The sequence below is a fragment of the Arvicanthis niloticus genome, chromosome 12 (genome assembly GCF_011762505.2).
Source record: "Arvicanthis niloticus isolate mArvNil1 chromosome 12, mArvNil1.pat.X, whole genome shotgun sequence".
NCBI lineage: Eukaryota > Metazoa > Chordata > Mammalia > Rodentia > Muridae > Arvicanthis > Arvicanthis niloticus.
The window spans coordinates 35348508-35420596 of record NC_047669.1 but is presented as its reverse complement, the minus strand read 5'-3'; the positions used below and the strand labels follow the sequence as shown (position 1 = coordinate 35420596).

Below are 72089 nucleotides of genomic sequence, written 5' to 3'. Positions count from 1 at the left end.
ATTCATTTGTGCATTGACTTGTTGAGTGTGTCTTACATTCCAAGCGTTGTACTAAGTTTAGGAATAGAGAGGCAAGCAAAAATAGAGTCACAATCTACTGATTTGGCTCGACTTGAGCCAAACATCGACTTGAAACAAAGGATCACCCAACAGGCTTCTTCTATGCAATGGGAGCGTGAAATAAGAAATGGGCTTAGTTCAGAATCTTCAGAGGTGAATTTTTTGAGTAACTGATAAGTCAGCTGTGGTATATATTGAGTTCCCACATGGGTCAATACTTAGTCAATGATTAGTAAAAATCAAGAAGGGAGGAGGAAAAGGTGGAATAACTAAATAGCCATATCGGTCAACTTTCCAATAAAGTTTTGAATATTTAATATGTGATTGGGTAGTTGTCTAGATGATGAGCATTGTAACAGTGGTTAAAAACAGAAATTCGCAACTTTATGAACGTATTTTGTGGTGGGATAAGGCATACAAAAACTTACATAGGATGAAAATAGCCAAAAAGTGTTAAATTGTTATTTGTATTATAGAGAAAAATAAGCCAAGGAAGAGAGAGAAGAAGTGGGTTTGAGTGGGGTAATGAGATACTACAGAGACTTGAATGTCCTCACAAATTATACAGCAGGTCCCAGGTGGTAAAGGAGCCAGGAGTGGGAGTGGGAGTGGGAGTGGGAGTGGGAGTGGCTGATTACAGAGCAAAGAGCTTCCTGGAAGGAGGCTTCTACTAGAACAACGACTCTGTGACTATCATGGCCCCAAATGGTGATGTACTTGGCAGCGTGTACAGCCTGTGTGCCTAGGGTAAGAGTATGCCAGACAGTAATAATCAGGTTGTAACATCAAGAATCTAATAGATCTGCAGCATCTTATAGATGATTCCAAAGTACTGGGTATTTTCTTCCATGGAAATGAGAGGTCATCAGAGGCCTTTGAGAGAAAGGCTAGCATCATCTCATGTATGTTTTAATAGTCTCTGGTAATGTGTGGGAGTATATACTCATTGTATTCCAGGCATGAACTTAAGCATCTTTACAATTCTAAAGTGTGCCCATTTTACAGATGGGAGAAGTGGGGCATAGAGAATTTAAACATCAAACGCAAAGATTCAGATTCACAATGGACAGAGTTTGAGTTAAAAGCCAATTCCACTCTATACCTAAGCTGCTGCCCCAGTGGTAGAGTGGCTCTCCGGAGAGGCTGGGTGGAAAGTGGGTTAGTGAGTGGTAATAAGAACCATTTGATTTATTTGGGGTTCACCAGTCCTTGCCCTGTATTTTTTCTTTTAGTCTATTTTATTCTCACACCAACTCTATCGGAGGAGTAACTTAACTGCTTTTCTGTTAGAAACGAAGAAACCAAGACACGGGAGAATATGCCAAGATACGAAGTTCTAACAAATAATGCTTAGAAATTAAAAATTCACATTCAAGGTACTTCTTCTCCAAAGCTAATGCCCTATTGCCTTCTAGATAACAATTTCAAAGCTCAAAATAGTTGCCTCATAAATAATCTAGAAATGATTAAAAATAAATTGGGTTAAATTTATTCTATTTTCATCCCACTTAATAATGTCTTGTGTAGCCCAGGCTGACCTCACTGTGTATCCTAGGATACCTCTGAACATGTGATCCTCTTGCCTCTACCTCCCAAGTGCTAAAGCAGAAAGACAGTGAATTGGCTAACAGCTTGGGTACATAGTGAAATCCTGTCTCAGAACAAAATGAAATCTGATCTTGTCTTTTCTCTGAGTTAAATGTGCCACATTTCACAAACCATTAAACTCATTTGATGGGTTCTTGTTAGAATTTGTGTTTTTAAGCAGATTCTGTTTATTACCCACTTGCATTCTTATTTGAAATTCTTAATCTTTTAACCTATATTTTACTTCTCCCTTTTTTCCCTTTAATATGATAATCTTAATTATTTTAAAGTTGGGTTTTTTTTTATTTGAGTTATAAGTAAGCCTACTACCATTGTTAGCACTTTCTCTTGCTCTCATGTGTACATGTATGTAGTTTATTCTGTGTGTGCAAATGCATATACTTATGCACACACACAAAGATGTCACAGTCAACATTTTGGCTAGCCTGGCTTGCCAGTGAGCTCCTGGAATCCACCTGTCTCTAGCCCAGAACACTGAGATGAAAGGAATGCAGCCATGCCCAACTGCTACATGTGTATTGGGATTTGAACTCATGTCTTCTCATTTTAAAAGCAAGCACATCTACCCACTGAGTTACTTCCTTACCCTCGATTGTTTGATTCTTGTTTTTTACTTTAAAAAACGTATTTAGTTAGTTTTAATATGTATGAGCGTTGTGCCTGCATGTATGTCTGTGCACCAAATGAATGCTTGATGCCTACCAGAAGATGACATCAGAGCCTCTGGAACTGGAGTCACGGATAGTTGTGAGCCTCCACATGGGTGCTGGAGATTGGGTCAGAATCTTCCTGGAAAACCAGCAAGTGCACTACTGTCTGCTTTTAAACCCTTGATTATGAATCCCATCTTTGCTTCTCAGCTCATGCCAGTAAATCCAAGCCCTGTTACAGGTATCTGGGATGAAAACAAACCAAATGGACCGCCCAACCAAACAACTGTAGAATGTCCAGATGATGTCTCATTAGCCAGGCCTTTCCCTTTTCTCTAGAGGCCAGACAGACAAAAGTTATGCTAGGTCTGAGGTTGGTTTGAAGTCTGGGGCGAGTCTGAATGTATCTCTGACCTCACTCTGGCTTTGCCGAGGTCACTTTGGGACTTTTAATGGAAAATCTAGCAGGACCTTCAGCCCTCAAAGTTCTGCTCTTTGGGCATTTCAAGCTTCTGTAGTCCACAACAGCTCACAGTGTGGTGCAGTGTTCAAAGAGAATTTGTTTTGCACTTATATTTCCAACCCATATTCCAAAATAAAGTGGGACTTTATTTTTTAAGCACTACAGATTATAGGAGACATTACTCTGTCTTTCTGGATCAGCCTAGTCAAGCCTTCCTCCACTCTGAGCATGGAGGTGGGGGTAGGCCAGTGGATTTGCACTTTTCCATTTGCTAGTTCATCCTGCCACCCCTGTGCCTTGAGCAAATCTTCTTCTGGTCTCTCATCCTTTCGGTAATGGATCCTTCTTGGCCTGAATGTAATCTTTGGTCTCTAAATAAGCGAGTACTCTCTAGAAAGCAGCTAGTTGATGCTTCTGACCTTCTGTTTTGAGTTCAGGTCTTTTGTGTCTCTCGTGATGTTTGCAATGTACCTCCTTTTCCTTCTCTTTTGCTGTAAGGTATATGTTAGCAGCCTACGTCCACCTACACTCTAAGCAGGACTGAAAGTCCCTTTCAGCTGTATTATAAGGATCAGACATTTTTACAGTTCAAGCAGATTTTGGCATTTCCATTGCATATGTACTTCCTTGGGCAAACAGACAAATATAGCTTTGAAATAGTGAAATATTCAAGGCTCAAAACTAAGAAGCCTAGCAACCGAGACCATCCACGAGGTAGGTCTGATACAAGTCCCACTTTTCAAGAGGAGAAAAAGAAGAGTGAGGGACAGAAAGAGAGAACGCAGTACGGAAAGGACTTGTCCTATGCAGGAGGCAGGGAGTAATTCTGGAGTTCTTACTGTAGCAGTCTAGGTGCGCTGCCTTCAGAGATTCCAGTAGAAAAGGAAGTCTGAGTTCCCAGTCAACCATTAAATCAAACACTTGCCTGCCTCCTTGTTTGAAAACAAGGTTTAAAATGCATCACCAATGATAAGACCTAATGTGGAGACAGTTATGGATATAGGATAGAAATGTGGAAAGTAGAAAGGCCATCAGACATAGAAGACTATGACCTTGGGCAGAGGAATATTTATAGCTGATGGAGTTCCAGGACTGGGAGAATTGTAGGCTTATGAATTACAGAGTAACTGAAGCAGGAGCTGGGCCCTGGTTCCTTGAAAACATAAAAGTGAATGTTTTACTCTTTTCTATATGGAGTTTATCAGTGTCAAGTCTTCCTGCCCATGATTATTAAACTAGTCCAGAGGGCAAAGGGAAGGGAGAAGAAAATACAAGACACTGATGAGCAAAGAGGAAAGCCTGACACCTTTCTGCAAAGTCTCTTCCATTCTCATCAGCATACTCTGTTACTGTGGACAGCCCTCACCTCTTGGGAGAGGTAGGAAAAAAAATTGAATTCGAATAAAAGGAAAATCATGAGAAGATACTTTACACAAAAAGTCTTTTTGTGTTTAATCTTCAATATGATTGATTTCTTTAAGTTTTTTTTTTTTGTGGTATTCTACACTTTTCTGTTCTTGATTGAAATTTTACATCTCTGCTCAAGCCTGGAGGAGAGGTTGCTAAGCAATTTAACAACATAAACAAGCAAGAGAGGTGTTCAGAACCAATGGGAAGCAGTTTGATCTTATGTTCTTTGGCGAACAAACTGTATTTAAGGATATTATTGCATTATTGTCTGCATGCAAATGTACTGCTATTTCTAAATGAACCACATCTCTTTTTTGAGAGAGGCCGTCTACTGGCCATCCTGCAGCAATTCCAATGATTAAAAACGTTCCCATTTCCTTAAAAATACCAACTATTGATGATAGCTCCCATAGTACTATGAGCCAGGCATCCTCGTAAGCGGGGGACACTTCACACAAGCCATTTCCTTTAATCTTTATGATAATATTAGGAGGTAACAGTCATCTTTTTAGCTGGTAAGGAAATTATGAAGTTTGAGTAATTTGTCAAGGATCATGCAACAGGTAGAGCCCAGTTTGATCTGATCCAAGTATTAATTAATTTAAGCATGCTAGAACTATCCTTCAGAGTCTTCAAAGAGTGTAAATATTTCTATTCCAGTGATGGTTAACCAAGACTTCCCTTTCTTCTTTCTCAGCTAGATGCCTTGGTGACCAGTCTTTTCTTTTAGTCAATGGGTGATTAGACTGCATTTCCTGAAGTTTGGAAAATGGTAGTTTGGGGAAGCAACGCTGATCTGGTGTCTATAGTGGCCCCTTTGTTGGTTTCCAGTACATCACCTTTCTAATTGCATATCCAGAGTCAATTAACTTTGGTAATTTTCATCTATAAAATTGGAATAATATTAGCAACCTTGCAATGTTGCTGGGGAAATGAGATTCTGTAAGGTAAATTGCCCTGTTTAATGCAGACAGCTGATAGCATTTGTCAGATATGCGTTCCCTTCTGCCTCCTTCCCTGTCATTCATGGATGGGGTGCTGTATCTGTCTTCAAAGTTGGCAATGTGTCTAAGAGAATTTTGAGTGCCTCGGTTTGACATGCAGACTTCGTCCTAACTTTGGAAGGATTGTGAGACTACGAACTAAGCAGTTTCCCTCTTTGATGTAACGATGTTCTGATCTCCATACCATCTCCCACCCTCTAACAAAGAGATTTTATGATAACACACCCAAGATATGGAAGACTCAAGAGCTCTCGTTCGGTTCCTTCATTTGGAGTCATCTGGCATCAGACAGCTCTTCTGGAGTGGCTCATCTTTTTCTGCTGGAGTGAATTTGATTTTTTTGACAAGCTCAAGCCACTGGCCTCCAGGTGGAGCTGCATGAGAGAGAGAAAGAGAGAGAGAGAGAGAGAGAGAGAGAGAGAGAGAGAGAGAGAGAGAGAGAGAGAGAGAATGGAGACAGAGGAAAGCAAAATAGGTTTGTTCCCCCAGAGAACCAGCCAGGGAAAGATACAATGAAACAAGAAATGGTGCATGATCCTAGGGGATTTGCTGGGAAGAGAAGTGACACGTGAATTCATTCAACCAGTTTAATTCCACAGGAATCTGAAGTGACTACCAATGCGCTTGACTAGCCCAGGGTAGGATGCAAAAGGAATGAGACAGAGTCCCCTCGGAGCTGACAGTCTGGGAGTGGCTGCTTACTGACACAGGGCTGAACTCCAGAAGCCTCTGTGTAACTCAGATGAAACTGAGATGCAGGTGAAGGGATGGTTTCTAAGGTCAGAGAGAGGCTATTAGCTTTGTGTGTGCAGCTATCTCCCAGGCACTGAATTAGATGACTCAAATAAATGATCTCATTTGATTTAATCCTAAAAACAAACCTTTGACATGAGAGCCTGTTCTGATGGGAAGAAAATTGAAGCAGGGAGATTAAATACTCGGCCGCTGAACCAACTGCAAGTGAGCTTCAGGATGCAAAGCTGAATGTGAAGGTATGAAACACTGAGCTCTCTGAAGCCATGCAGCCTCTTGCTGGCTATATGACTAAGCTCTTCTCGCGGTACCTCAGTCTCCCTATGTTGCAAATGGACAGCGTAACCCTAGAGTTGGACATACCATATTGTTTGGGGTTGACACTTGGCTTGTACTTTCTATCAATCAACTATCCCCTCACTTTAGTTCCCCAATAACCGAGCACGTCTGTTATCCAATCACATGACCCTCGTTCTAAATGGAGGATGCTCAGACTTAGGGTGGGCTTGGGACCCAAGGGAGTGAGGAGTAAAACCAGAGAGTGAGAGATACTATTGCTATATCAGTTTTGTCCCTCGTGGGCATGATCCCACTGAGCCCGTGTTATAACCTTACAGTAACCCCTTACCCCTGTTCTGCCCTGTTTGCTTGGACTCAATTGAGTTTCTGTTACCTGTGACCAACAAATCCCTAAATAGGACAAATGTGTTCCTCATTTTGAGGAATCCATGAGATAAGGTAAATTACAAAGGGCAAAGTTGATGAGACCACAGCTATTTTATCTTAGTGAGTAAAATAGCAATTTGGATTTTATAATTGGGTTCCAAGGTTTTCGGTTCATGGAATGTTTCATTATGTCCGAAAAAGGACACACATAAATTTCCCTTCTGTGTGTCCTGCTGAGAATAATGAATGAATATATCAACTGATAGTCACGTCAAAATCAAGTCTTAGAGTCATCAGGTTCTTTCCATTTGGGATAAGTCAAGGGGTGCAAGCCTGGTCATCTGGTAACTACTTTAAATTGGGTTTTCACTGGAGCCAGACAGCACCTTTCAAAATCTTCTCTAGGGACTGAGTCTGGCTGAGTGACAGAAACTCCCGCTGAGTGACTGGCTGGCCGGCCAAGCTGCTATCTCTACCTGTGTGATAATGTTTCTGAGTGAGGTTTGACCAAGGAGACTTCCTATTTGATTTGGTTCGCTTACATTTCTGTTCTGTGTCGCTCAAGATCACCAAAGCAACAGCACAAGCATACAAACATGGCGGGAGAGAAATTGCCACATCTCTAGAAGGGAAATGCCAGCAAGCTTCACACTGGGTTACATAGTACTGTCTTTGAAAAAGTATATATGTTTATGTGTTTGGGGGTGGGGGTGGTGGCTTTGTATATGTTTGGGGCCAGACAACAACAACTTGCTCAAGTTAATTTTTTTTTTCCACACAGTAGATCCTGGGGGTTGAATGCAGATCCTCAGGCTTGGCAGCAAGTGTTTTTACCCACTGAGCCTTCTCAGTGGCCCTTAGCATGGATACATTGCCTCTGGGTTGATGAGTCCATGCTGAGTTTATGGAGAAGGCTGGAAACAACACACTCTCTGCTGGTATTTTACCTACCACCCAACAGGTTGAGTATTGTTTTATTTATCATGGACTTCAGGGTGCCAACTCTCTCTTTGTCTCATAATCACCTCAGTATCTCCAGGGTGAAGATGAAACTATTTAACCCGGCTCTTTTCCTGGACCCCATCCATGTTTTCCTGAGGACTCCCTTGCTCCTTTCATTCTCTACAGCACAAAGGCAGCAAGTGCATTTCTGTTAGTGAGGATTTCTTTGCCTGTGGCTGCTTTATTACTTAATGCAGACCATGTAAAATACCTGTCAGAGGGTTGCCAATGGGCAAACTCATTCAGAATCCTAACTGACTATGCACATGGTCAATCTGTCTACCCACTCTTTCTTCCACTCTTTCTTCTGTGACTTCACCAATTTGCATCATTTATGATTATTTTTTAATGTGTCTTTTTTTTGGGGGGTGGGTATTCTTAGAGAATCTGTCCTCTAGACATTGCAGGCTCACTTCTGCAGGGGGACATTCAGAAGAAGGTCAAGGGGCACGGATGGGATGCCATATAGACACCACGGTAGCCTTTAAGCCAGGCAGTTTCTCAGATAAAGATGTTGAGTCCAGCTTTGTGATTGGTTCCCCACAATCATGAGTGGCATCAGAAGAGAATATAACATCATCTCGTACTGTGGATTCTACTGGAGACACAAGAGAAAAGTCTCTTCAGGAGAGCTCGCATGGTGTGTGGGGTGGGAACCCTCTTTTGCTTGGCTATCTTGTGTGATAGAATGTTGATGGCTAAGACCAGGTTGTGAAGCTCAGTGGTTAAGAGCACTGGCTGCTATTGCAGAGGACCTGGATTTCAATTCCCAATACTTACATGGCAGTTCACAACAATCTGTAACTTCAGTTCTAGGGGTCCTAACATACTTTTATGGCTTCCAAAGGCATCAGGCACACATATATTGCAGAGACATACATGAAGAAAAACATCGACACAATAAATGTAATTTAAAAAAAAAAAATCAGATTGGGTTTACCTGATCGGTGACAGATGTACAACATATGCATGGGTTAACCTAGGACTTGAAAAATAAATGTCTGCCTCGGCAGTGAATGAAAAATACTTCAAGTATGAAACAATGCCAGGCATTAATCCTACCTAATACCACCCTTGTGAGGTTACAATACAAAATCAGATTTATCAAGCTCTCATTATATACAGATACTATTTCCAGCTCCATCCAGTACTATTGCTATGATTTGGCTATGAAAGTGCTTTCCTGTGTTCATATGTGGGAGCTGGTAGCACTGTTAGAAGCTGTAGAGCCATTGGACAGAAAGACCTAGGATGTTGGAGACAAGGTTATGAAGATGACGTCTGCATCTGGTTCCATGTGGGTTCCTATTTTCTGATCCTCTAAGATGCTAACAAGTCACACTACAAGGTACAGCAGCAAGGAGCCACAGAAGGAGCAGTCCTGGCCACCCTTCTTGTCACAGTGAGTCTTATCCTCTGAACTATGAATCAAAATAAAATGTTTAAGTCAACTTCTGTTGGGTATTTTGCCACAGTGATAAGTACTAGGGTGGTTTGAATGAAATTGACTCCCATAGGCCCATAGGGAGTGGCACTATAGGGAAGTGTGGCCTTGTTGGAGTAGGTGTGGCCTTGTTGGAGGAAGTGTCTCACTGAGGGTGGGCTTTGGGGATTCAGACACCTAATCCAGGCCCAGTGTGGTTCTCTCTTTCTACTGCCTGCAAGGTTGTAGAACTCAGCTCCTTCTCCAGCATCATGTCTGCCTGCAAGCCACCATGCTTCCCACCATGACAATAATGGACTACACCTCTGAACTGCAAACCAGCCCCAACTAAATGCTTTCTGTATAAGACTTGTGGTGGTCATGGTGTCTCTTCACAGCAATAAAACCGTAACTAAGCCAAGTACTCATACAAGCATGAACATACCACCGGGCAGATGATGTGTCTGTAAGTTTTTGCATAGAAAAAAACTGACTTTACATAGAAAAAAACCTGAAGCCCGCAGAGAGATTAGGGAACTCTCCAAAGGTGGCCCTGCTGGAAACTGGAGAAGATGGGATTCCAACCCAGTGGTCTCATTTCAGATCCACACAATGAACCACAACCTCAGCGTGGATGTTGTAGACTGCAAGGAACACATGATGGATGTAGGGTTGTGAAACCCGAGTTCCTTCTGCGATTAAAGGAATAATTGCTGCTTCCGAGGGGTTGGGACTTCTCTGTGTCAGATCTGTTGCCCCTCACTGTGGATGTCACACTGTTTTTTGCCAGGGGCAGCCTATGCCAGAACGACGGATGCTGTGCACCCTGCTTGCAATATGGAGATTATTTTCTACCTCCGTTCATGAAATTTCTTGTGTTCTTCTTTAAATTCATCCCTTTTCCTGTCGATTTCTATGGCGACTGACTCCCCCAACACTTTCTGCAAAATACCTGCTTCTAATTGCCAAGCAATGCTTCTCTCTGGGTTTGTTTACATGACACTTCAGCTCTCTCTGCTTAGAACTCTGCCCTGTCTGGCCTGTTTGTGTTTCTCTCCTCTATTAGCATTCTCTGCTACATCATGGCTGTGAAAAGAGCCATCTCTCCCCGCCTTTGCTAGAAAGAAACATTTTAATAGTGGGATCTCAGCTGAAATGTGAATGTCCCATGGTTACCTCTATGATATAATTAAATCTCTCCTGCAATAATAGCTCTGGAATATTCTGATTTGTTATAAAATTCCTATACCCAACATGAAGTGCAGGTAACACGGGAAATAAGAGTCTGACTTCTGCTATAGACACAGAATGACAAAGAGGAATGAACATGGCTCAGATAGACCTCACTGCACATCCTAGTTCCAATGTATACTGTGTGGCATCATATCTCTATCTCTATTGTCTAAGTATCTATCTATCTATCTATCTATCATCTATCTATCTATCTATCTATCTATCTATCCATATATAGAAGTCTTATAAGCTTTCCTCTTTCATAAAACATAATAATTTAACATGTTGTATGTTTGCATGTTCATGTGAATATGTGGATGTGTACATGCATCTGTGTGCATGTTGAGACCAGGAGTCAAACAGTGTAAAAGTATTTTTTTATCCACCTGATGTAACTGTCCTCATCAAGGCTTACTGCATACATCTGCTAACCTAGGCCTAGTCCTGGAAGCTTCTAATCTCTGTACAGTCTAATCAAGGACTAGAATGTTTTCAGCTTCTGAGACTTGTGCTGAATATAAACTCATTTTGTTGTTGTTGTTCTTTCTGATCTCTGGCTGGCTGGTTCAACTTAGCTGTTCTGGCTCAAACTCCTCTCCAGGCTGACTGATTTAATCTGCCTTCTCTCTTTAGGCCTCTCCTGAATTGCTCTACTTGGCCTCATACCTGTGTCTGGCAATCTGTTCTAATCTTCTGGCTCCTTCTCATTCTCTGGCTCGTTCTGTCTTCACCTGTCTAGCTTGTTCTCTTCAGTCTCTCTCTGTAAAACTCTCCCAGTAACACTGCCTCCTTCTCCCTCTCTGTGATGCTCTACTCTCTCTCTCAACTCTACCATATTCCTGTAACGTAGTCCTTCCTCCTGTACTGTCTGGCTCACCCTGAAGTAGCTTTCCTTTCCTCCCCTTTTGAGAATTGGGCATATTCTGTCAATTTTTTCTCTGCATCGTCACTTTGTCTGCCACTCGTGTAGACATCACTTCCAAACTTGGTTGGTTCCTTCTACAAACTACCTTTGGATTTGGGATTAAAGGTGAGCACTAAGGGTGTATCTGTATTTCACCCAGAGGGATTAAAGGTGTGTGCTAAAGGCTGAGCTACACTCTAACTAGAAACAGGTTCAAATATCAAATAACAAAACAAAACAAACAACAACAACAAAAAAACCAGGTGTCTTCCTCAATTACTTTACAATTTCTTTTTAAAACAGCCTCTGAGTGAATCTGGAGCTTACTGTTGGTCAGACAGGCTGGCCAGTGAGCTCCTTGGATATGCTTGTTTCAATCACACTTGCAGGCTCTGGGTCATGGGTAACATGTCACTACACCTGACTTTTTATTTGGGTTCTGAGAGGTTAAATGCAGGTCTTTATGCTTTTGTAATGGGCACTTTGCCTACTGAGTCATCTTCCCAACACCCACAGAACTTAAAATAAACACAGTTATTCACTTACTTAGGAAAGGGAGCAAATGCTACAGTGTGTGTGTGTGTGTGTGTGTGTGTGTGTGTGTGTGTGTGTAGGTCAGAGAACAGCTTGTGGAGGTTGCTATCTCATCTACCATGTGGGTTTTAGGGTCACACTCGGGTGAAGAGGCTTGACTACGTATGCTCTCCTTGCTAAGCCATCGTGCTGGCCCTGAACTCATTGAGGATAAGGAACAGTGGCAGATGTGACAGGCTCCAGATGGACTAGGAACAGCATTACTTTTCTCTGCTTTCACTAAAGTTCCTATACTGCTGATACTTAGCGTTTATACTTCAGCTCTTGGGTACTTACTTTCCTAATTTAGAAAATGAGATGTGAGCCAGGAGGATCTCTGTAAATCCAAGGCCAGCCTTGGGCTGTACAGCAAGACCCTGTTTCAAAATAAATACAAGGAAGTGAAGAGGAGGAGGAGGAGGAGGAAAAAGAAGAGGAGGAGGAGGAGGAGGAGGAGAGGAGGAGGAAGAAGAGGAGAAAGATGGCATTGCCAACTCCCCGTAAGCCTGAGGCAGTGATTTTGACATTCACTAAGGGCTTCATCCATCCTTTACACATTCACTAAAGGCTCCCACAGCCAATCAAATGTTTGCACTAATTTGCATATGCAAGTATATGGGTGTTTAATGCGCTATTCTACATGATCTCAAATGCAAATTCAAGGAGAAGCTGTACTCAGATCGCCCAGATACATTACCTAAAACCAGGTATTTACCGGTTCCTGGTGATTTTATTGGCTCATCTCTCAGGAAAGCACAACCGTCCCTCAGAATTTTTTGTTGATTGTAATGTGATATCCATTTTTCTGGGATTATAGCCTTTCCCACCTTTCTTCAGGTATTTTGGATTATATTTTAACAATATTACAGACACACTTGAGTACTCTTCTGATGGTAATAGCTATTTTCTTTAACATAGGAAGTGAAAATTTACCCATCAACAGTGATTCAGATTGATTGAATTTTATCTCACATTTTAACCCCAACAAACACTAGAAAAGCTGAAAGATTCTGAGTGGTGGCCAACGTCTTTCATCAGAGAAACTCAAACTTCTTCCTAAATGTTAATTAAACCCCACTGCATTGTAGACCAGTTGTAAGCTGATGTTTTTCTTCAAAAGAAAAGCCCAAAAATGTAATCAAGCAAGTAGCAGATGTACAAGGCAGAGGAAAATGAAAACTTAAAGACACAGACTTGTGATCGTAAGTACCAAGAGCATCAACTCTTTTTCAGTGAAATAGTATTCTCAGCTTGCCATCCCATTCTGTTGTTCTTGTTCTTCCATATAGAACTGTTGATAACATCACCCTTTCCACAAGATCACACTCCTTGGCACTGACAGAGACTTTGCTTCTTCATGCTAAGGCTGTGGTCTATAGTAAAGCCTTCCAAGGTGACAGAGAAGTTGGGAGTATTTCCAGGGTGTTTCCTTGTACATCTGGTCCATGAGAATGAAACCGGGTTGAACCTCCTTGAAGTAATACAATCTGAAAAATGAGTGTGAATGAAAGTTCCCAAATCTAAGCTTATCCTTTGAGTTGAAACTTCTAGAAGGCTCAGTAACTGATGAGAACTTCAATGATTGTGGATAATTTGGAATGTTGCAAGTCTAGAGTCGAATTATCTTGGGTTGTCCTTAGGTCTCTTGATAGCCATGTATTACCCTGTCCTCTGTTCTGAGCTAACAGCTTAGTAACCCTCAGGTAAATCATTTGGAATGTTCAGAGTGCTAGTTTTCCAACCAACCAAAAAGGTAAGAATACTATCAGATGGCATCTGAGGCCTGTTGTAGAAGTTTTTCCAGTTTGTTTCAACCTGCCCACATAATGTTTCTGCCAGTGTATCCACAGAGCATCTTGATTTATGCTTACCTTGTTCTGTTACTCTAAGATTGTCCTTAAACTGCTTCTATATTGGAACATAAAATTTGGGGTGACCTAAATCTCCATTCACAGGCCATGGTCATTCATATTCAGCTTCAGAATAATTTATCCCTTAGTCTATTTGTGGTGAAAATTCTGTTTTTGCATTCACAAGTATTGCAAAGCTCAGGCATGGCTTCCATAAAGCTTGGAGTTGTGCCTCAAGGGTCATGTGAAGAACCAAGAAAAGAGCCATGCAGAGGGGCCTGGGATACAGGCCCATATCTTCTCTCCCAATCGATATTTCTTTGCTTTTTGAGACCTTTCCCCTCAAAAGAAAGCTCAATTGCTGCATCTAGCTTGTGCTTAGTCATCTCCATGTTGGCACAACAAAGACAAACTTACAACCTGGGGCTTATTTACCAGCCCTTGAACCTACTTGGCAAGCACCAGGCCAGTAAGAGATACAGTCTCAAAAAAACAGGGTGGGTCCTAAGGTAGAACACCTGAGGTTGTCCTCTGGCCTCCACTTGTGGGCACACGTACGTGTGTGTGTGTGTGTGTGTGTGTGTGTGTGTGTGTGTGTGTGTGTGAGAGAGAGAGAGAGATAGAGAGAGAGAGAGAGAGAGAGAGAGAGAGAGAGAGAGAGAGAGAGAGAATTTTAGTCAGGGTTTCTATTTCTGTACAAACATCATGACCAACAAGCAAGTTGGGGAGGAAAGGGTTTATTCAGCTTAAACTTCAACATTGCTGTTCATCACCAAAGGAAGTCAGGACTGGAACTCAAGCAGGTTAGGAAGCAGGAGCTGATGCAGAGGCCATGGAGGGATGTTACTTACTGGCTTGCTTCCCCTGCCTTGCTCAGCTTGCTTTCTTATAGAACCCAGAACTACCAGCCCAGGGATGGCACCACCCATAATGGGCCCTCCCACTCTTGATCACTAATTGAGAAAATGCCTTATAGCTGAATCTCATGGAGGCATTTCCTCAAAGGAGGTTCCTTTTCTTTCTCTGTGATAACTCTAGCTTGTGTCAATTTGACACACAAAATCAGCCAGGAGAGAGAGAGAGAGAGAGAGAGAGAGAGAGAGAGAGAGAGAGAGAGAGAGTCAAGTGACAAGCTTAAACTTACAATATTCTTTCTCCTGAAGCCCTCTGACTCACCCAGACAACAGCCCCAGCAAACAGATGTCAGTTGGCAGTTTCCTGGAAATTTTGATTGATCTTGGATCTGTTTTCTTACAGCAATCCTCCAGACTGATGAAACCCGGCCTCCCACTGTTATAAGATCTGTGACTATAAATTAAATATTTTGAGTATGGTTTCTTTACTATTATTGCATTTTGCATCTTTTCCGATATTGTTACCACAAGCATGCTAGTTATTGACGTCATTACCGGTGTCCTTGAAACAAGAGTAACACAGCTTGTCCATACTCGACACAAGTGGGTTCCTTATCCTTACCCTGCACAAGGATAATAAAAAATACCTTTCATTTGAAGATATTTTTATAACCATTATCCCAAGTTTAGATTCACTTCTTTATTTGCTCATTTATTCACTCATTCAACCAAGAGACTTCTAGGGTCTCACTGGGGATGGAATCATAATTAAAATGAGATGCCTGGTTTCCAGGCACTGGAGGAAGGGGATGTGTAAACAGATGCTGAGGAGGTGAGTGCTGTGCTGGGCTCATTCCTCACGTCCTTTCATTTACCTATGAGGAAAGGAGGCAGCAGAGAAGACCTTCTCAAGGTCACACAGAGTGGAAGGGTAATTTCCAGACTTCTGGTTACTAAACCACTGAGGTTTTATCCATTGTGCTTTTTAAATTTTTAAAATGAGAAGTTCTCCAAAGTGTAGCTCAGAACACAGCAGCACTGGCATCATTTCAGAACTTGTTAGACATGCAAATTTTCAGGCTCCACCTCGGTAATGCAGAACTGAAAATTGGAGGGTGGGACCTAGGAATGTATTTTTTTTTTTCCAAAAGGCTTCCAACAGTGAAATTTGGATGCTCAATAAAGTTTGAAACCATTGCTCTCTATCAGGGCTTCCAAAACTTCCATGTGTAAAGGAGAAGCACTTGGGACCTTATTAAAATGCAGATTTACATTCAGTAGTTCTGAGGAAAGTTTTCTGATTTGCATTTCTAACAAGCTCCCTGGCTCTGCTTGTGCTTCTGGTCTCTGAGACCTTACTTAAAGGGTAAAAATATACAGGAGTTAATACCAGTGGAGAGGACTGTTTAAGCCAGCTGATGAGTAAGCTGGGATGTCAAGTGAACTCAATAAAATTGCTGCCTGTCATCCTAGAGCTTAAAAACCAGCACAGATAACACTCAGGTAGATAAAAATTGAAGGCTGTGAAAACCATCAACTACTGAATGAATGTGTGTGTGTGTGTGTGTGTGTGTGTGTGTGTGTGTGTGAAGGCATAAATGTACACACACATGTACAGTGTATACATATTTAGAAACAGCATTACAGATTTGCAGTTTTCTTATTAAAATATTGAATATGCAGGGATTACCTATTAAAAACCAGGGATAAGTCAATAATATTTCTCTAATCTCTCTCTATATACATATATGTGTGTGTGTATGTATGTAGTTTATATAATATATACTTTGTAATAAATTATATATTATATTAATACATCACATATTGTTATATATATTATATATAGTTTATATTATATATTTATACATTAAATATATATCAATGTGGATCATTTTTACTGGTAGATCAATAGATAACTCTATCAAATTACTACTTATGTCTGTTTGGATTTACCTGAGACAAAATTCTAGTACAAGTACTTTTAAGACAGACTAGAACAAATAAATTGGATAGACAAGGGTCAAGATCACATAGGCAAGCATTCAGACATAAAGCAGTCCAAGACAGTGTTAGAGTAACACTCAAGGCACACTAAAGGCAACTCCTAATGTTCAAGAGAATAAAATGTCTGGTCTGAGTCAGTCACCAAGCATGTCAATCATGTAGCCAATGGACCACCCATAGAAAGGCAGGTTCACCATAAGTCATTCTAAAATGATAGAAATAAGAATTAGCCTTTTAATGATATAGTGTACTTTTTCTTCCCAGAATTTTTAACTCCTAGTCCAATCTCTTCCAGAGCATAGGCATAAAACTCTATAAACTTTTAAAGAAACTCATTGTTTTCCTTTCTCTTCTTTCTGTTACATTTCTAAGCATGATACTTTCCTTTCTGCTTTGTCCATCAAAAATGAGTGTAAGGGAAGATATGTGAGGTGCTAAAAGTTCATTTTAGGTCATCTTGGGCCATGTTATGAGCAGATATTTGATCAAATGTATTTTGGGTATCACTGTGATAAGAAACCCAGAAGAAACCACTCAACAAGTGAAGTTTATTTTGGCTTACGGTTTCAGGGGGTTCGGCCCATAGTTGCTTGTCCCCACTGCTATTGAGACAGAATATCATGACATGGAGGACATTGTGAAGAAAAGCTTTTTCTCATGATGGATAGAGAGCAAAGAGCAAACAAGGAGCAGGCCAGAAACAAAATATATCCTTTAAAACTTTACCTTCAGTGACTTGCTTTATCCTTTAAGGCTGCACTATCTGAAGCTCTGCCACCTCCCAACAGTCCATTAAAATACAAATCTATCATTAGCTTATCACTGGTGAATAGAGGAACAAGCTGTCAACCTGAATCTTCTGGAGACCTCTCAGATTTACACCAAACCAGATGTCTGTGAGGATATTTCTTGATAATCTTAGCATCCGAACTGGTAGACTCTTATGGATGGCTCTGACCTGTGTACATGTGTGTGTGTGTGTGTGTGTGTGTGTGTGTGTGTGTGCACACGCACGTATGGGGGGTGCCATCCAATCCTTTGAAGACTTGAATAGTACAAAAATGCTAAGGGGGGATTCCTTCTGCTTGATCTGAAACATGAGTCTTTCATTGGTTTTAGACTACAACATGCACCATTGCTCTTCAGGTCTTTAACTCCTTCTGACTTGGACCAAAATGCACCATTGGCTCGCTCAGGTCTACAGATGTATGATTGCAGATCTTGGTACTTCTCAGCATTTACAAAGGAATGAAAGAATTCCTTTAAAAGTTACTTGTATAACTTGGAGGAATCAAGGTAGAACTGACCTGGATGTCTCCTCCCCAAAGATTAGCTTTCACAGTATCTGAAGATGCTATGCAAGCTGTCAAGGGAGAGAAGCAATCAATAGTCTTTACTAGATACAAAGCTTGTGAGCCACAACAACAGTTTGACAAGAGATTCCTAAGGGTACAATAATAGTGTTTATATCTTGAGGGCAACCAACAGCTGTCTGTCTATGACTTATGGTCTACTCAATGAGAGGGAACTCATGTCTGGTACTATAAGTCTAGCCAACTACTTATAGTTGGTAAGGTCATGGACCCTAGAGGAAACCAACTACTGTCACTTTCCTAAAGTATTATTTTAACTGCACAACTATTTATCCTTCTGCTCACAGGTGAGTGTAGTTCTTACCCTCATGAAAAAAAAATTCTTTTTATAGCAGACAGACACCATTACAGAAAACCATAGCTGGCCAAAATCCAGAAAACAGCTAACTATGGGGCGCCCATACCCAAATGATACGTCTATAACAACCTCTCTACTTAAGGCTCATGGAGTGTGATGGAAGAGGGAGTAGAAAGATTATAAGAGCCGGAGGGATAGTGCATCTGTTGTGAGACAATGTCTCCTATATATGACGGAGAATCTGTGCAGAGAAATTTTAATCCAATAACATGGCTGCTCTGGCTGGAATACAGGCATGCCCTTCATATACACTTTTAATCCCTAACAATGTAGGTAAAGTTTGTAGAAGGAAACAGCTATGTTGGATAGTGCCACCTAACTGAGGGCAGACAAAGTGATGAATCAGAGAAAGATTTGACAGAATGAGTCAGAGATATGATACACCCAACACTCAGGAAAACAGAACAGGAAAGAAGGGCAACTTAAGAGAGCAGTGTAGAGAGAGAGGGAGAGGAGGCACTTTTACTGGGTCAGTTTTACAGAGATAGGTGGCAAGTGAAGACAGAATGAGCCAGGGGATGAAAAGGAGCCAGAAGATGAGAACAAATTGCTAGAGTTAGTTTGAGGCCAAGCAGAGAAATTCAGCCAGAAGCTAAGAGAAGCCAGTTTGAATCAAACAGCTTGAAGAGAAGTTTGGACCAGAACAGATGAGTTGAACTAGCCAGCCAGAATTCAGAAATAACCAGAAATGGTGAGTTTATTCAGCAGCAAGCCTGTAAGATGACAATTATATCAGGTGAATAAAAGTTATATTTATAAATCTGCATCAAGGTAATCTCCAAAATATGATCTCCTGAACAAGACCTGTGTAATACAAATACCAATGGACATGCCAATATGAGTTGGGAAAATTTCATAAGACCCTAAGCCTGGTTAAGAGCTATAGGCAATTAATAGCTGGTAAGAGAATCAGTCTTCTTCAGGGATAAACCTCCTGTTAGGTTATTGATTCCAACCTTTAAGTCAGCCTTAAACATATACATGTGAACAAAACCAGAAAAGCTCAGAAGACTATTTCTATATATGTGCATGGATACACAAATATATAATAATGATTAAATAAGAGGTATTGAATTTGAGAGGGAGTCAGGAAGGAACAGAAAATGACTTAGTTTGACAGAAGAGAGGAAAGGGTGGAAATCATAAATATAGTACTCATGCATAAAGTTATTAAAATTTGTAAGTGTGTGTGTTGTTGTTCTTGTTATTTCATTTCTCTTGGTAGCCCTGTCTAATCCATGTGGAAAGTGAAATAGTTGTTAGAATTGTGTATTTGGACAGAAAATATTCCAAACAAGTTTACTATCTATGAGTCTCTGCATTGGTTAAAAAGAAATATTGTTAATAATTTATTTACAGCTGTGGGCAATGAAACACAACAAATGATGCCTCAAGTATAGAATGTGTTCACAGAAGATCAGAGTTAGTCAGTCTCTTGTTGTTGAGGTAAGCTGGCCATAACACTAAAGCCTAGAGTCTTTTAATCTTACTAATTTATCCTGCCGGATTTATAGTTCTTTAACATTGTAAAATTTCTGCTATATTTCTAAATGCCAAGTTTGAGTCTGAGACAAGATAAAACAGAAGGTAAATACGATATCAAGAAGCCAAATCATATGCCAGAAAAATTCCCTCTAAAATAAAGACATTATATACTGTAATTCTATTTATTTAAACATGGTGTCCCAAACTGGGTTGTACAGTCATTCTTGGTTGTGTGGGAAAACTTTTTTTTTACAATAAGTTTTTGTTTTACTATATTTCTTGGAACTGGAACAGGGTTTCATATAGCCTGCTTTGGGCTCAACAGATGACAGAAAATTACCTTGAACTCATGATTTGCCTGTCGCCATCACCTAAGTGGTAGGATCACAGGCCCAGTTCACATATTTCTGGGAATCAACTCCAGGGCTTTGGCCTAGGAAGGTATTCTGCCAAATGAGCTACATCCTTGTCCCTGAAAGCTTTTTTAAATTGGACACCTAGGCCTTGAATAAACTGATAAGAAAGAATGGGGGTAGTGGGTAAATACTGGGTAGACAAGTGGGTGGGTGATACACATTGTGTATCTTTTCCCTAATGTTTTCCATATTCTTTATTCCAAAAATATTTCTTAGATTTCTGAGATTGTAATTTAATTACTTCTCTCCCTTTCCTTCCTCTAAGTCCTCCCATAAACCCTTCTCTGTTCTTCTCCAAGTTCATGGCCTCTTTTTTCATCAGTTGTTATTGCATGCACATATGCATACACATATACATATAAATAGATAACCCTAATGAGTCCATACAATGTTACTTGTATGTATGCTTTTAGAGTTGTTTGGCACTGTATAAATGATTGGTTTACTCTTCGTTGGAGAGGACCACCTCTCCTACTCCCAGCTTTACTCAATTACTTGTAGTTTTGTGTAGTCATGAGGCTCTATGAATTTTTTTTGGTCCATTCTAGCACGTTATTGGTGTCATTCTTGTTCAGCTCTCATTTAGATGGTCATGTGGGTAAGACTTTACAGGTATAGCTCCCGAAATCACCAGGAGACACAATCTCACAGAAAAATAGCTTTAAGGATACCAGATGATGCTATGCAACTATGACAACTAACAGTCCTATCTGGCCCAGATACCTATGAATCACATCAATGACTAGCATGGTAAGATAACTCTATGGTTTCAGTTGTGGCATACATACCTTGGTGGTAAACAGCATCTCTCTAATTTTACTTAAAATTTACTCAACAAGGGGGATGCCATACCTGGAACTAAAACCCTGGCTGACTAGTCAGTGGTAGAGAAATCGTGATTATTGAAGAAGAATGTAAAACTACTAATTTACTAAACCATCATAATCCCTAACATCAAATTATAAGCAAGATGCGTATCCTAACGGTGATGTTTGAGGAGGTGCATTTGAATGGTGGGATGAAGGGGGAACTTGAGCATGAACGTTCACTGAGGAACTCCTAAGAAGTTTGGAAGCATGAGCAAACAGTTTTACTCGATTAGATGGCCATATAAACTTTTATATGTTTTTAAGGAAGGGTAAAATTGCCTGGTTCAAATTAATGTTCTGTCTTTGAGGTCTGAAACATGCCATTCTGCCTGATCCTCACTACCCCCCAGACTCTTTGAGGGAACAAGAGCAGTGCTGAGTGACAAAGGCTACAGCTTTATGTGACCTTTCCTTATTAGTGGACCAAGTTGTTTCTCGATTCAGTTTAATTTGAGAGAGATGGTCGGTAAGGTCTCTGGGCAATTGAAAAATCTATTATGGAGGTGACCCTTTTGATATAGTATTACTTTAACCACCATTAAAGGGAAACGGGAACATCTTCCCAGTTTTCGCAGCAGCCTCTGCTTGTAGCTGTGAAATCTATAATACTCTATAAAACAAATGGCTGTGTTATATCAGAAGCTGGTGCAGCTCTGAGAGGAGCTTCATAAAAAATCATTTGCACCAGCCTGGAAGGATAAGACTTCAACTGATGCAGACACTGAAATACTTCAAGACCCTGTGCCATCAGAGAATGTTTAAATTATCTTGAAAAGACATATCTTATTATGTCATAAAGACTGGTTTACCTATGTTATAAAGAAAAATGCTCCAGAAAATGGGGGGTGAAATAAGTTTTCTTGTATGCTGCATTGGCTTTCTGTTTCTTTCTGATTCAATATCTAGAAAACATCATTACTCCAAGTCCTTCCAAATCAGTGATTTTTTTTTTTTTTATTTAATCTGGGTTCTAAGGCATCCTTTTTGTCGTTGTGTGTTTTGTGAACATCACCTTCTTTACCTGCCGGTATTATGAACAGTCCAATTTTGTTGTCTCCTTGACAGGTATAAAGGTGACAGTCTCTTCTTTCACCTCCATCTGGGCAAGAGTGTCAGGATTTGTTTCTCTCTGAGTTGACATTTGTGTGTTTGGAGGAAGAGGGAGAAAATGAAGAACAAAATCTGGAAAGGCGATAAAGAGCATGGTGCTGGAACATGGACCTGGGAGCAGTGCAGTCAGGCTGCCAGCTGCAAGAAGTTTCTAATAAGGAAATTAGAACATGATCATTTCTGGCTCTGTGACTCTGGCTCTAAATAGGTTTTACAAATAGATAGTGATTGAGCCTGGAAACACAAACAAATTGGCATTACAGAATAAAGGCTGAACTACATTTTGGTTAAAGAATTAAAAGAGCTTCTGTGGGAGGAGCTCTGGGAGAATGGGGGCTATTTTAATGACACCATATGTATTTCAGAAACAAGCTGGCTGGGTTGGGAATCTGAGAGCAGGGTCTAAAACTAAGTTCCTCTCCACCCCCCCACCCCTCAAGGATTCCTAAAAGAACACAGTATTGAGGCAGGGTGTAGAGGCCACATATCTGAAATTTCCTGTCTAGATACTGGAAGAAGGTATTGAGGAGATGCTTCAGATAAAATACTTTCCCAAAAGCATGGGAATTGAACTGGAGTTGAGAACTCCAACTCCCATGTTAAAAACCAGACAGGCATACCAGCTGACTACCCATCTCTTGGGAGACAGAGAAAAGGGATTCCTGAGTCAAGCATAGTAGCTAGACTAGTCACAAGTGGCCAGCTCTGAGTTCAGTGAGAGACCTTGACTCATAAATAAAGTAGAAGATGATTGAGCAAGACGTATGAAACTTACAGTCTCCAAACACACATACATCCACACACACTTATCCACACACACACACACACGTATTTATGCATGCACAACACATATATACAAAATAAAGATATTGGAAAGAGAGGCAACATTACAATGCAGTCAAAGGTATAGCATTTGCAAAAAAAAAAAGGGGTGGTGGTGGAGGTGCAGACCTGGAAACAATCCTCTTACGCAAATTAGGCCAGTCTTAGAGAGACAAATATAGTGATTTTGGAGCCCTAGATTTTATATACAGTCATAAAACAATGTATGTATATGTCATAGGGAAGTAGAAGTCAAATTGTCTGGTGGGATAAAGAGGACTAAAAAGAGGGGAAAAGAGTATGAAAAGCATGGGGAGAAATATACTAGACATACAATGTATACTTGTATAAAAGTGAAGAAAATTAAAATGTCAGAAGCTCAAAATATTATTGCTAATTATAGCACCAATGTCCCTCAAATATTTCTTTAGTCTGTAGACAGCCAGAGACAGAAGTTCTTCAGGCTCTTCCAATGCTTTCTCCCTGATAAATATTCATGCCACATTTCCTGTGCCGCTCCCCCCCTCCCCCCAAAAACTCAGTACAGACTCCTCAGCCTCAAAGGAGAGTCGAGCCCCAGTCGAGCTACGAAATTTCTCAGAAGGTTCAGGTTCAGCCTCAGACATCCCAAAGCCATTTGAAAACACCAAAGACTTTTCAGTCAAGATAAAAGGTTGTAAGTGTCTGTGTGTTCAAGCTTATACTTCACATGAGAAGATTAGCTTTCACTCTGACAACTCTCCTGGTTGTTACAAGCAGTCTTGGTTTTGTGTGTTTTGTGCTTCACACAGCAAGGAAATGGATCTGTTGATCAGAGAGATGCTCCCCCGCTCCCTTCCCAAGTCTATCAGTCACTGGCTAAAGCAAGATCAGTTATTGAGTCCAAGTCAGCAAAATCCCACTGATGAGAGTCAGTTTGTACACTTGAAAACAAATACTGTGAGAGCTGGTAGGCACTGCAGAGGACACTGGATTGCAGTGTGGAAATTTTGGCCTGAGTCACACACAATACATTTTATTGCCCCAAGATGCTCACAGGACAGACTTACATCCTATGCTAGAACTATACCCCCCCCCCAACCCCTGCTGACTTCTCACATTCTGAATAGTTGTTTGCTCATGAAATCAGAGTCCTGTATATTCAGTCTTCTTCCTTGGATATGAATGTGCTTGCTAATTTCCCATGTCTACTTGATTGGGATAGTGGATGCACAGACACCTTGTAAAAGAATATTTTTGGATGTGTCGGTGGGAGTGTTTCCAGAAGAAATCAGCCTTTGAATCAGTAGATGGAGTAAAACCAGGCCACACTGGCCACTCTGCACCCTACAGCCTATGGGGGCCAGAATGGATCTAAATGACAGGGAGGGGAGTTAACTCTCTCACTCTTCTTGAACTGGATTATTAATCTTCTGTTCAGGGGACAGCAGATCTTGGGTGTATATCAGCACCCCACATCTCCTTCCCACTTTCAGATTCCAGTCTCTGATTCTCTTGCTTGCAGATGGTACATCATGGTGTTTCTCAGCCCTTACAATGGCATAAGAGAACTTTCAGGAATGAAATAATCTTTTAAAATGAATCTCTCATTCTCTGTGCCACTCCCTACTTTGCCAGAAAAAAAATCTTAAAAATTATATAGGTAAATTAAATACTTAGCTAAAGGGAGCTTGTGTTTTTCTGACATTTTAATTTCAGAGATAATTTTTTCACTTCTGATTCAGCTTTAATGGGTATTTAGCACTAACATTTCAGTCTCTTGCCAACACCTGTGTTGTCAAATATATAGAAATTTACAAACAAATTACCAGGTGAAGTCCTTATTTAAAATGAACACTTAACTGAATTCATTGTGAAAACTTCTGCTCTCCTTAACTCTCCCACTCAATAAAAAACAGTTTTTCTTTATCGTATGTTTTTTTTTTTAGTAGAAAAACATTTCAAGGTGGACAGTTCGTGAACTAAACTATAGACATCACTTTTCTATATATGCATACATCTGGTTAAGTCATACATGACAGAATGTTATCAGGAAGATAGGACAGTGAGCATGCAGATGCTGCCTCCTATATCAGACAAGGGTTGTCTAGAAAAGTAAAATTGACAGGATGTATGAAGACATCCCTATCTCTCTATTAATCTACCTATATTTCATCTTATCATCTATCAAGAGATTTATGTTAATGAATTGGAATTGGCTCGATTGGTTCTGGTGAATGGCAACTCCAAAATCTGCACTGTAGACTGGAGACCAGGGCCAACCTGCAGCTCAGCTCTAAAGCTGTTGCTGGCAGAATTCCTTTCACCCAGGAGATGTTGCTCTTTCTGTTTAGTCAAGTCTTCACTAATTGGCTGAAATCACCCACATTATGGAGACTAATCTACTTTTCTAGACCGATTTAAAGGTTCATCTTTTGAGGCTGGAGAGATGGCTCAGCAGCTCAGAGACTGCATTGCTCTTGTAAGAGGATCTGAGTTCAGTTGCCAGCACCCAGGTTGGGTGTTTTATGTCTACGTGTAACTCCACCTCCAGGGAATCTGTCACCTTCTTCTGGACTCTGCAGGCACCTTCAGTCTTGCACACATGGGCACACATGGGCATACATGGGCATACATGGGCATACATGGACATACATGGACACACACACAGAGAGATGTAATTTAAAGACAATAAAAGCAAGTCTTTAAAGGTTAAATGATGAAAGCTCATCTTTTCTTTAAAAAAATATTTCAATCAAAGATCTATTTGAGAAAACATTTGACCAACTATAGAGGAACCATTGTCTAATTTTCAGTGGCAAGTTGACACATTCAATTAGCCATCACAAAAAGCATCTGAGTCCCCTAAACTCCTCGTTAAACAGACTTCTGATGTTCTTTCTCAGAGATTCAGAGTCTGATTTCCAATTATAGTGAACCTCCAGACAGGGGTGGATGAGGAGGCATCTATCTCAGAGGTCATTCCTATACTTCTCTGGATGAGTTACAGTAAAACTCACGGCCTCAAGACTCTACAGATGGGAAAGCAAAAGCCTACACCATGAATAGGCTTGTCTAAGGCAGATCACATTGGTATTTTAACCCGGATCTTCCACTAGCATCCCTGAATTCTTTCTACATAACATATTGCTCAACATCTGGAGGAAACGAAACTTTCCGTATTGAGCTCCAGGCACCTTAACAAACCTTTCTAAAGTCTAAAATGAACTAACAGGATTTTCCACCAAATGTAACAACCTGATCCTAAATGGAAAGATTAAAAAAATGCTGAAGAACAAATAGCAGGGGAAGACTCCAATCAGTACATTTAAAGAGAGAGGCACTAGAAAGCCACAGTCAGTGAAGCAATGTAGTAATGACAAGGCCCTGGAAAAGACTTGTGAGCTAACCAAAGTCACGATAGAGTACATATACTGTGAAGGAAAGCTAGATTACAAGAAATACTGCTAAAATGGCTATCTGTGTGAGAAAAAAAGTAGTTTTTCTACACATAGCACACTTAGAAATAAATCCCATATGGACCCGTATAGGAACAACATTTTTAGACTTTTAATTATCATATCTGTAGATGCACTTAAAAAGCCATTGTCATGAACAGGAGGCAACATGGTGTTAACAAACAGACCACTGGAAGCCACTGAATCAATGACAGAGGCACATCATGTGGCCAGAATATGCTATTAGTAGATGCTAAAAGTGACAGTCCATGTGAGAAAAAAAAAAAAACCTTCCTACACATACCACAGTTAGAAATAATTCTAGTGGAATTCATGCAGGAATTGAAATTTGAAATGTGCCATAGAAAGTTTTAGAGAATATGTTTATAAGATGGAAAAGAAATACTTTTTTTCACAAGATATGAAAAGAACAGGCTGTAAAGTAGCATCATAATAAGAATATGAAGCCAATATTTATTATGCTATCCTATATATTTTGTGATGTTCTGAGTATAAGTTATACTAACTCAGATGCTTCTCATGAAAAGTCTATGAGGCGTTAATCATCACAGCCTTCATAAAAGATGGAGGCCTGGTGAGGCCACTATTACATGCATTCTGGCTCTAAAGCCATGACTATCTAGAAAAGAAAACCCTAAAAGGAAAAGCAACCACATTCAAGCTAAAGGAGACCATCATACATGAACTAATCAAACCTGCAACCTAAATACTAGGGTAACCATTTTCTATGCACATAACTATCATGGTACTACATATATAATATTTATTACTTACAAATCATTACGTAAAAATGGGCCTAGATTAGAAACAGCCAGCGTATCACAAAGGCAAGTCCATGGCTATTATCATATGAAGATGTGCGTGCTTCTAGGCACAGAATTCAATGCAGTCAGTTTGGAAGTCATTTGCCAATATCTACCAAACTAGAACATGTGGTTTCCTCTCATCTAGGAAATCCTTGGTTCCCATAGAGATAAAGAATGAATTGAATGAACCGTGTGCTGATTACTTTTTGGAATGCAAAATGTTTGAAGCAGGTAAATTGAGTAGGATACATGTGACATGTTATCCCTTGGCTAAGCTTAAAACCTCACCAAATAAACCTGTATATTACCATGGGTGTCTAACACCATCACAAGATTATGATCAACTTTATAGTAAGAGTTGTCATGTGGGGAGAATGGTTTAAGGACAAAGGGAATAGAGGATAGGCATAGAAATTTGACTTCTTATTTTTCTTAACACACACACACACACATACGAACATACAACAAAATGTGAAGACATTTTAAAATCTACTTGGAAGAGATTTGTGATGGTGAGTTGCAATTGTCAACTTGACTGTACAGAGAGGCACCTGGGACACTAGTTAAGCACACATTGGCTGTATCAGTGAGAACATCTCTAGGAAAGATTAACTATGAGGGAAACTTGCCCTGAATATGAGCTGCGTGGACGGGCTGGGGCCAGATGAGATAAAGGAGGAAAGGAGAAAGCTAAACATCACAGGGTCCTCTTTCTCTGCATCCTGGCCACCACGATGCAAGCTACTCTACAAAGTCAGACCTTTCCTGTAGTCACAGAGCTCAGGAATCACCGAGCAAACCAAACCAGACCAGACCAGACCAGACCAGACCAGACCAGACCAGACCAGACGTCTCTCTCTCTCTCTCTCAATTTGTATGAATCATATAGTCCATTACAGCATTGAAAGCCTGATTATACAGTTTTAAAGTTAATTGTATTATTTCCTATGTATTTGATATTGTAGTATCTACACTTAAAAAATAAAAGCATACTGCAGTCATTAATTTTAAGACCCAATTGCAATTCTTCTTTTCCTGAGAACTATCACATATGGATTTCAGTTTTCTACATATTAACAATTCTTAGTCTTTTTTTCTCCTTATTATCAAAGTTTAAAATAGAAAGAAGGCCTAGAGGGCATTTATGAAAATCTTCTGAGCTCAAGTTAGTAGTTTAGGTGAAACCCTCCCTCAAATCTTCCCTTCTGCCTAATAACCCAGAAAATATGGCTTTTGTTAACTGGATATTCTGTTTTTACCCAAGCCAAGGTTTACAGATAATGGATCTTTGAAAAAGAAGAAGAATATAATTGGTTACACATAACATTAATTCTGTAAAAAAAAATATAGATTTCTCTGGAATGACACAGAGCCTGTGGGGAACCTCAGAGCCGTTAACATAACCACCAATTATCATGATTTTGCTAACACGGAGAAGCATAGGTTGAAAGAGATCTGATTGGTAAAATGTGAGATACCGTGGAGTTGAGGGTGAAGAGTGAATGGCATTGCTGTTTTGAGGTATTTTAGGGAATGCTACTGTTGCAGTTTCATATGAATGCTGCAGCAGCTAGTAAGATTGACATTGTCATATTCAGTTATGAGACGATGGTAAGGATTCAGTGAGATGAAATGATTTTCTCCAAATCTTAAGAAAAATTACAACAATCCTAAAAATAAGGCAAGTGCTGGCCCCATACCTACTACTCTTAGCTATAGTCATGTGATTTAGTACTGAACATCTTTGCTAAGTTAAGGAGGAATTCCAAAGTAGAGAAAGGGGTGGGGGGATCTCACTATTAGAAAAGTAGTTCTGGTTTCTAATTCATATGATGATGATGATGATGATGATGATGATGATGATGATGATGATGATAATAATAATAATAATAATAATAATAATAAAAATAAAAATAAAAATAAAAATAAAAAATAGGGGGAATCCCAGCTCTAGCCCTGTCTCCTCTAATACATAGTGGATGCTATCTATAGTTTGCATTGGACACACCCCTCTCCTCCCAGGCACATGTTTTGAGCACTTGCTCTCACCTGACAGTGCTATCTTGAAGGGTTTGTAGACCTTTATGACGTGGGCCCTTGAACGTTGTACTTAAGCTTGATTTGGGCCTGTTCTCTCTGCCTCTTGGTCTGTCAAGAGCTGAGCAGCCCTGCTCCAGGCTCCTGCCGCCACAGACAGTGGAACTCATCACTATGCAGTCCTACAAAGATGGCCCAAAAGCTCATTGAAACGCTGAGCCTTGACAACCCCTCCTTCCTTAAATGACTTCTTGCCGGTACATTGTCACTGTGGCACAAAGTAACCCAAGTGGAGGCCTTAGGTCTTCAATTTAGACAGTTGCTACCTCATAAAAGCTTTTTCTCTCTTTTTCAACAAAGAGAGAAATGGGAAAGATTATCTACTATATAATATATATTAATGTAAGATATTATGTATAATGTATGTATACATATATTTATATATATACATATATATATATGTCTACATATATATCATATGCATATACATCTCCTTTTGTATACTGGGTTGCACTGAATGCACTGTATATGCCTAGAGTTGAGGTTTCTTGCCAATGTTTATGTTACCATCTCAACCTAATGCATTTCTAGATCTGTATCAAATCCCTATCAACAAATGTGTTTTGTAAAGGCCTAGCCTATAAACGATCAGTCTGTATATTCACAGACTTATGTGAAATCTAAATCATTCAGGGAGCTGAGTGCAAGACAACACGAAACTATGGATTCCTTTCTGAAGACTTGAAGTAGTACTATTTTAAAGAAACTTCTATGACAATATTTCAGTTATGAAATCCTATCTAGCATTTGTCCTTGGCTGACTTAATTAATGGGGAGATAAAAGTGGCATGTAATCAGCTTATGAACGGAAGGAAGACATGGGCGTCTTAAATGATTGCAAAGATTTGTTCTCTTAAGTGGGTTAGGAACTCCTAGTTTCCTAGTGACCCCTTTCCAGATTATTAATTAACACAGTGTATCCTTCTTCATTGGGGAAAAAAAATTCAGCAGAATGTTTGAATACAGGTTCAGTATATAAACTAAGGATGATCCACTGGGTCTATATTTTTTTTTCCTATATATTTTATCAACTGAAGGAGCTAATTGGCTCAGTCTACATTGCTGGCAGCACCATCTTTGAAGCAAAATGTTTGGACAAGGTCTCCTGGCAAACAGTGGCCACTGCCCTTTTTGCCCAGAAAAGGGGTGCTACTGTTGTACCAGCTGGAACCCTATGCTGGCGGCGGTAGGTCAGTCCACAGTGCTGCCTGCTCATGCTAATGATCTCAGACCAGTGCTGCTCTTACTGGGAAGTGGAGGAGAGCAGCCCATGCCAAATTCTTGCACAAGGTCAAATGTTTCTGGAGAACGAGAGCCAGGTTAAATTAACAGTCAGGCTGAGGGTGGGGGTCACTGGGTGGTGGAACACAACTCAGTTCTGGTGAATCTGGAAAGCCAACGGAGAGAGCAGTAAGAAGTAATTACGAACGCATTTCTCAACTAGGAAACCCCAGCCACATTTCACACCAAGGCCAGATTCAGAGCCCTTCTGTTCCAAGGATGCTGGAGCAGGCTCAGGGACAGGAAGGGGACTGTGTAAGCCAGCAGCCTCTCTCTGGCTTTGGAACCACACACCCTCAAAGCAAAATGTATCATGACAAGAGAAAGTGAAGGACGTGTCTTTTGAATTCTCCCTTTAATGCAAACATATTCTGTATCTACAATATACCCATGTTTTTAGGGCTGCTCACTAGTAAAAACAAAGTCAGCATCAAAGCTAAGAAAAAGGGAACCCTTTCAGGAAAATGTAAGCCATGGCAACCTAAAATACCTCAGCTCCTGCCCTGCTTACCACATCAGGACTGCAGAGGAAGCTGTTTGTGGGAGGGATACATCCAAAGAGAGGAGGTGGAAAGAAAGAAGTAGTGGGAGGACGAAGCGTTGATCTCTGGTGTCAGGGAGAATTCATGGACAGAACTGACTGTTTTTGGATTGACTATTTTGACAGTTCGATTTTTTTTTTACCTCCCCCAACCCCCCCTCCCCGCAACTCCAGAATCATGAACAGACAATTGCTGAACATCAGGTTGGTGAGTGGAACACTTCATCTGATCTGGTTGCCTTAACAACTAAAATAGCCAAATGTTAAGACAGTCAAACGGGATTGATTATTTTTTGATACAGTCTGTGGGTGGTTGACCCAAGAATTCTCAGCCTAATCCCACATATAAACAGAGGCACTATCAGCAAGAAAGCAGGCATCAATCACCTGGATCCCTCCCATCTCCAGCGCCTCTGAAGGATGGAGAGCACCAGCCGCAGCAGCCTCTGGATGTCTCTAGGTGATGGGTGGCACAGGAAGCAACCATCTGTGAGAGCTGGGATTTTGATCCCTGCAGCTTTCTAGCAAGATGAGAGTCTGGCTTGGGTGGAAAAACAGATTGGCCCCAAATTGTCGTCTAGAGGTGCTGAATCATGCATGAATGTCAGGGACATGATGCCAACCGTGGCAACTTTCCCTGAGGGCTTTATCTGGTATGAACCCAGAGAGTTCTGTTTTAGCATCTTTTTTTTTTTTAAACTCACAGAGATAATTGTTGTGTCATACACCCAAAGGGAAATTAAATCTCGCTCGTAATTGGTATTGCTGGCATCTTAAAGACAAGAAAAAGTTCATCTTAGATTCCTTAAAATCTTGAATTAAAACATTTCCATTAAAGTCAGGTATAATGGTACATGCCTGTAAATCCCAGAGGTCAGGTGGCTGAGGCAGAAGGATTGCAAGTTTGAGGCTAGTCTGACTTACCTGGTAAGTTCAGAGTCATTTGCAAGGTGGGACCTTCTCTCAAAAATCAAAAAAAAAAAAAAAAAAAAAAAAAAAAAAAAAAATCCAAGTTTCACCAACATTCCAGATCTGCCAGCTGTGGCTGTGACAGAGAGGCATGTCATAGCCCACTGGCATCGGATTAGGTACAGAAGGCTCCTGGAGCTTCAGTCTTGTTTATCTGTTTGCTTATTTGAGTCTTTTTTTTTTTTCTTTTCATTCTAAGTTATAAAAAAAATAGTTAATAACTTGGCGGCAGTGGAGAATGTGTTAAAATAGGAATTAATGAAAAATGTGACGTTGTGAGACACTGACAATGAGTAGGGGTCAGAAGCCTACGGAGCATTTACAATGTGATGTTTCCAGTGCAGATTGTAGTAGGCACTGGGCACAGAAACAGGTACGTTTTTAAGCCTTTATTATTGAACAAAGAATAGTTCCTGGGCTCTCCAACTTTTAAAAAGATGCAGAAAAAAAAAAACAAACAACACAACAATACAGTGCTAAGATAGAAAACGGCACCACTTTCATGTCTAATTGCTTGAAAGTTGGTTCAGGCTCAACTCCTGGAGGTCTTGAGACAACCAGCTTGTGGCTGAGCAGTAAGAAAGGTTGAAAGAAGTATTATAGACGTACAGCATCGACCAGGAAATAGGAGTCTGCTACAGGAATTACCAAAGATGTTGATCCATTGATTTGGAGAAGGATGAATTTGTGGATATATTTAAACATGCATTTAAAAATAATATTCCATTTTCTTCTTAGAGCATTGTATCTCCTATGGTGCTATCACTTTTCTTATTTTAATTGATCCTTGAGGAAGGGTTGGCATTTATACTAGAATATGCAGGCATATGTCCTGCCTTGCTGACCTGCCTTCTCCTTTGGGCTTGAGCTGCTGGGGCCTGAGTTTGTTGTTTGATTGCCTATTTATTTGCTTTTAAAGAGTGACTGTTAAACAGCAGTACATCATTTTAAAAGAGCGTTGTGTGTCTAAACACAGATGATTTTCTTTTTAATCTAGCAAACTATCTCTTTCCTGGGAATTTAAATCAGGAAATTCCTAAAGAATAAGGCAAAGCAAAGGCTGATGTTGAAATGTCTTTCCATGAATAGATTCTGAGGCAAGGGGAGACCAGGATACTAACTCAAGTTGTCAGACAGAAGAACGGAGTCACAGGAAGTGACCAGGAAAGGACACAGGAATGGAATGAGGAAGGAGCAGGGAAGACTGAGTGAAAAGGTGAGAAGAAGTCCCATAGAAGAGAGAGAAGAGGAAAAACACCATGATGGACAGACACCAACCCCGCCTTCAGCTCAGGGGCAGCTTGCTCTTCCTGCCTTCAGTCTGGCTTTCCTGGCACACCTTTGCTAATATGAATGAGGTTATATTCTTCGCATCCAGGAGTTTGTTTGAAATGTCTTGTCTAAGTTTAAAGGTGGAAAACAAGGAATTTTATCTTTATTTTGGGGCTAACTAGAATTGTAATTCTGAAAAATATAGATCTCATAGTCTTAATTTTTTTTTTAAATTTTATTTCAGATGAAGGTACAAAAACATATATGGCTTCCAAACCAGCCTTCTGGAGCATAGTTGTTTTTGGAACATCGTGGCCATGTTGTGAGGAAGCCCAACTTACAGGGATGTGTAAAGTGTCTAAAACTCAGATAGAAAAGAAGAAAGAGGAGGAAGAGGAGGAGGAGGAGGAGGAGGAGGAGGAGGAGGAGGAGGAGGAGGAGGAGGAGGAGGAAGAGGAGAAAGGAAGGGAGAGGAGGACAAGTCTTCACACCTGAGTCTTCTCCTCTGAGTCTTCACACCTTTGAGTCTACACACCCGAGTTTTCACACCCCCGAGTCTTCACTCCTCTGACTGTTCCCTCCTTCCTCCTCCAGCTCTTCCTAACCTATGTCCAGCTCCTGGCCACAAACACATAAGATACTCACACTAGACTTTCCCAAATGAGGTCAGCAGTGAACATTGCCCGTTTTCCTCAACCACTCTCAATCTTCTTATTTATTTGTTTATTTATTTTGAGACAGGAATCTCACAGGGATGCAGCTTACACATTTGGCTAGAGAAACTTGCCATTGAGCCCCAAGAGTCTTCCCCTCTCAACCTACCCAGCACTGGGATTATAGACATGTGTAGACTTACATGACTTTTAAAATAGGTTATGAGGATGCATGCTCAGTAAACACTTTGAGACATCTTTCCAGATCTTTATGGTATATTTTGAGCATAGCAATAAAGAACACTATTACCAAGTATATAATGTACTTAATGTACTTAGTAGTAAATAAAGAGGCCTACCTGTACTGTGTTTTGGTAGTAGGATAGGTAATTAAACTTCTTTTTAAAGACAGGGTTTCTTTGTGTAGCCCTGGCTGCCCTGGCACTTAGTGTGTATACCAGGCTGGCCTCAAACTCACAGAGATCTGCTTGCCTCTGCCTACCGAGTGCTGAGATTAAAGGTGTGCACCACCACCAGCTGGCAACTTCTTTGTCCTTTACCATAGAGAATGCCAAGGCATGCTCAAACTCAAACAACTACTTTCTGACACTAAATAATCTCCTATCCTATTTTTAATTGATTTTTAAAAACTTATTTTATTTATTTACATTTCTACCATTGCTCCACCTCCCTGTCCCCCCTCCCACTGTTCCTCATCCCATTCCTCCTCCTCCCTGCCTCCAAGAGCATGCTCCTCCCACCCACCAGGACTCCCCCTTCCCTGGGGCTTCATGTATCTTGAGGATTAGGCTCATCCTCTTCCACTGAGGCCAGACCAGGCAGACCTCTGCTGTATGTCTGAGGCCTCAGAGCAGCCCATGTATGCTGCCTGGTTGATGACTCAGTCTCTGGGAGCTCTCAGGGGTCCAGGTTAGTTAAGACTGCTGGTCTTTCTATGGGCTCATCCTCCCTTTTGGCTTCTTCAGTCCTTCCCTTAATTCAATCACAGTAGTCCCTGACTTCAGTCCAATGGTTTAGAGTCGTAGGTATCTGCATCTGTCTCAGTCATCTGCTGGCACAGCCTCTCAGATGACAGCCTTGATAGGATCCTGTCTGTAAGCACATCATAGCATCAGGCTTTGATGCTCTCCTGTGAGATGGATCCCAAGTTAGGCCGGTCATTGGTCTGCCTTTTCCGTAGTCTCTTCTCCACTGTTGTTCCTACTCTATTTAAAATGCATCAGATTGCTGGAGAAATGGTCTAGTGATTAAGAACACATGCTCTTCTAGAGGATCTGAGTTTAGTTCCCAACATCCATATCAGGTGGCTCACCAATGCCTATAATCCCAGTTCCAGGGGAGCTAATGCCTTCTTCTTATCTCCATGGGCCTACACATACATGTGGTATGTACTCACACAAAACACACAGCAATAAATATTAAAGAAATGCAAGATTGCTTATTTGTAAAATCCTATGTTTTGCTTTTCTTATTTTAATTGAGCCATATCACAGTCCTGAAGAGGAGATTGGCAATTACACTATCACCTGTCGTATGATGATGAATACACAGACATTTCGTTATACCTATTTTTTCTTTCCAGCTGAAATTAGGGGAGTTGAACCTTATTTTAACCAGGAGTGTTTGTGTGGATAAAGTGTCTGGAAAGGTTGTAAGACTAGGAAGAAAGAAAGAAAGAGATGGTGGTGGTGGTGGAGGTGGTGGTGGTGGTGATAATAATAATAATTGTGGTGATAACCGTGACTGTAGTGGTTATGATATGATAGCTCCTGAAGCTTCATCAGATATACCTTTCATCCTTTAGACTTCATAGTCCATTTCAATGTGTCTGAAATACTTGTTACTTCTTGCCCAGAAGAGGAGACATACACACATGGTCAGAAATGAGAAGTGTAGTCGCTGTATTTTTGAGAAACAAGAGTTATCACAGCTTTTGGACAGATCATAAATATATTCTACATTGATCCCAACCCAAGTTAATGACTACATGGATAGGAGAATGCCAAGTCAGTGTAGGAGAACGCCAACTCAAGCAGTGTGATCTTCCCTGTCTTTCACTCAGCAGCCAACAGAGAAACCATGAGTTAACAGCCCAGTTGCCCTGGCTGCAGAGGCTAACTTCAAATCCTGGGTTCATAGCTTGTAGCACAGACCATCAGTAGGGATTCCCACAGCTGGCTTTTTTTTTTTTTTTTCCGGTTTAGAGCAGCTCACCAAACGTGGGAAAACTCTTGTTCCTATCAGTTTATTAGAAGGGGTAAACATCGAGGTATAGATGGAAGAAGAGACACCTAAGGTGTCTAGAGATTCTAATTCTCTCAGCACCCCATTCTACAGAAACTGAGATGTGATCACTCACCTGGATGTCTGTTGAACCCTGTCCTTTGGGTTCAGATAGAGGCCTCATTACACAGGCACAATAGAGTCTGAGAGACCTGATCTTCCTTTGGGCTCAGACTCTATCTTAGAGGACCTAGCCCAAGGTTAAACTTGAGTTAACTAACAGGCTGGTATCTAGCACCAGTTTCCAGGTTATTCCCCCAACAAATCTGCATTTCCGGGTTACAAGCCTTCCCCTGACACTTCACTTCCTAACAACAACCAATCAGGAAAAAAAGCAGAAGTTAAGTTTTTGGTTTGGTTCCCAGCACCAGCCAATTATGTTAAAGGCCACAATAGCCCCCCAATTAGATACTTGCCAGGGTAAAAACCTCCACACCTTGTTTGTGATTTTCTATATAACCTTGTCTCAATGAGAGTTCAGGGTTGCTTCACCAAATTGTCCTGTGGGATGGTGGTGTGCAAACCCAGGATTGAGCTTATAAATAAAGAGAACCTGGTGTGATTACATTGGAGTCGTCGGCTCCTGGTTGGTCTCTGTGGGCTTGTTAGTGCTTCCTTCTACGAGTCCATTGATAACTAACCTTTAACCTCTCTCCCTTCTTCTGGGTCAGGGGGTAGTGCTGTATATTAGTTTTATCAATACTGTGACCGATACTTGAGAGAAACAACTTAAAGGGAGGAATTGTTTTAGACTATGTTTTCTGAGGAGTCAGTCCAGCATGGTAGAGAAGAGCAGTTTACATCATAGAGGCCAGAAAGCAGAGATAGAGCAAGACACACTGCCAGTGACCTTCCGAGAGAGCGTTCTGTTCTAGACTCACTAAGGAGTGGAGTCTTGATTAAGATTAAATATGTTGTCCAAATCCACATGGCCTGTGAAGTGAGGGCCAGGACACCAAGGCCACAGGAGTCGGACTTAGACCAGTTGGGTCCCAGGCATAGACAGCAGCAAGGTACACTGGGAAATTCACTCTCTTGGAACCAAGTCCTGTCTTTACCACTTATTAGCTAAATTAGGCTGAGCAAATCAATTAACATCTCCAAATTTCAAATTTTTCAGCTGGAATAATGCTATCAGATGAGAGGATTACACATGTCTATTTTACAGATGGCAATGACCAACAGCGAGACAGTGTTTATAAACTATAAATACCATTGTAGTGTTGGCTAAAAGGAGAATTCCTTTAAGGATTATAACAAGGCCTCCGAATTGATTTTATCTTAAAAGCTCATTAGCTTTGAGTCCCTAATAGGCAAATATTTCTGAATTATACTTACTACGCTTTTACAATGGGTTTCTCCATTTTCCGGGATGTTAACCGTGAACACAAAGGAAAACATGCTTGGTGTGCCTCATTGACAGCATAGAAATGTTTGATTTGGAAACTGCCTCTTGTGGTGTAGAAAGGAGTTATTTCAAATAAATCATTTAGTAAGAGAAGATACCCAGCCATCTTCAAAATAGTCACCAGAAGAGAAACCACGAGGAGACCTCACCAAGTCTCCTGGGACAGCCACCCTTTGGAAGAGGAACAGAGGCAAGAGAAACAGAGGAGAGGAAGAAGGAGACAGAGCAGGAGGGAGAGGCCACGGCAGAAATGCTTTATGTTTATAAACTTGCCTTCCTCCATTGATTTCCAGGCACTGACAAACTTTAATTGGCTAATCTTCACATATCCCTTTGAGGTCAAGTGGGCAGCAAGCATTATTCCAGAGTTTTCAAAAGTACAAAGCGTTTAAGTGTCTCGCCTGAGGTCAGAAGAATTGGCTGTCACAAAGCGAAGAGGAGACCTCCCGCAGGACCCCTGCCTTCCAACCCCCTCCCAGACTTGAAGACCTCACTCAGCGAAGTCATCTGGGGCCTTTTTGTTAGCTTTCTGAAGCCAAGTCCTTGGTAATTCATTTCACCAATGACAGACAATGTGACATCTTTATTCCTATATAGTGCTCACTTTAGATCAAAGTATGCATTTTCTAGCAATATAAAGTTTTCCACAGTTAAGCAGTGCTCAGAGGTAAGCAGAAAAGGATATTTAGTTGTGTGAGCAAGTGTGTGTGTGTGTGTGTGTGTGTGTGCGTGTGTGTGTGCAAGCGCCTGTGTGTTTAATTTTCAAAAAAGACATTGATGTTCTTTTCTGGGGTTGAACACTCTTTGAATCCAACAGCAAGGCAGAGCCTGTGAACAAAACCATTCCTATTCACTTCAAACTGTAGTCTCTTTACTAAACACTCTTCAGAGAATTCCCAGCTTTGTTTAACCGATTTCCAAGGCTTCTCTTCAAACTCCCCAGCTGACCCTTGTTCATCTTGGGGCCTCTGTGTTGCCAAGAGAAACAGACCGTCCTCACTGGATTAAAGCATTAAAGTGTGCTATAGTATATATGACAATTTTGCATTTAAAAAAATAAAAAAGTATCCCAGTGAGCATTACAGAAAGCCTTTAAGGTATATATGCAGGCAGAAAATCTTTGGTCAACAAGAATGGAATTATTTCACCTTAGCACAGAACACTGAGCTTTTCAAACTATTGTCATTATGTTGGAGAAAATGAAATCTCCATCCACAGACTCTCAGGTGCTGGATCTATTAGGACATCTCAACCAGAGGCAATGGCTTTAGAGCCTTCAGCTAAAGCCCACAGCCAGCCTGATGCTAGTTTGTCCAACCAAGGGAACAAAACCCCGACTGCATTCAACCTGCAGAGGAAGAAAAGATAAAAGGATTTTAAAAAAAAAGAACAGAGAAAGGAAAGCAAATGGAAAAGGGGACAGATCATGCCATAACAGATTGATAATAATTCCCAAGCCTTGCATTTGTGTCTACCTATGCTCAAGGCGAGAACTGGTGGGAAGGTTGTCTGAATCCACCGGACTTCACCCCAGTGCTCCTGCATAGAGCTCTGACCCTCACCGAGCTGCTGGTCTTGAGCAAGAATTTGGACATTTGTGGACTTCATGTGCCTAATAAATCAACCAAGGGAACAATGTGAGATTTAAATTCCTTTCTCACAGTCTCAAGCCAGTGACCAATTGGCACCCCTACCCTGTGAAACTTCTCTTATAATTTGCTCATATCCTGCTCAGCCAGGTCATTTGGCTATTGATTTTATTTCTTATGGTGGCTGCCAGAAGTTATCTCCTAAAAGAGGAGCACAGGAAGAGGGTGGTGTCAGGGCAAAGAAGGAACATGTGGTTGTAAAGCCAGTTCTTAGCACATGGATGTCATGTGCTCTTCAACCCTGAGAGGAAAATACTATTAAACTTATTTTACACATGAGAAGAGTGAATACTCAAAACTGATAGACTTATTGGCCTGAACACAATTTGAAGAATAAAATTAGGAATGGTACATAAATTACAGGGCCAAGTTAAACAGAAAAACCTGGAACTTTTCTCTATATCTTATCAATAATTTCTGATGCTGGGGGCTCAGAGGTTAAGAGCTCCCTGTTTGTGCACAGGACTTCAGTTTGCCTCCCAACATCAACATGGAAGCTCAAAGCATCTGTAACTTTATTTCCCAAGTGGGACTAATACTCCTTTTTTTTTTTTTTAACATCTGTGGACACCAAACACACATGGTACATAGACATACATGCAGGTGTGCATCCCCCGTACATATATAATAACAAAATAAATTGATCTAAAATAAATTTTTAAAAAAGAATTTAAAAACAGTGCAGCTCAATGATAGCGAATGTGAATGGAAGAATATGTTTGTGAATCTCTGGATTCAATCCCAATACCTCCCATACCACACACACACACAATACCACACACACACACACACACACACACACACACAACACATACTTACACACAAACACACATATACATACAGGCACATAGACAACAGACACACAGCACACACACAAGTACACATATACAAACACTCAAGCACACATACACAGACACACAAAGACACAGGTACACATACAAATGCACACACAGCACACACAGACACAGAAACACACAGACTCACATACATACATACACACATACCAACACATGTGCGTTTGTGCACATAAGTACACAGATACATATACACATACACAGAAGCACACAAACATGCACACACACGTGCATACACACACACACACACACACACACACACACACACACACACACACACACTAGCACCAAGATTCTGACAACAGATCATTAAACCACATTCAGCTCCCTTGACAATGAAGCCACCCAGAGGAGTTAGCCTTGTTCCCTGGGCCTTCTTTCCGTCTTATCAGCGTTTACTTCTTCTGATCCACTCTCTACACTTCTCACCACACTTGCTCTGTGCCTGAGAATGACCACTTGGATTCTGCATCTGGTTCCTGGTTCAGTTAAGGGGAAGGGGTGTCTTTGCAGGAGGTTAGTGGGAGATGTGGGGGGAGGGGAGGGCCCTCCCTACAGTCTGTTTTTGATTACCTGTGTTCTCTACTTTTCTTCTGACAAGGAAGCTGACAGGCAAGGCTCCTGCAGATTAATTCTGGGTTTCTTCTGACCAGCCTCAGGCCAATTTGTCGGTCTATTTTCTACTGACCATATTTCTTTAACGTGACCCATATGGAATTGTGTTTTAATTATACGACTGTTTTCTGTTTTGCTTTGTGTGTATGGGGTGGTGTTGGTGGTGGATGTACATTGACATGTATGCAGCTATGTTTGCCATACAGGAGTGCGTGGCGGCCACAGGTCTTTGACCATTGATCTTGCCATGAACCTGGAGTTTGCAGTGAGCCTTCAGGATCCACCTTAGCTCTATACTCTCTGGGCTTTCTCAGGGCCTGCAGTCACAGACATCGCCACACCCAGTGTCATAGGTGCTGGAGATCCAACCTCAGATCTTCACCCTTGAACATCAAGCACTTGACCCAATGAGCTGCCTCTCCAGCCCTGGCATCTGTTTCTTGCAGGGCCCTTATTGGGCTTGCCTAACCACCACTTCTGTTTTGTAATTATAACCTAACATTTCTTAGGGGAAAAAAAAAACGTACTGCCCCAGGTATTCAGAGGGTTCACAGAAGTACCAGTTGGAGTTCTCTTATCTTCTGCCACTTAATGGCCTTAAGGATAGTTATGTCTCCCTGGGACCTTTCTGCTGGAGGATGTGAGGGAGCTTTCTTTCAGGAGTCAGCTCACAATTTCCATAAAGGACCATGAAATAAATATTTCAGGCTTTTCAGGCAATGAACAACCCTGTGGTTTAGCCTTCTTCCTTCTTTGCTTGCATGTTTGCAGCCTTGAAAGTTTTAAAATAAGTTCCAATACAACACTGCTGAAAATATAAAACAAGCTACTGGTCCAGGAGCAGTTAGAATGACAAAAGGAGAAACAGAGGCAAAGAGGTATGGGTAGGTGTCCTCTCTGGCGGTACAGTGGTCAGTATACTCACCAAACATTCATCCTAATCTAATACACTTAAATATTCAGGTGTGGAGGTAGGTACGTGGGGTCAATATAAAAGTAGATATATGGATATATGCACATACTCACACACATGCAAATATAAACACACTACCCCAAACACACACACACTCCCCAAACACACACACACAAAACCACACAAACACACACATAAATACACACACCAAATACACACAAACACACACATACATACCCAAAACACACACTTGAAGAAAAATTCTTAGAAGCACTAAGACCCCCATGAAAGTACCCAAATCCCCGTCAATGCAACTTTTTCTCCTACTTGATAGATACCCAGCATGTTTCTCAGTGACTTCACCTTAGCCTGTCTGAATGGTTTTTCTAAATGACCAAACCCCACCGAGTACCTCTAAAACTCACAGTGAAATTTTTCATTGATTCCACTTGAGAGTAATTTCCACGAAGCCCATGTAGTAGATAGCTCTCCATCAAGGACCCTTCCTGGTGGTCTCCCTTGCTGAGAGATTCACACAGACAGTTCATGTGAATTCTAGAAGAGAACATTGGGAGAACAGAAAATCATCACAGACAAAGATGACCTGGAACAATTCTCTACACAAATATACAGAGGTCAGAGGTCACAGTTCAGGAGGCACTGATATTTCCAAACCGGCTCTCCATGGACTTGCATCTGGTCACCAGAGACCAGAAACCCAGGAAGCTGAAGCTTCAGCAGCAGCCACTGTCTCTGCATCTAATTAAATCAGGGCTGAAGAGGATGGTACTTTCTAACAAGTATTTAGTACAGGTCATGTTCAGAAATGGCTGTTACAAATGGCCTAGTATCCATCCACCATGTGCGACTGAAAGAGGCAGGGGTATTGTAACGGCAGGGGCTACAACAGCCACCGAGAGCTAAGGCTGGGCTGTTGCATGGCCTGGCCCTATCAGTGCAGAAATTAATCTCAAAAGGCAGAGGGGAGGGGGACAGATCTCCAAAGACTACCTGTGATAGAACTTTTGCCCTGAAAAAGCAGTGTTTGGGAATCTGGAAAGATAGCCCAGTGGTCAGGACTAGTGCTTACAAGGTGGCTCACACTTACTGTAATTCCAGTTTCAAAGGATTTGAAGCTCCTTTGGACTCTACAGGCTCTTGCATACACGGTGGTACACATATGTACATGCAGATAAAGTACCCATATATAAAATGAAACAGTAAACAAATCTTTTTTTAAAAAGGAAAAGAAATGTTCCAGCAGAAACGTTTTTTTAAATCTCAACTACGTAGCCCCTGTAACTAAGATAAAATTGGATGGAGCAGTGGACCATTTAAAATAATTCTCCAACCTTCTCAGAAAAAGCAAAATGGTTATGAAATAGGAGTTAAATATAGTAACGACAAAACTCAATGTCCAATATTCTGTCCCATGATTCCCGCTAACTGAATTCACATTTGGATTGGCTGTATGCCTAAGTTGGAGTTGTAAAAAAATGTTCACCAAAAACCCCACTAGGAGTCACTGTCCTTTGGAATAGAGCATAGAGGGTGGAAGAGGCCTTTCAGGGAGTTAGGGGCATGCAGAGTAGACGGTAGTGCTTCAATACACATGTATGTAGGAGTGTTCTAGGCTTTCTTCCTAACAAGTGCATTCTGATCCAATGGGTCTTGGCTATGGCCTGAATACAACCTTTCTAACAAGCTCCTGAATGATGCAGGAGCTGCTGATTTGTGACTCACTACGAACCACAGGGGACCAGGGCAATAATCGCATCTCCAAGTTGGTGGCCTTTGGTCAGTAATACATGTTAATGATAATAGCTTACATGCAAAATGCAAACGACAAGAAACAAAGTCACAGGGAGAGCTAAAGGGAAGGCTGCTAGAGGCTGCCTGCACATGCTGCTCTGTTGGTCATTCCAGGAGGGCTTAGTGTAGACAGAGACGATTGACAGAGTGGGAAAGTGTCTGCCTTCAAGGTCAAATGAAAGACACAGACCACTCCTAGTCTGATGGGTTGGTAGAGCATCTGACTCACTCACTTCATGGGCAAAACTGTCATGGTGGAGGCTCAGTCAAAGTCAGTAAAATGTGTTCTAGGCTTAAAAATGTACAGAGATAGAGATGAACAGGCTGGATCTTCTGACCCTGAAAGAAAGTAGAAAATGATGTATGGAGGTAGAAAATCTGAAAAATGGCGGCTTATACACAAAATACAGTGGACCAACGAGGTGTTCTTAAGACAAATGGAGGATGACTGTTCCATATCCCTACAGATAGGAACGAAAAACTTAGTTCCGACATCTGCCTTTGTTTCTTCAACTGACAGGAAAATATAGGGCTATAGTGAGCAAATTATCCAGAAGGGAATTTTATGATTTCAAGCAGTTTTATCACTTAAAAGTAACCCATATCTGAGAACCTTTGGTCATGTGGGGCTACCACCTCAGCTTTTGTGGTGATTAGCCTATGGGCTGCACATTTGAGAAGACCCACAATCAGTTTATAGCCCTGTCTACGACTTAAAAGGCTTACAGAAAGATTTTTCTCTCTGGCCTCTAGAAGCCTCTCTTGTAGCACTCCAAGCAGAAGCAGCTTCAAGCAATCTAGGACACAAGGGAAATTTCTCTTTGATGTTTCTATGCAGTTTCTCTCTGGACCTTTCGTTCCACACCCAACCCTGCCTCCTCTGAGTCCAACTCCACACCCATCCATCAGCACAGGGAACACATGAGGTTCAGGGAGGGGGTGTGAAACAGCCTCTTGGATATTGTAGCCATTTGTATTTAGTTTATATCTTCATGAAAAATTACTCAGTTTTTCTTGTCACAAAGCAAATAGAATCATGACTTATGTTTTATAATTTATATAACCAATTTCATATACTTGTCAACTTCTTATCAGATTTCTGACAGTTATAAATCATTTCTCCTTCTGAAAAGGTGAAAATATGCCTCCCCCACTGCCTACCTGTAGCCATCTCCAAGATTATGTTTTCATGTTGTTGCTCACTGTGGAGTAATCAGGTACATGAAATATTTACTGATGAGAACTCAACCCATACAGGGAAACGACTATGGTGCTTGCACACCAAAGCGTAGTCCTAAGGAAGAGGTTTTGAGAAAGAATCAGGATAGCGACAAGATGGCTCTATGGGTCATCAATGTAGGGAATGCCTAAAGAAGTCTAAAGACTCAAAGCTGTGGGGGATAGAAGGTGGGCTGAGGTATCCTTCTACTCATGGCAAAAGATCATTATGTGATAAATTCAACAAAACCTTTGACTGCAATGTGAACAGCAGTGACTGTCCATGGCGTGGTAAAGGCTGGCCCCAAATGATAATGTGTTAAATAAAATCATGAAACCACTGTACATGGAAGCCACAGTAGGAGTTATTTCCTCCATGTGCTAATACACAGCTTCTCTAAGTACATTGTTAGCTAAAATGCAAGACATATACACCTTCCTTTCAAAACCTATAGATCTATTATTGAAATATGTATACAACATTTTCTGAGGAATATCACGGCAAGAAATACTAATAATGGTTGCAACAGCTATGAAGAACTAATATCTTTAATATATACTCTTTTGTAGCACTCTCCATTAATAATAATATTATTAATTAATTAATAACATTAATCAGTGACTATATGGTCTCTTTTAAGCACTTACTATGTCTCATCTCATTGAATCCCCCAAAGCCCTATGTGGAAGGTTTTAATTTACCATTGTGAAAACTTTAGTGTTTCTTTGCTTGCTTTCTATAACCTGAGCTGCAGAGATGTTAAACAATCTGTCCAAGGTCACACAGCTTGTGGGCAGAGGTGAGGTTTAAGCTCCCCCTGTAGAGTACACAAGGCAAAGGCATCTTGGTTATTATGTTTGTACACAGATGTAGAACTCAAGACACATTCGGACCATTTAGAAGTAGATTCTTGATTCCAACTCCAGTATCTCTTATTACTCCATCTGAACTTTACACGAGACAGATATATCAGTTTTAAGATTCAAAAAAAAAAAAAAAAAATCTAGGTGGCCACAGCAACACACATTTGTAATCTCAGGTAGTTAGGAAGTTGAAGTAGGTGGAGCACAATTTAATGAGGCCAGCCTTGGTGACGTAGTAAAACCATGTTGTTGTTTTTGTTGCTGCTATTGTTGTTGTTGCTTTGTTTTGTTTTCCAAAATGAAAATTTGAACAAATATTGAAGACTTTTCAATAGTTTTAAAACCACATTAAGCATTTGATATAAGCTGTCTTGCTCTTCAGCACTCACTATGCTACAAGAGATTCTTGGCAACGAAAGACACTAAAAACATACCTTCAGAGAGTATAGGATGCCTCTGGAGCTCGGTCTACAGACACAGGCTACAGAATTGGACAATTGTAATCTTTAAACCAATTCTACAAGGATAATTAAAGAGATTTTAGCAAATTCGGAACTTAAGATTGTGTAGGGCTGGTCAGAGAAGGGAGAGAGGAAAAGGCAGGTGCACAAGTATCCCCAGGAACCACAAAGTCTGAGACGGATTAAACACAAGGCGAAATAGTTTCGATAACTAGATAGTGGTAAGGATCCAGCTAGTGTTTTCCAATTCCATATCTGTCAGTTTTCTGAATGGCCTGATTCTTCCTGGGCAAAACTGCATCTACCAGTTCAGAATGTTCAGCATCTCTGGCTCACATACCTGGATGTGATCAACCTCACGATCCCTTGTAAGCTCAACCACAAAGGTGCTCTGAGAATCACAAGACAAGTTTTGTGAGTCATTGGGGTGAGGGATTTATTCTAAAAACAGCAGAAGCCATGAGAAGACAGTTTAATCATGTTTGCGTTTCAGTAATGATTGTCCAGTTGATGGATTCTGTAAGTTTTGGAGAGGTGAGACAATTAAAGTAAGGGAAACTGTGTGGAGCTCATTAAGAGCAAGGAAGAATTGATGAGAGGTTGGGAGGGCCAAGAGAGGAGCATGGAACAGATCAGACACAGTCATGGAAATTTTATTTACTGTGTCTTCACCCTGAAAGTCAGACATTGAGAAGAAAAGACCCCCGGGAATGTTCTCTGCATCTCTTGGAGATTTGGGAAGAAGTGGAATTTTACTGTAAGGATAATGGAAGGAGGTTCATGTAAGAAAGGGTAAATTCATTGGAGACACATCAAATTGTGCAGTTTGTTACTGCTGGGTCTGGAGGGAGGCTGGGATTGAAGATCAATGCTTGAGGATTATCTGTATGTGCAATAGACACCATGGGCTAAGTGGAAGCAAGTGAATTTGAAAGATGGGTCCCACACTACCTCATTAGTGGGAAGAACCATCAGGTGACCATGAAATAACCACCATTTGCCTGCTCTTTGACCAATACTAACATCCAACTAAGAACAGCCTTGTCTATTTGCAGTATACCTCCTGGAGTAGAGACTGAGACAGTACACTTTCTGCTTAGATGAGGTAAGGAGACTGGGATAAGAGCAGAAAACAAGAGGGTCTTGACAGGGTCAGCCAAAAGAGGTAAACTCTGAGAAACTACTCTGCCACACAGTTGCTGATGGATTTTCTGCTGGGATCAGATCTCACACATTAAGGAGAAGCAAACCCTTCTGTCTCCTTTCAGGAATGTCAAGGGAGATAGCTATTAGCAAAGCGACACTATACAAGTAAGTCAAAGGGATTTGGATCCAAAGAAGGCGGACGAAAGTAAAAATCTTCAGGACCTAGTTTCATCTTGTTTTGTTTTGTTTGAAACAGGCCTCTGACTTGTAACCAAGGCTATCTTGGGACTTAGGTGGGCCAGAAACTCAGGCTAATCCTCCTGTCTCAGCTCCCCAAGTGCTAGAATACAGTTCTGAGCTGCCATCCCTAGTATGGTGGTCTGACTGAAACTAGCCCACATAGACTCATGGGGAGTGGCATTGTTGGAAGAATGGCCTTGGTGGAGGAAGTACATCACTGGGAGGTGGGCTTTGAAGTTTTAGATGCTCAAGCCAGGACCAGTGCCTTACTCTCTTCCTGCTGTCTGCTGGTCCAGATATAGAACTCTTAGCTACCTCTTCAGTACCATGTCTGTTTGTGTGTCACCATGCTTCCCACCATGATGACAATGGACTAAACCTTTGAAATGTAAGCCAACCCCAATTAGGTGTTTTTGTTTATAAGAGTTGCTGTGGTCATGATGTCCCTTCACAGCAATAGAAATGCTAACTAAGACACCTGGCTTCTGCACTAAATCCTTTTGGAATGTTCCTGTCTCCCTCTCTAGGTCAAAGAGAACTCAACCATCCAATTACACTTTAGAGTGAACAAGCACATCCTTGTGCTACAAGTGTAACACTCCTCTGATTCAAGAGTCCTATTCTTGTGGACAAGTTTGAGAGTGTCCTCATACCTTTGAGAAATCTACCAGGCAGATGTTTTTCCCCTGATGTTTTTTTTTTTTTTTAAATTAGAACACTCAGGTATTCCTCAGCCCACCAGTCATGTTACTGGTCACCATGGCCCTAAACACCTGAGCCCCAGTATCCTTTAAAAGAATACCAATTCCTATGTGCCATCAGAAGTAGAGAAATAAATGTGAGAGATGGCCACACTACCATAGTCTATTCTTCTAGTCTCCAAAATGCTACAGTATGGGGCATTATAATTGTATAAAATCCCTGCTGAGGGTTTGTGTATATATTTAAAGGGAACTACGTTAAGAGATAGACATTTGTATTTTATATGCAGGTATTTTGAGAAGGTCCATTCTCCATGAATAGCTTACATTGCTTCACAGTCAAGATCTTCTAAGCAAAAACATTTACACTGCTGAATTTAAACTGTTTGCATAAAGAGATGTTCAGGATAGTAAAGCTTCAAGACATCTCTCTCCCTGGAGATGCTTCAAAGTAGTAAAGATAAAAACCTCCTTTTCCTCTACCCAAAGATTAGATGAAATTTCAGGGTAAAGATAATGTTTTACTCTGTGGGGAGGATGTGCAGATTTCTCCCAGGTCTATGTAGATCAGAGTCTCCTAATTAACTGGACTCTCCAATAATGTTTTCAACTGCATGCCTGGTGCCCTGATCCTCAATACACAGCCTTGTCTTGAGTTTCTGCTGAAAAGTCATCAATGGGCTTTGCCTTTGACCTGAAGGTCTTATGTATTCTGTGTGCATGTATGTGATGTATGTGTATATACACATACATGTATGTATACATGTATGTGATGTATGTGTATATACACATAAAACCACTGACTATATACATATTTCTGCATATGTATGCACATATATCCATATATGAATAAAATATGCATCAGTGCATATATACATATACATACATAAACATGTGACTAGCTAGCTTTAAAATAAGTGAAAAAAGCTTATATATTTTATAAATTCTAACTTAGCAGTTTTATATGTAGATCCCTTCTAAGTAAAACCACCTCCTTCTAGAAGGATTATCCTGGCCCACCATCCACAACCTGTTTCTCAGAAAATAGTGTACAGATTTCTAGGGTAATTTAGGATGGATCATGTCATCCCAAGGCCAGGACTATTTCTAGTGTACTCTACACAGAAAGTTACAGATGGTCTCCTTACACTCAAGGTCATCCAACAGATAATCATTGGCTTCAAAGTATACTCTCACATGTTAATAAGTCCCAAGGCCATCATTAAATTTCAGAAATTGCAAGTTCTGAACTTTAAGATAAGACATCTCTCTTATGGCCATAATGACCCAGACTGGACAACCATTACTGCCTCTGGGAACCTGTGCACATGGAGGCACAGACCTGCAGAGCAGCCTTCAGAAGCTTTTGTTTTTCATCCAGTTTGAGGCTGTGCTTCAGGGTCTGCAGATGCCAAAGCATGGCTTTACTGAAGAGGAACTGTCACTGTGTGGCCACCAGTTAGCTGTACAAAGAGCTGACAGAAAAGCGACAGTAGTTTGTGCCTATACACAAATACTTTTTATCGACAGCCTGTTTTCTTTTTTCCTCACCTAGAACATTCCCTAGGTCCCAGCAGCTCTTAGTGCTCAAGTAGATCCAATCTAATCCAGGAATTTAGGCTCCCTGACCTTCAAAAATCTAGACCCATTTATCTGTATTCACTTTCTTGAGGCCTAATTCATTGGAGCCCCTCTTGATTTTCAGTATTTAAAATAAAACAAAGCTGAAAATGAGTACCGCCTTGCAGGACTTTGGCCGGCCACCATTCTCTACACATCTTCCTCCTTGCCCTCTGACCCTCAATCTCCATACTCCACTCTCTCCCAACTCTACATATTTATAGTTGCTCACTTCTTGTAGCAACCCGGACATGGGATAATGGTCAGTATGGAAGATCCGATCTTGACAGAAGGGAAACATCAAATCTCTTCTAGCAAGCACATCCATAGCTTTCTCTGGGATAAAATTCATAGTGACTTCCCAGTTGTTTGTGTTGCCATTGGCTAATAGGAAAGAATTTGAGTTAATCCTTCTCCTTATGTCCAGGAAGGAGGGAAGAGCTCATCCAGGCCCGATTATGGTGCACCACCTGCCCATTTTCCCAGAGCCATGCAATCACTCAGATCTTGGAGGACGAGTGGGCAACTGTGCTGATTTTATGAGTTACAGAAAGTTGGATGGGGAACTCAGCAAGAGGTTTAATTGGAACAACAGATATCATCTCATTCCATCTATCTGCTCTCTGGAGTATAAGACGTTATCCTCTCTTGAGATTGGTGGGTAAACAGGAAAAGCATTTTCTGGCCTAGTGAGATGGTTTTGTGGGTGGAGACACTTACTACCAAGCTCTATACCGAGAACCCAATTTTCACAGGTTGTTCTCAGACCTCCACATGCATACTGTGGCATGTGCACCTACAAGCATTCAACACACACACACACACACACACACACACACACACACACTAAGAAGTTTGTTTGTTTGTTTGTTTGTTTGAAAGGAAAAGGTGCTTTCCAAAGACTGGGTTGAGAGTCTAGCTTCTGTTGGGACTTCTCTATTTTCTTTCTGTTCTCCTGCAGTCAGGGGCTTTCTGCATGTACTGAACAATAGCGAGATGATATGGGGAGATGACTCTGGACCAGAAAGAGGGTCTCTGGGCCAGTGCTAAGTTACCTGTGAAGGCTCCCTCACCACTAGGAACTTTTAGAATGGAAGAAACAGCAACTGTCTAAGAATTGAGGCTGCTTCTCCTGGTGATGCTCCAGCTTCAGAAGTCATGGCACTTATCTTATTAGCTTGACATGGAGTGGCTTCAAAGCCTTTCTAAAGCAAAGACTGGGACTATGGAGATGGCTTAGTTGGGAAATGTCTATAGAAATACAAGCCATGATGACCTGGGTTTAGAACCCCAAAACACACATGAAAGGCTGGGCACAACTGCTCTTGCTCACCCACTACAACTTATTGGTTAAAATCCTCTTATTGAAGGTACACTATACATTGTTCACAAGACATGGGAAAATCAAATTGGTGTTGATCAGGAAGCTTCTCCCTGGCTGACTGGCTTTCCTAGTAGCAGAAGGTGCTGTATGTAGGCCACTAGGAGAAAAGTCATCAACACTGGTACCCAGCTGTGAACCCTGTGAACTACAGTAATGACTAGCATGGCAAGACATGCCCATGGGTGAAGAAGTGACATGAAGGTTATGGGACTCACCAACTGCTTTTTCTGGTTGGTTTAAAGGCCCACTCTGCAGAAGGAATCTCATGCCTGGTCCTTTAAAGCTGAACAAGAACTAATGTTTGGAGGAGCTCACAGGCCCCCTACTTACTACTCTTTTGCTAAATTAACTGTTCTCTAAATGTGTACCTTTATACCCATCTAGTAATGCAGCTATCAGGCCTCATCAGAGAAGTTTCTTCATGCAGTGGATGGTGATTATCACAGTAACACACCACATACAAACACACAAACCACATCCACATACACCACACATACACACACAGCACACACACAGCACACATACACATATACACACTACACATGCACGCACACCACACTACACAAACACCACACACATGCATACACATACCACACACACATACTCATACACTATATACATCATACCACACATAGCACACACACACACACACACACACACACACACACACACACACACACACACATAAACACAAGCCACACACACACTGAAAAGAAAAACCACTGTTGAAATCAGGACTTTTAATTTAATGGGTGATGGTTTAATTATTGTCGAGAAAACATTTAAATAGGCACATTAGGTTCCACTTTGCACAAGGTCTAGAATGGATTCAGTTACAAGAATATGGATGTGGTATGGATATCGGATGGAGTATGTCACTGTAGTTAATGGCCAGAAATCTACTGAGGGGTGATGGTCAGAAAAGGGAAGGATAATGAGGGAGTGAAGTTCCCAATGAAAGGGAGCAGTACCAACAGAGTCAAGGACACGGGATTAGTACAACTATGGGTGTGTCTTTTTTTCTTTTATGCTGCACCAGAAATGGGGCATGGCTGTGTAGGAGAGTATGAAGGACGATAGCAGATGCTTGGTAAGGAGACAGGAAAGCACAGGAAAGCTGTACCTTTAAGGTACTCTAGGATCCCAGGCTCCTCCATGGGTCTAATCATGTGCATGAGCTGAGAATTGCTAACTCAGACAGACCTGACCCCCAGGTAAGGCTTGTGAGTAAAGGAAGAACTGAATTTTGGACCCTTTGTTTCTGCTCTGTGTGATGCTCTTGTGTGGTAAACAGCCTGTAGTGCTGTGGAGATGTCCTTGAGTATGAAGAGAGGTCCGTGAACTTACATGTCACCTTCCAGGTCAGTTTTTCCCAGAGGCGCCTGCTCTCCAGCCTGCAATACAGCTCCAGGATTTCAGGGCATCCCAATTACATGGTGGCAAATGTCACAGATTCAGAGTGTCCCTTTTTCCCCACTAGTAAGAAGTCCTTTCCTCTCAGAGGCTACTGTAATTAACCCTAGAGGGAATAAGTCATCCTTAGGGTCAGAGAAAAAGCCACTATAGTGGTTTGACATGTTCTCACTAAAAATCTGTTTCAGGGACTCACCTAATCTGTATGTCCTTTCAAGTGAAAGCCATTAAAGCCAATGTTATTTTTAAAAAACTTTATTTCTTTTATTTTTGAGATTATAATACAATTACATTATTTCTCATTTCTTTCTCCTCCTTCCAAACCCTTCTATATATGCATATATGTATATATATATAATATATATAAAATATAATATACATACATATATATATATATATATATTCGTAAAATCCATGGCCTCTTTTCAGTAGTTGTTCTTACAGGGATTTATGTATACACACACACACACACACAAACACACCCTGCTCAGTCTGTACAATGTTACTCCTATATATGTTTACAAGGCTGACCTTGTAAATCAGTTGGTGTCATACTACACTTGTGAAGTCTCACCATTATGACTGCCTATATGATGTCCTGAAATAGCCAATGTTAATTTTAAAATAGAAAGAAAAGACACAAACGGATTCCTCCTCTATTTCCTCCTCCTCAGCATCCACACCAGGTCTCTCTGCTCAACCATCCGTATGAAGGAGTCACTGTGCTTGTTAAGGAAATTAGACAATGACAGTCACAGAGTCTGTGCCAAGGTGCAGTGTGCACACACTCCTTTGTCTAAATGTCACAAATTGTTATAGTATTGCTCTGCATTTCAGAGCCAGTATCATCACCTTTTAATTAGCCAGAAGACTCTGCTGTAACATTCAAAAGGAGCAGCAACATTCAAGTCCCTGTCCGGTTTTCAATACAATTATTTGTCAGAATCATATTAACCTGATGTATGACAAACCCGTAAAATGGATACATTTAGGTCTCCAGGAGTCCTCCCTCATTAACTCTGATATTTATAGCCATGGCTTCAATGCTGCAATCTCTCCTCCTGAGAAACACAGAGCAGGGATGGCATGCTTCTCTGATGCTATTAGGGGAGTCGTTTGTTTTGCTGTGTTGCAAAGCAAAGAGCGACAGAAGCAACCTAGCCTTGGTTCCAGGCCTTTGTGGATCCAGACAGGCTCCTCTGCCTGTTCCTCTCCTTTTATGGGTGGGTAAGAAAACTCGGATAGATATGTGTGTACAAATCCTGCATGGTTAATAAATCATCAGGGTAATGAGGCAGAACTAATTGGGCAGAGCTATTTGGGAGATAATTCTTAGATCTATCTTCCTGGGATCAAAGTCTGGCTTTACCCTGACTCTCTTGGGCAGGATGCTGAATTTCCTCTGGCCTTGGCTTCCTTGAGTATAAAATGGGCAAAAAAACCAGCTCCTAACCTCATAAGGTCAAAAAGGAAATTCAATGAATTAGTACAGAAAAAGGTGCTTTGATTGTGGCATGTACTAAGTGTAATACAAATATTACCTGAGAGTGTCACGGTAACTCCCCTTATGACTGTGGGGCCTGGGGATGGAACCCAGGATGTGAGAAGCACTGGGTCCTATTTCTAGACATGGCATGGCATGGCATCAACTAGGCATGGTGGTGTGCACGGGTAATTCTAGCACTTAGGAGGTGAGGGGAATAGAACAAAAAGTTTACATCTAAGACTAGCACATCCAAGGTCAGCCTGGGACACATGGAACACTGTCTCAATAATAACAATAGTTGCTATAATTACTTGAGATCCTGGCTTTGCAATGTTTTCCTTCTGCAGACACACAGTCTAGCCAATCTGTTTTTACGTTGTTCTCAAGAGCCTGGGGCCTGAACAAAGATGACAAGTTCCCAGAGACAAAAGTGTATTGGCTATGGAAAGTGTAGACAAAGGTCTATCTGTCTCTGTGGGTCTAAGAGCTAAAACCAAATGCACCTTGACTTTTACTAGTGGCTTAGTCCAGAACTCACTGAAATGGATGGGTGAGGATGTTAGACTTTGATGGACTTATCAGTTCACTGTTAGAATTTATTAGGTTTTATTTGTTTGTTTTTACAATCCTTTCAAACACATCTCATAAAAATAAGCTCTGCAGTACATTTAGCCTATACACTATTGTTTCCAAACCTGAATAAACCATCGTCCATGTTCTGTTTTATTAATTCTTACAACTGACACCGTTTCTTGGCATTTCTTCTCAATACAGACACATTTTAGGATACACAGCACCCTTTAGTTTCCATGAGACTACAGTTTATACTACAATAAATAGTACTTCATGTCTTCTTTATGTCTTCTTTAACTTCCATATATATTATTACATAATATATATGTAATTATTATTATATATATTATTACATATATATATGTAATAATATATATGGAATATATATATGGAATAATATATATGGAATATGTATATATACATATGTTTTCTTTAACTTACATATGTAGTATTCCATATATGTGTGTGTTAAAGAAGATATATATATCTTTAACACACACACATACACACAAACACATATATGTCTATGCAACAATAACGATAAGACAGGCTATGAATTTGAAAGAGAGCAAGGAGAGGTATATGGTAAGGTTTGGTGGGAGTGGAAATTGATGTAACTATAATCTCAAAAATTAAATACTTTTTGAAACCTTACTTGCTAGTTATTTAGCAGAGCATCCTTCAGCTTAGATGATGTGTGTAATGATTCCTCATAATTAAGTTAGAGATATGGATTTGTCTGGGAACATCCATTTCCTAGCAGTGGCCGAAGGTCATGATGCCCCTGACTCAGCAATGGTGATGTCCTTCTGTCATCATTAAATCAACATGGTTCATACTTAGATGGTCACTGTGAAGTTACTACTCCTCCCCAGCCCTTGTTACAAAGAAATATTGGAAAAAATTTTGGAATCACTAAATCCTGTGCTTCTTGTTAACTAAACTTTTCTACCCTCCCCACAAAAGTGTATCAGAAGGAACTCTCATACATGAGGCAGAGTCTCGACACTTTTGTCCACTTCATGAATTAGAATCCTAGACACATCTTACTTTAAAGAATGGGCTCAGAGCTCACAGAACATTGGAAACTCCAATTCAAGGCATAATGACACCTACAAATTCCCCCAAGCTGGTCCAAGGTGCCCTATGAACACCTGTCTGTACTGATCATCCACAACTTTTTATGCCACTGTGACCAGGAGGTCCAGTTCTGACCAGAAGTTGTCTTTTACTCTTAACTTTTGGGGCATCAAATGGACACAACTTATATCCTAGCATGCTTGGGATTCTTCAGGATGGAAAATGCCTATGTCAGAAATATCCACAATGACAACAGAATTCTAAGTCTTTGCTTACCAGACCCAACAGAGATGGCTCTTAATCATGATGGAGTCTGATTTTACTGAGGCATTTCCCCTACTGTGGTCTTAAAGTTTGAGCTTCGCTATTTGGGGGCCACTGTGTTCTCAAATCCTAGAGATCCAGCATAAGATATTTGCAGTCAGCTCACAGCTTTGGGGCGGGTCCTGTTTGTCTCCCATGAAGTCCTTCAGTATTGATTTGTTAATTCTAAACAATAATGAGATTGCAACAGAGCACTTCCGCTTCGTATCAAATGATCTAAGTCCACGGCGAATTTCGGCTTTCCCCTCTATCAGAATGTCAGATAAAGTCTAAGTTCTTTAGCCTGGCTTTTAGTTTCACCTAACAAACTTTAACTCTCCTTCAAAACAAACTTTTTGATAGAGCAAAAGAGATTTTATCACAAGCTTCTTTATCTTCTCTCTCTCTAAATGAGTGTGTGTGCTAGAGAGAGAGAGAGAGAGAGAGAGAGAGAGAGAGAGAGAGAGAGAGAGAGTCATTCTGAGGAGCCTGCTCTTGTTCTTCTGTAACAGGATTTTTAGGTAGCCTAGACTGTTTCTATCTCCCAAGTGCTGCATTTACATGCATGTACCAACATTTTTAGCTTTGGTTCCTTTAGTTTCTATACTTTGCTTGATACCCCAGACAGCATTGCCCTCTTCTGTGATCCACAGCTGTGTGTCTTGCCTGCAAGTAACCTTTTAGTTTCTTTGTCCATGGTGACAGTTACAGAAGTATAGGGTCAATGAATCAGAACCCATAGGGGTTGGCTGCACGCGCGCGTGTGTACACACACACACACACACACACACACACACACGAACTCAAAGAGTGGCACCTGGCCCAGGGAGACAATGGGCCAAACACCAAACAACCAGAACACTGATGAGGGGCTTAGCACACTCATTATGAGATAGGCTGGTACATGAACATAGAGACTGGGTCCCTTTTCTCCTGCGTCAAAATGTCAAGGAAACTTAATTGGTCATTAGGAGGTTCAGCAGACATTTCAGCAGAGATGGCAAATAGCTTGTCAACTATAATATGGGTTACAGAGAGAACTGCTTACACATCCCCATTCCCTAGCAACAATGGGGACCCAGTGACCAAATGCTCAGACCCTTGAACTCACTGTCTCTCTGTTGAATATCATCATGCCAATAATGAAAATATTTGTCTAATTCCTCACTGTCTTAGTTCACAAGACCGACTTCTTCCCTTCCCAGGCTCATTAATTTTATTTTTTTATTCAAGGAATATTTTTGTTGAGCATCATGTCTATGTACCAAGTGCTGAGGATATAAGGGTGAACAGCATCCTCGGTACTTCCACAACCCGTGATTTTACTACACTTGAGTTTAGAACCTAGAGATCTTTGTTGGTGTGTGCATGTGTGCATCCACACACAAGTGCACAAGTGCACTTACCCATGTGCTGACATTAGAAAGCAGACACTGGGTGTCTTCTTCTACTGCTCTTCACCTTATTTTTTTATGAGGCAGGGTCTGTCTAAACCCTGGGTGCAAGCCCTGATATTCATCCATGTCTGTCTTCCCAGCACCAAGGCTTTAGCCTCTTCCCCTCATTGTTCCATAGGTTAGAGAAGACCCACATTTTAGTTGGTTTTATTTTGTGTTGTGTGTATTGTGTATATCCATAATGCATGTATACACTATGCATGTGGACACATATGCATGAGCTTGTGGAGGTCCAGGGTTGACATGTCTTCTTAACTACTCACCATCTTTACGTTTTGAGACAGGGTCAGAAGATGATCTTGAAGTTCATAGTTCATCTAGGCTGCCTAGCCAAGGAAGTTTGAAGAAATCTCTTGTGTCCACTCCTTTGCCCTGGGCTACGGGCACAAGCTGCCATGCTGTGATTTTAATGTGGATATGAGGCATCTGAACTCATGCCCTCATGGTTGTATAGAAGTCATTTTGCCAACGGAACCATCTTCTCATCTACCTGCTTCCTTCCCTTTGAGGTGGCTTTGGTATACATGATCTGTTGTTTTGATAACAAACTACACATTGATCTATTACCTAACTTTCCTGAGTAGAGTACTGCTTTCAGCAATATTCTAAACCCATAGAAGGCTGAAAATAACATAGTATTGATCATAGATTCCTTATGGTGTCTCCAGGAATACCATATAAGTAACAGACACTAAGTGTGAATCTTTCCAGGGGACATTGCATTTGGCATAGCCATAAGCAGACTTCAGGGGGAGCAATCTTATATGGTCTTATTTCAAATCATCTCGAACCAGTGGTCGACAAATTAAGCCCAGCGAGCAGACACATTATTTGGCATACACTGGGTTTTAGTTTAGGAAAAAAAATTAAAGCAAGCCAATGTTTTAAAAGTGAAAACCTCCCTTTCTCTAGACCCCCTTCTTTGAATCCTTTCTTCTCCTTAGAATTCAAAACGCCTTCAGATTTTTAACTTCTGCAGAAAAACTGGAATATTTGCCACCGTGGGCCTCACACCTGCTGGGCCAAAGTGCTGGCGTGCCATTATGTCTGCCCACTTCAGCCAGCCGTGGTCCCCAGCACTCCACAGTGCCTGTCACTCGGAATCTCATCACACAGCCTACCTCACTTACATAACAAGAGATCTTGAGGCACTGGAATCAGTATCCTCTGTGCTACCAAAGTCAGGATACAGGAGAGGAAATGGCCCCCTCAACCCACAGCCGGGAGAGTGTAAAGAACAGCTTTGCACTGCTCCTATGAGCTGGCATGGAGACACAGGCTAGCAGGCTGTGCCCTGTGCCTTGGCCCTGGGCCTTCCTTACAGGCGGCCTTCTCTGGAATGTTGGCTCTCCCTGCTGAGAAGCCGACTGGGGCTCCAAATGGCCTGTCTTCTCTTATCCATGCGATTTCAACCTGCCTCCCAGGCTCTTTTCCAGCTACCCTAACCCCCTTAGCAGCTCAGCTCACTGCTCTGCTCCTGCCAAGAAATCTGCCAGCCTTCCTTCCCCTCCTCCATTTCCCTTCTATGCACTTCCCTCTTCGTGGCACAGACATCCATTCCTCAGAGCAAACTAATATTGAGGACAGAAAAAAACTGAGAGAGAGGAAGGGGAAAAACCGAAAGGCATTGACAGAGAAAATTACATATGCTTTGTTGTTCTGTTTGGTCTCAGGCCTCTATACCACACGTGTATGTGTGTGTGTGTGTGTGTGTGTGTGTGTGTGTGTGTGTGTGTGTTGTGTATGTGGAAAGAAAAGAAAAAGAAAGCAAATTTAAAAAATAGGACAAATACATTATGATTATTTTTCAAGCCAGAAAAGCAATAAGACTATTAAGCTTGCAATTCAGATCCCCCAGCATCCACATACAATAAAATGAGCAAACATGGAAATAATGAGATAATAAATAATAATAAACTATGGAAAAAAAAGCCTGAGTGGGGTGCAATCCTAATGCTAGGGTGGCAGAGGCAGGAGGATGCCTGGAACTCACTGACCAGCTTGTCTTGAGCAAATTGGTGAGACACTCACCTTAAAAAAATTAAATGGAGAACGATACAGAAAGACATCAGCTTCTGGCTTCCACAGGCATATTGGCTTGCACATGCACACTATACTACACATACATACACACACACACACACACACACACACACAGAGAGAGAGAGAGAGAGAGAGAGAGAGAGAGAGAGAGAGAGAATAGTGAGTTTGTCACACATGTGTACATCCCTCAAACAAACCCTGAGCTGCTTTAAGAAAGCAGAAAGGTATGCACCAGTATTTACAAATTAGATATGCACATGTAAGATTCGACTTTTAGATTTTATATTAATTACTTGCTTATTATAGAAACTTCAAAAATTGTAGTATTAAAAAGTAAAGGAAATGAAATCAAATTCAACCATAATCATATCACACAGAGATAATTTTTTTTATTGATTTTCTATTTCCATGCATAATTTATACACTTTTATAGAGTTGAGAATTTCTATTGAACACTAAAATTCACTAGCTTGCTGAGTTTTTTCTTAAATATTATAGACAGACGTATCCTGATAACACAAAAATCCCCTTAAAATCATAACCTTAGTCATTCCATGCAAACATCCCATCGATTTTCACTGTTTCAAACTTCCAATTTAGAGCATTTAGACCGATAGTCATTTATTTTACCTTTATAATTTGCTAAGGGGCATCTTTATGCCTAGATGCTGTGTTTAATTTTATTTCCTTGAAGGTAGGTTCCTAAAGCTGGAATTACCAAACAAAATGTAAAAATGCCTTTAACTTTCATAAGTTTCATACCTTTAAATCTTACAGTGCAGCTGCTCTTAACCTGTGAATTGGGACCCCCTTTGGCCAACCTGTCTTCAGAAATATTTACATTATCACTCATAACAGTAGCAGAATTATAGTTATGAAGTAGCAATGAAAATAATTTCATGGTTGGGGATCACCACCACATGAGGAAGCGTATTAAAGGGCTGCAGCATTAGATGGTTGACAACCCCTGTTACAATGCGTTTATCACAACAAAAGAACATCATAAACCAAATAGGTCTTCATGCCACTGTTGAAAGGACTCTTGTCCAGGCTCAGCACAATTCAGCTTTCCTAAAAGAAACCAAAGAGGAGAAAAGACTTGACTACTTGACTGGGTCCCTGGTCACTCCCAAATCCCCAAGCCATCTCTTATGCCCTCAAAGATTTCAGGGCAAACATACTGTGCCATAGCACTTGCAGAGAAGAAGTACACTATGCTACTGCCAAAGATGGCCTTTGTCCATCATCCCACTGGTCGGAGGAAGTCCTTGGTATGCAGAGTCTCTTGTGTAGAGCTTGTGAAAACTCTTCTGCCCAAATCACTGAAAAGGCTCCTTGTCTTCTAACATGTGATCAATTTCTTCTCTCCCTATCAAACATGTCTTTGACATGAAAGACACATGAAAGACAGAAAATACCCTTTCAAGGTAGGCTGCCAGTTTCAGATCAGTGATATTTTTTTTCCATTTTTTATTGGATATTTTATTTACACTTCAGATGCCATCCCATTTCCCCATCCCCCCCCCCTTAGAAAACCCCTATCTTATGCCTCCTTTTTCTTTTTGCACTTATACATTTTTTAAAAATGTTAATCAAAGGCTTTATAAGTTTGGTATTGCTCAATCAGAGGTGTAACCCACTACCCAACCTAGATATATCAACTATCTTTGACTGGTGGAGATATATGAACATCTGCCTCCCTGTCTCCCCTCTCTTTCTCTCTCTCATCACCCAGCTTCTCCTCTACTTCTTCTCCTCCTCTTCTTACTCCTTCTCTTCCTCTCAGTACTCCTCCCACCTTAGCTCCTCCTACATATCATCCTTCCTGTTAAAATGAAACTTTTCTCTCAAAATACAATTAGAGCATAATTATGCTAATTTGTACCAGTGAGGTACAAAATAGTCCTAATACACTGTCCATCATTTTGTTGACTAACCAGCACCTCTGTCATCTATCCAAACTAAAACACTTAGTTCTGAACCTGGCTTTTTCCTTGGCTTTAGGATGAATGTCAGCTGCCGACCATCCACTCAAATCTTCTCTCTCAAGGTAAATAGCCAGGATTGGCTATGAGATTATTGGTCTTCAACCCCGTCAGAAATCAAGAATGACTGAGTAAACTGAAATTATGGGAAGCACAAAGCATAGCTTCTAAACCTTAGCCAATTTATAGAGACCGCTGAACACCTGGACAGTCCCTGTCCAGACTACAGAACTACAGAACGTTGGAGCATCAAATCTTCAGCCTTCTGGCCCAGAATCATCTGACAGACTTTAGTGCAGATCAGTGATATTTGTTTCATGTGAATAATTTTCTGTTGCTTATTCCTGCTGTGACTATTTTTTGTACTGTGTTACAGCACAAAAATTGAAATTATGTACAGTACATGATTGAAATTATGGAGCTGGTTCTAATAAGCCCAACTTGGCATCTATCATTGAACTTGTATACTTAAGTAAATGACCTCTTCCATCAGTGATTCTGCTCCTAATTATAGAGGACATTGCTCTATTCTATAAGTTGACAAAATCTAGGGGACTTGAGGGTGTATAGAGGGACTTCAGGGGCATAGGAATCCAGGGATCCAGGGCTCAGAGTTCATCTTCAGAGTTGACAGTCCATCTCCCATGTCCTTGAGGCTCCTTTGTCCTGTGAGTGGCTGCTTAAGGTTTGTTCCCCCTGACATCACAAGAGTTACATTTGCACAGGACATAAACTTCCACTGCAGTCTCTGTTATAGGTCATTTATCATAAAAATGTGTTCAAATCCAATCCCTTCCTCCAAAAATGTCTTTTTTTTTCTTATCTTTTCACAGGACAATCAGCCTGATTCTCTATCTTGTTAATCCTTATGTTTAATTCAGATATTGGTCTGTGTCAAAATGGCCATTCCCCTAATCTTTGTAACGTTTGCATTAATTGAAAAAGAACCCCAGTCCCTATATCTGAGTGCCAATGCTTGGTACCTGGCAACATGCAGAAGGTTTTGCTGTCTCTGCCTTTCATGGCCAGAACAGAGCAACTTCACAGCTAAATACTGTCTGAAAAGGATTACATCATGGTTGGGAGATGAAAACTGGAGGTGGTTTTTAATGTGGAGTCATAGGGTTAGTCACTCCCCTGGGACACAGATCCTGAGAAGTTGGCTTTTTCAGTAAACTAATTCCTGGGATCATGTGCCCCACACCCCAGACTCAGAAACTTTGGGTCCAGAGCAACAACACTGAACAGATATCATTTGTTTCAATATTTCCTTGTCTTTTTTTTTCTTGAATGAAACAAAGAATGAAGGAAAAGAAAAGGAAGTCCATCACTGAGGCAGCCCACATAGGTAAAGAATACACCTCAACTGACTTTTACGCTCAATTCAAATTGTTTGTTTTAGAGGACTATTTTCTCATGTTATCAATGTTATTAAATTTTATTATGGAAAAATAAGTAAATGGTTTCCAAATAATAAAATTTCTTAAAAAATAATACCCAGACCACCAAAGACATCTATTTGTTTGGCATGTTTCAAGTGCAGCATCATCAAATGGGATACTAAGTCAGGCATAGTGGTACACACCTATAATGCCAACTACCTGGGAGGCTGAAGACAAAAAGATTGCTTCAGCCTAGGACTTTTAGATCAGATAAGACAATTTAATACAATCTTATATTCAAAGTTAAAAAATGATATTACTTTTAGACAAACCTTTTGTATTTGTGTCACAAATGTCAATCTTGGATTTGAACATTCAAAATGAAAAATGAGAATTTAAAAAATTTCCCCATAAGGAAGAGTTATTTGGGCTGGTGGGCAGGCAAGAAGGAACAATCCTGTAATAATAGGATGGGAAGTGGTCCATAAGGTCCATTAGGTTAGAGTGTTTAGACTTGTAGATAGCAAACTGGGGGAGTGTTGTCAAGAAATGAGCAATGACAACAGAAGCATCCACCAAAGTCCCAGTCCACTGACACCATGCTTCACTGGCTCCTTTCGTGTTTCGGAGTCCAGTATTTCATAGACTCCTTTTTCTGATGTAATTTTAGCTAATGGTCTTCTCTGCCATCAACTTAGACATTTTATAGAAGTCAGCTTGTTCTAACATCCTGCTCTAGTAATCACTGTGATTCATATTAAAAATACTTCTGTAGCTGTATTGTCCGAGACGTGGCTTACTTTTGGTTTGAAGGCTAGTATTTTTAGATATTTTAAAGCATGACACTCAGACAAATATCCAACGAACAAATGTCAAAGATTTTATCTAACTCATTAATTAACGAGAAAGCTAGTGAGATGGACTAATGGGTTCAAATGAGAATTCAAAGCAAGCACAAATGTAAGCATATGAGTGTTGGGATGAATAGATGAATACCACAGGGTGTTCAGTTTTATATCGGATTTTCTCATTATGGACAAAAGAACCTTGAGTTGTGATCAGTTTCTAGAAGTGACAGATTTGTAAAATGACTCAAAGACGATAAAACACAGAGAAGACTCCTAGACAAGATGCTCAGTAAGTTACCCTTTTTTTTTTTTTTGTAGTTTAAAAGTCTTTCCTAATTGAAATTTGTGTATCCCTGATTAGCTATGTGAGCCTCTATAATGTAGCTAGGTCTCACTAAGCAATGTTGGTTTGTGCAACAGAACATTGACATGCCAGGAATGATGGTGACAAGCTAGAGGCATAAGGCTTTACCACACCAGAAAAGACATAGAGAAGTTTCATAAGAAACTTAATTTAAAGAGAATACTTTGCCAGTTGAAACAAAAATCTAGAAGGCCAAGTCACAGAAAGAGGGGGAGGGGACAATTGTCCATGCCTCCCTGGGAATAATAGATCTTTTGTAATAGTTGAGGAATGTGTTTTTTGATCTTAACTCACATGTCATATTTGTCTGGGATCCGTGCTTGCTTGGATAAGCTGGAATTTCACTACCTTGCTCAGTAGTGAGTAAATTCTGCTACTCATTGATTCTTTCTTTCTTCCTTCCTCCATTTTTTTTAAGTTCATCATTTGGAGTTAGGTACCATAATGAGCAATTAAGAGTTATCCTTTAAAAATGTTTGTATCACAGATTGTGAGGGTCAGGTTCCATGCAATCAAGATGATTGTTAAAACAAAAATTCCACCTTTTCTTTTTGGATTTTTTTTTTTGTCTTCAGAAGTACCTAATAAAAAAGCTATCTTGTTCCAAATATATTGTGATAACCTATTGATCATCAATTGATTGGTTTAGGAGAAGATGGGGAGGGAAACTAGGAAAAAAAATTGCTTTCTTGGGTCAGTTCCCTTAGTGACAGCAAAGGGCTCCAGATAACACTGGATGGAGAAACCCAAAGCCCAACTACTTACTTTCAGTTCTTCTTTTAGCAGCTTTAAGTCAGAAGGATCAGGACCTGTTTCCATAGAGTGAATTCTGAGGTCAGAGGCTGCAGTAGGCAGAGCCAGAGGGGCCAGGACCACAAGAAAACTTGGCGGTTGGTTTTGGTTTTGGTGGTGCTGGAATAGAAACTAGGACCTTGCCTCCAAACTCAGTTTTAGTTCACAGACTTTTACAGTTTGACAATCTGAATATTCAAATAGGCCCTGCCAGTATCAGTTTCACTGGGTGTAATTCATCATCTAACTTTAACCACAGTTTTGATAGAATATTCAAATAAAACCTACCATCTCTCAGCAGGCAGTGTGTGTTCAGATCTCCCAGGGCGCAGGACAGCCTCTGGAAAGTCTCAAGGTAAAGCGGGATGACCTTTTTGATTAGAAGTAACCACCAAGCCCCCAAAAAGGTCCTGGTCTCCCGAGGAACATCATCCCTCTTAGATGGGAGGTGGAGTTCTCACAAAATATGTCAGGTAGTTTTTCAATCAATCCCTGGAAAGCCACCAGAAACAGTTTCCTCTAAATCATTTTAATTCTAGTTTGAATGACATGAAACACCCTCCCTTGCCTCCTTTGCCTGAATGAGAGTTTTATGTATCCAAGACAGAGCTGGGCCAAATCAAAGGTCTACAATTTGTATACCTAGAAACCTGTTTTCCTAGGAAGGTGCAGGCTTCACAGAACAATTGCACAAGGGCCACTGTGTAAATATCATACAACTTCCTGGTAGTTTGTGAATCAGGCCATTACTATGCAGCTTCATCATTTTGTTTAAAGGGGATTCCCAGGATTGCTCAAAGTTTGTATGCTGTGCAGAAAAGCCTTGCAAAATATCAAATGCTGCCACTCTGACTTCAGACTTTCCATCCCTCTATTTTCTCATTTTCACTAATAAACGTATGCATGTTTTATAATTAGAGTGCGCTAGGGTACACATTTGCATCTTGCATGTGGTCTGGTAGACATCCTCAAGTTGTAGCTGTGGGCTCATAAGCCATGTGATCGTGGCAAGTTGCCTCGTGGATCTGGCTCTGAGTCAGTGAACTCGTCTGAGCTAAGAGAAAAGGAACCAGATGGTCTTTCAACTCCCTCTGACTCTATGCATACACATTCATCTCCAAACTAAGTGCGAGCTCTAAAAAGAAAGGTTGCCAAGAACCCTGTGCTTGCCCAAGCTCTTGGAGGACGATGACATAGCACTTAGTCCAGTTACTCAAGTGAAGACAAATCTCACTTATATTAGTATTTACTTAAGAACCATCTCCCTTGCTAGACACTAACTTGTACGTAGACGGGGCTGATGGCTTTCTCACCCTGGGCTTTAGCCACAGAAGCTTGTGGTAACCCAGGCATGTGAGTGATTCCAGTGCTCTGTCGGAGGTTTAGGCACTCCCCTCACTGCCCCTACATGGTGGGGGCAGGCATGAAGTCAACTAATTTACCCCCCACCCCCGAACCCCCATGCTCCAACCTTCCCCTCAACCTCCAGCTCCAGGTCCTTTACAACTCTCCCAGTCAAGTGCTAACCAAGTCTGACCCTGCTTAGTTAGCTTCTGATTCTGAGATCACAGGAGATCAGGGTGGGTTCAGAATGGTATGACCTTGGACCTTTCCTGAGGCAAGTTTAGCAAGTTCAAGCCAATGCAAAGACATCAGGTGAATATTAGCGGTACCTGGAATCCTATCATATTCTCCTTACCCCGGGTGAGCCCTTCCTGGTGTGGAGCATTTAAGTTTTTTTGTTTTGTTTAGATTTGTTTCATTTTTATTTTACCTATATGTCTGAGTGCCTGTATATAGATATATGTATTACATGTATTCCCATAAAGTTCAAAAGAGGGCCTCAGAAACCATGGAACTGGTTACAAACGGTTGTGAGCCTCCATGACAATATTGAGAACTATACCTGCATCCTCCACAAGAGCAGCAAGTTCTCTTACCCACTGAACCATGTCTCCAGCCCCTTGGTGTAGAGTTTTACCTGGAAGAAAAAAAGAAAACACCAAAAAAGTTGGGTCAGACCAAACCGTGACCAGGAGAATAACTTGTAAGACTTGGAAGGAAGGAAGCCATGACAGAATATCCTTTTTTTCTCATTTATTTAATTTCCCCTTGTCTGAGATGCCTCTCATTTCTGTTTGAGACAAGATCTTACTGTGCAGATCTGAAACTCAGTTCTATCTGCCTCCTCGGTGGAGGAGATACAGCTGTGTGTCACCATATATGACTGTTTTCCTGTCTTTCATTTTTTTCTCCCCTGTATTTTCTACTCTTCCCTTCCTTTAATATTTTTATTTTTCACATTTATTGATCTGTGTGTGCATATGTGTGTGTGTGTGTGTGTGTGTGTGTGTGTATGTATACATGGGAGTCTATTTTTTCCTTCCACTCTCTGAATTCCACTGATTAAACTTGCACCCCCAGACTTGGCAGCAGACACCTTCACCCACTGAGCTGTTTTTCTAGCCTTCCTCTTCTCTTTTTTTGGTTCTAAAGAGCTAATGGCCTATATATGCTGGACATTAGATTCATTTATATAAAAATGGAAGAGCAGAGCATTTCTGTAAAGAGGTGGATTTGCTGTTTATCTCTGCCTTGAGTAGCAGACCCAGCCACCCTTACTATGGCTTCTTCATGGATCAGCTTAGGGGGTGATGAGAAGATGGAAGACATTCCAAAGATGCTCTGATGCTTTCTGCATCTTTACTCCAAACTCTATCTCTGACAGACAAGAGAGAGCCAGATTTGATAAACACCTGTGTCCTCTCATCAGCACAGGAGCCAAGGTACTTCACCTACCATGAATCTAAACCTTAATGACAGTTTTAAGCTTAGAAACATCCCCTGTGATTTCCACGGTGTTTTGTTTCATTCTGAAGTCTGTGATCTCCACCAGAGAGCTCTGAGAACATACAGAACTAGGAATAGCCACAGTTGGAGGTCACTCTAGCAATGTGACTGCCTGTGGCAGAAAGAGACTTCAGCTGTTTTTTGACAGGCTCGCTTTATGCCTCTGGGGCTTACATGCTTCCTAGAACTAAACTGTGGTTTAACTGAAATATGGCTTTTCTATAAACACTGTCCACGAATTATGATCAAAGCCAGTGTGCTCACAAACAAAGAAATATGGTAATGAATGTGGTTTATTTCCTTTGCTCAATCTTAGACTCTCAGTGCCAAGTCTTAGGGGCATATTTGACCATGTCAACATCCATTTTCAAATGCCTGGCAATTTATCTACATCTCCAGGAAGAAATAAAAACGAACAGAATATGTCTTTTATAAATTACAGAACAGAAGATTTGTAATCATAGCAGGTATTTGAAGGTCATTTAGGGAAAGAAAAAAAAAAGCATTTGTTCAAAATCTAGATTTTAAGTGTGTGTGTGTGTGTGTGTGTGTGTGTGTAAATTCTACAAAAGTGGGGAGTGAAGAAGTACAAAAGATTGTAGAAACTTTTTCTATTTCTAGTGAGTAGCAGAATGGAAAAGATCTGCTATGGAAAGCCCCGCTGTAGCTGTATTCTCTCAAAACTCTTTGTATATTGCTGAGTGATTTGCATACTGTTGGGGCAACCAGGTCCCTGCCCAGCGTTGCCCAGGCCTTTCTTCTAGTTCCTGCTCCCGCCTTCTTTTTCCACTAGGAATATGGCACTAATTAAGCTAGTAGGAAACACCGAGAACAAAAGACGCGGTGGCAGCACTCAAAGTCACCTCTTACTTTGAACATCATAAAGATCTGGGGACAGATCTGCTCTGTCAGCTTCTCCGGAGAAGAGTCCGCCAACATTATATTCTCTCCTCTAGAAAGAGAACCCTTTCGAAGGATTATGAATGTTACCCCAAGTCTCAGTTTGAAGTTTAAATCTTTTCAAGCATGTAGTTATTAAGATGCCAAGTTACCTCACTTAATTACAACCTTTATTATGGTATTGAATACTTTAAACGCACTATTTATCACACCTGAAGAGCAGCTCTACTTTAATGGACCACTCTCAGTGGGCCATCTATTGATTATTGTCTTGACTGCATTAATTCCTAGTAATCGCTTAGTGAACAGTCATTACAGGAAGTGCTTCCTGTGTGCTCAGGGCTGGATTGAAGGGATACGATGGGCTTCTCGGATAACAGCAGCTTTGGTGTCTGGGGTGATTTGGATGAAAATGGCCTTCATGGGTTCATAACAGTTAATGCTTGGTGCCCAGTTGGTGGAACTGTTTGTGAAAGACTAGGAGATATAGTCTTGTTGGACAATGTAGGTCACTAAAGGTGGCCCTTAAGGTTTCAAAAGCCCATGCCAGGCCCATTTGGCCCTCTTTCTGTCTTGTAGTTGTTCTTTCAGGAGGTAAGCTCTCAGCTGCTGCTCAAGGGCTATGTCTGTCCGCTGACATGCTTTCCATTATGATGATCATGAATTCATCCTCCGAAACTGTAAGCCCCCAAATAAAGCTGTGTTTTATAAGTTGCCTTGCTTACGGTATTCTATCATAGCAACAGAAAAGTAACCCAGAACAGCTTCCCTCCTATTATTTGAATAGTCCTTAGGGAACTGAAGAGTCCCAGGCTCTTATGTAGCTAGGTTGAAAGCTCTGTTAATAAAGTGTTTGCCTTGTAATCATGAGAACCTGAGTTCCATCCTCTAAAACCTATGAAGAAAACAGCTGGGTAGGGTGTCATATAACTGTGACCCCAGCACTGGGGAGTTAAGGGTAGAAGGATTCCTGAACCTGGCTAGGCAGCCAGCCTAGCCTACGCAGTGGTCCAAGTCAGTGAGACACCCCATCTCAAAAGGAAAGGAGGAAGTTGAACCTGGCGTGATGCTTCCGGTTGTTAACACACTTGTCATGGACACATGAGGAGCTGAGGTCCCACTAAACATGACTATGAGACTATGACCAGGTGTAATCCCTCAAGTCGGGGAATGAGGAGCTAGTCAGGTCCCTCTAGCCAGTCTACTCCTTGAGTTCTGAGGTAACTGAAGAGCTCCTGTTCTAAAACATAAGGTGCAGAGTGAGCAAAGGAGAAATTTTGAAATCGGTCTCTGGACTCCACAGGCAAATGTGCAGACATAGACACACACACAGTCAAAAAGAAAGAGAGGCGGGGAGAGAGAGAACAATCCAAGATTGTTGGCAGAAACGACCAAGGTTGTCCTCTGGCCACAGTACACACTGGCCTCAGCACACTCATGTGTACATGTAGATAAATATCTACACACATGACTCTTCCTTAATAGCTCTGTGGAATGAAGCCACCTATACTGTTGTCCCCACTGACAGATCCCTCTGACACTGAAACAGAGACTCAAAGTCTGGTCCCAGTTGGAGGCTAGTGTTTTTGGAGTTTCCATCATGGCAGGGGGTGGGGGTGGGGCTGTCACAGGACTTTGGTCTCATTTTATTGACTTTCATTCAGACATTAAATGAGCCCCTCACTGAAGAAGCCGACTTCAAAGGTCTTAATGTAAGTCCAAGTTTGAGAAAGAGGTTCTGAGGGTCAGAGAGGTGCTGTGTGCTGTTGTCCAAACAGATAATGGCTGGTGGGTGGTAGGTCTGTCCTATTTCACAGCAAAGACTGGTTTAGTAAAAACAGCATGCCAATGAGAGAGACGGGAAGGTCAAGTCCACAGCTGTTGACTCTGCCTTTCCTTAGTGAAGGACAGGGGTTCCCTGTAGACCTGGAATCTCCCCCAATGACCTGTGTCCTCTTGTGCTTTTGTCTAACCCATTCGGCAGTCACTTTATAGGACTGTGCAGAGCCTGCCCATCACAGGCTTTTTATAAATGAACTGTCTCCTCTAATTTAATTCCAGTGCAGTGCCAGCAGCAGCCCGAGCAGCACCACATTTGCAAAGCTGAATAATGAGTAGTTTGCTTGGCTGTTTCTTTTCAGAGTTCTCCTTTTGCTTCTGAGAACCTCACTCAGACAGGCCACGCCCTGCTTGGACTTCCTCTCCCAGAGCTCAGGTTGAAACCCAGACCCAGAAAGACAAACATGGTACTTCCTCACTTATAAATGGATATTAGCTGTAAAATAAAGGCTAATCATGATACAATACAGACGCACAGAGGCTAAGTAACAGGGCCGGCTTAAGGAAGGGATGCATGGATCTCCTGGGAAAGGGGAAATAGAATAGATGTTCCAGATAGACTGGAGTCCCAGTGTATCCGAAACAGGATGGAAACAGGAAGGATCAGGTGGGAGAAGAATAAATACTAGGAGAGATAACTGGAACTGGAGAGCATTTCAGGGCTGAGCTAGAAACCTAGTGCAATGAGAACTCCCTAGAATCTGTAAGTGTGACCCTAACTAAGACTCCATAAAGTGGAGGATATGGGCTGAGTCTGAACCAACCATCAGCTGTAATCAGGTAACACTTCTGGTGGAGGGATTGGGACACCAACCCAACCGCAAAATCTTTGAGGTACGATTTGTCCTGCCTGCAAGATGCTGGTGGATTTCAAAGTGACCATCCCATTTAATACTTATCATCTTATAATAGCAACAATGATGATAATTTTTATTAAAAATATTCTCTATTTATTAAACATTTACTAATGTGGGTGGCACAGTTCTTCATATATTATGTCATTGAATTCTGACAGCACCCCAAGTCAGGCATGGTCATCTCCCTACTCACGAGAGTCTGTGCATCAGCAGTTGTGACATATAATCACCCAGTTTTTAGCTGCCCTGCAGCAGAGCCTAAAAATTCAGGTTTCCTAAGGGGAGCTGCCATGTAAAAGCTTATGGCTGCCTCCTCCCTCCACTCTCACTGACCTTGATTTGACAAGTCTTGATTGAGGCCCAAGTGTCCGCAACTTCTTACATTACTTCTTATCTCCAGAACACATTACTCCATAGATGAGTTAAAGGAACAGGAAAGGCTAAAACCTACAGCGGTGGGTTGAATGGTGCACCTGCAATCTGCAGGAATCAGAGAGTGAGACAGGAAGTGGCTAGACCTGGTTTGCAAGCTCCCGCTATGCCTAACCCTTTCACCATCCATCTAGCACCATTGGGAAGCCATTCATTACTTATACCCTCATACTGGTGTGTTGGGCAGCATTTTAAATCCCCCTTTCCTATTTGTAGAAAGAAAGTCACTGCACTGTACGAGAAGCATTTTAGGTCCCTGGAGGCTGGTGGAAGCATTTTGGAGGTTAGCAGGAACCAGGGCCCTGCTGGCTTCCTTGCCTTAGCTGCGT

The 72089-nt window shown here is 41.1% G+C and overlaps 1 long non-coding RNA gene across 1 annotated transcript; it reads right to left on the bottom strand.

The window, feature by feature from the left end:
• Positions 1-59875: 59875 nt before the first annotated feature.
• Positions 59876-65442, bottom strand: LOC143434015 (uncharacterized). Its single transcript, XR_013103157.1, has 2 exons — positions 65171-65442; positions 59876-60582 (listed from the first exon to the last, which is right to left on the bottom strand). It is a non-coding gene; the product is annotated as an uncharacterized LOC143434015 (long non-coding RNA).
• Between the last annotated feature and the right edge of the window lie 6647 nt (positions 65443-72089).